We start from the raw sequence: 72,089 nt of genomic DNA on the forward strand, positions 1-72,089 counted from the left end.
GTCAGATGCAATTGTTCTGATGTGTACATGACTCTGAGATACTGCTGAAGAACCAAGTCCGAATATGACAACAAGCAACTTGTTTTTCTTTTGAGGAAACATCTGTCTTTCAGGATGCCAATCTTCATGTGGGTCTTCTTAGCATATTTTTCAGGTATCTGCAGTGTTTGCCTCCCACATACACAGGCTCACTCAATGCACACAAACACACATGTGGCCCAAACCTCAGTAACAGCTTTACCATAGAAGACTCTGCAAAACCTTCTTGGAACCATCTTAAAACTTCATATCCACGCATATTTTCTGAGGGCGCTGCACAGCTATTTTATGTGCAGTATATTTATTACTTTCAGCTTATTTGAATTCAAGGGAAAACACTGGAGAGAGAGACTTATTATAGATGTTTCTGGTTTTTGGTTGTTGTTTTTCCTGAGAGTCATAGACTGCAAGAAAGCCTGAGGTGTCATTTAGTTTCATTTCCTACTAGGCCAGCCCTTAAATGAAACCTCTAAATCAATATGGTTTTTAAGTCACCTAGGGGAGATGAAAAGCTGCAGGTTCTTTTGGTAAATTATTCCAGAGTTAATAGAACTTGTTTTCAAACATCCCCTTTACATTTAGCTACAGTATCTTCCAGTGCCTCTGGGGAGAAGAACCGAGTTTTATTTGTAGCATAGCTTATGAAGAGTTAAGAGCTAAGGTCTTGGAATTAGGCAGATCTGGGTTCAGATGTGACCTCAGTTTCAGATGAATTGTGTGATTTGAGACAATGACATGACTCTTTTGTGTCCTAGTATTCCCATTTGTAAACTGAGAAAAATAACACTCATATTAAGAGAAAAATGTCTGTGACCCTGCCAGACATTGACCTACTTTCTCTCACATCATGAATATTTCATAAACGGTGAATTTATTATTGCTCTGTATAAAGTTTCTAACAATAATAATATCTTTGGGATCCGGAACCATGCCTTCTTTGGGTGTATATCATTCACAACCCTTCAGGGGTCCCCAAACTTTTTACACAGGGGGCCAGTTCACTGTCCCTCAGACCGTTGGAGGGCCGCCACATTCAGTGCTCCTCTCACTGACCACCAATGAAAGAGGTGCCCCTTCCAGAAGTGTAGCAGGGGGCCGGATAAATGACCTCTGGGGGCCGCATGTGGCCCGCGGGACGTAGTTTGGGGACACCTGCATAGCACTGGGGATATAATAGGTACTCAAGAATTGTGCGTAAATGATTAACAAAAAAGATAGTATGTGTAGGAAGCAACCTGTTCTTCAAATAACTAGGTCCATGACAGGGCAAACCATTTATACTTCCTGAATCTTAGTTTGTTCGTTCATAAAATGGCTGTTTTACAAATAACCCTTTGCAATCGAATATTAATGATAAATATTTATTTATTTATTTATTTATTCTGCTCTATCAGGACTACAGAGAAGAAAGTTTTTAAGGAAAAATTTCTGGGCCTAAGAATTATTTCTTATTAATAATCTGATTTTTAAAAAACCCTCGGGTATTTTATTCAGTTATGTTTTAAAATATCTATCAGAGGAGGTATTAGAAACTTTGTCATATTATCTTGATGAAATTCAACATGAAAAGGGGTAAATACTGAGCTCTTGTTCCCTTCAGTATGATCTCATGAACAGCACAGGACCAGTACTGAATACTGGTTATCAAAGTAAACAGTAGAGGTGGGAGAAAGAGGTGAAGAAGCAAACTCTAGAACAATTCCATTGTATTTGTTGTTCTGGTGACTAATGGCTTCAGCTTTCTCCTGGCGTGTTTCTCAAGCTCTTTGCTATGTTCACTTTGACTCTGCCCAGTATTCTCCACCTCAGCTAAATGAACAGCAGTTGATAACAGCACCAGAGCTTCAGAAATATAGCTTGTAAAGCCTGGGCATAATTCTACTTAGAGAGATGATAGTAAACTCACATGTACATTCATTTAACTCTACTAATTTTTCTCAAAACTTTAGGTTGATCAAGGCATAGCATTATGTGATGGGGAGAAGGAGGGAAATTATTTGGGAGTGGTCTTAAATACTCTGTGAAGTTTCTTTTCTACACCTGACTTCTTTCTGGGGTGCTAAAGGTTCCAACATGAACATGAATTACATCACAAAAATTCAAAGAAAATGAATTGTTTTGTCAGGTCCAGCAATGGCCACTTTGGATCTCCAAAGAGTACGGTAACCTGCAGTTAGGTGAATAAATAATTAGGTGGAGAAAGAAGTGTGTTAACCTTAGCATAATCTATTTTTAAAATCTGATCCACCAGACTGTAAATCTTATGAGGTTCCCAGTGTATGTATACCAATTTTAACTGTAATGCATATTAGTCATACATAAATATTAGTGAAACATAGAGTAAATGAGCCTATTTCTAAGTGTGTAGATCACAGAAGCCTAGTTATATGGTGGTATTCTACAATGTAATTAGGCCATATTTCCTTTTTCTTTTTTGGTTTTGATGGCTAGGTGGTGTTTCTTAGACTTATAGGTAGATTAACTTATAATGTGGGAAAATTGTTTGTTCGATTTTAAGTTAATTGACAACAGCAATGAGAATAAAATTCAGGTTAGTTGATACAGTCTCAGCTTTGCTCTGTTAATACTGGATTCATATTTTTATATTCAGTGGTTTTACTTTGTGCCAACAACATCAACAAAAATAAATCCAACTGAAAGGAAATTTCCATGTTGAATCAAATACTTGTAAGCAAGGTATTTTTTAACTTTCTAAATCCTATGCCAATGATTTCATCAGATATAGAGCAAAGAGTCTTTCCTTTGAGAACTTCTTTTCCCACAAACTGATTAAAAATATACAATCCAGGAAATATTTTTAGTATAAACCAGGGCAAATTGATATAAATAGAAATAAAGTAAAATGAAAGCAGTGAGTGCAGTCTGACATATTTATTTGGTGAAGGATCATAAATAGGTATAAAAAACAACATCCAGATTCTACTAATATTTATTTTATATCATTAAAATGTATACCTTAAACTTGTAAGGTAGTTATTACTATCTCCACTTTTTTTGAAAGCAAAAAAAAAAAAAATTGATACAGAAAGAAATTAAATAATAGGTTAAAACAAGTACTTAGTATGTATAGGAACCCAACTTCACTTCTCATTCCAACTGACCGTAGGCTACTGGTCCCCAACCCTCGGGCTGCGGACCGGTACCGGTCCGTGGGCCATTTGGTACTGGTCCACAGAGAAAGAATAAATAACTTACATCATTTCCGTTTTATTTATATTTAAATCTGAATGATGTTTTATTTTTTAAAAATGACCAGATTCCCTCTGTTACATCCATCTAAGACTCACTCTTGACGCTTGTCTTGGTCACGTGATACATTTATCCGTCCCACCCTCAAGGCTGGTTCGTGAAAATATTTTCTGACATGAAACCCGTCTGTGGCCCAAAAAAGGTTGGGGACCACTGTTGTAGGCTTGTGGTTTTTCTCATTTTGCTACTAACGCTTGACCTTTCCTCATTCAAGGAACATGATGATTTCTGTCTGTCAATCTCAGGATTTCTTTCTGGGGTGGGAAGCTGGGACTTTCCCCTTGGGGGTCCATCAGAACCTACGTGTGGGTAGATATGTGTAGTTTGGGAAAGATGTGAGGGATATTTCTACTTTTCTACCACCCACCTCCATTGACATTCTCTGCATTACCCCACATTCTGTACCATTTTGGTTTAATTTTAGAATAAAACTTCTTCCAGCTTTCCTGTTTAATATCTCTTGATTAAGGGTTTGTGTGTGTGTGTGTGTTTGTTTTTGCAAAAATTTACCAATCAATGGAATATTCCTTAGCATATGTCTTCTTCTCACAACTAAATCTTGGGCTATATGGGGCAAGGAACTCTTACCATACAAATATATTAAAGTTTAATTAGGAAAAAAAAATCAATTCAAAGATTACTATATGAAACTAGAAATCTCCCCTCTGACACATCTTTGCATTTCTCATCTTATGAGAGTCTTTGAACTTGCCTATGACGGCTTAATGTCACAGGAATCATTTCAGTTGAACTCACTCTGATACATGTAACTCGAATGCTCCTTAACGTGCCTCCTGAACGGGCATTTAATTCTTTTCATTATTCCATACCCACAGGTCTCCTGCTTGCCTGATGATAGTCATCTCGTCTCCCTTGAGGCTACTTGAACCAATTCCCTCCCCTCCTCTGTAGAACTCTGGTATCTCAGGCAAGATACAGCCATACTTCATATCCTGCTGTGTTTTTTACTCATTGCCTTGGTCTTCCTTCACAGTGTCCTGCAACATGTAAGCCGACTTCTTATTAGCAAAATAAAATGGTGAGTTTTGTGGTATTGAATTGGGCATAGGGACAACACAACATCAGTTTTAAGACCATGGAGCTCACTGGATTTAGGTGCTCTGAGCCCTCTGGAAATGTAGCTTTATGGCTGAATCATGTGGCTTTATGTCCAGTCCTCATGGCTCACACTGCCTAAAAAGGCACATTTCTGCTTTCTCTCTGTGTTGACGGTTTCAGTATCAAAATTATATTCTTTCAAAATCTTTGTCAATTTGGATTCCACAGAGGACACAGCTATTTCAGGTTTTACCTGAGGGAAAGGAGCTGTTACTTTTCACACAAAAGCTGCTGTCTGTCAGAAGCCAAATCAGGAGAGGATTTTTCACAGCTGGCCTTGATTGTGGTGAAACTTCTCGGAGCAGCTGGAGCCAATGACAGATTTTTAACCTCAGAGTCCAAGGGAAAGAAGAGAAGAGCTACATAATTTGCGTGTTCATCTCTACCTTTTTATTGCTTTCAGACTACTCTTTCTGGACTCTAATATGAGTGACCAATGGAGTAAGCAAGTCTACAAATGATGTCATTTTAGAAACATGTAATTTTCAACCTTTGTCAGGATATATAAAATCTTACCCTGAGAGATTCATTCTGTTGGGACTCTCTTCAAGAGTGCCATATAAAACTGTAAACACCATTGGAAGGCATTATATTTGAAGCCTTATACCTTTTTTTTTTTTTTTTTTGCACTTAAAACACCTCAAGGCAATGTCTGTCCACATCTGATATTCATTGACAACTAGCTAAAAGCTAAAATAACACAAAAAACAGTGACTTTCAGAAACAGTTTGCCAGGGAATGGTGCTAAAAGAAACCAAGGTCAAACTCTGATAAGTTCACACCTTTTTGGTCCTCAATATGTGTGCCATAATCATCCCATTGAAAGAGGTTTTGGCATATTATATTTGTAGGATGTATATTTATAGGTTGTGTTAAAAATGAACAATAGTGAATATTAGTCTTTAACAGTGAACAGGCACAATATTAAAATGTGAATACTGTATTTTCCTGCAACCATTGAAAATATGATTACAAAATTGAATTGTATTCATCTCTGTGATATTGTGATTTATAATTAGAAAAATACATTTGGTCTTCATCCCCATTTCTGGCACAAAGCTTTCAAAACCCTTGGAATTTTCTAAGTGTTGAAAATGATCAAGGTGTCTTTTGTTATTTAATTAAGTGACTTTTGGAAAGCACCTAAGGAGGCTTGTTGCTAATGTACCCAACTATATGATTCGAGAGCTGGGACTTCCATCCTATCCATTACCTCCAGGGAGGGGAAAAAGACTGGAGGTTGAATCAAGTACCCATCTCGATGAGATCCCAAAGATCAGGCTTTGGGGAGAATGAGAATGCTACCATGTGCCACTGTGCAGAATCCCAGTCTACTCAAAGACAGAAGCTTCTTTGTGTTTGGACCTGGCCCTACTTATTTCTTCATCTGGTTGTTGATTTGTAGCCTTCATTATCCTTTGTAATAAATTGGTAATCTAGTGAGTAAACTTGTTTCCTGAGTTCTGTGAACCCTTCTAGAAAATTAATTGAACCCAAGGGGGGGGGAGGTTGTCAAGGGAACCTATGATTTATAGCCCGTGAGTCAAAAGCATAGGTAACATCTTGGGCTCACCCCTGGGAGTCCAAAATGGTGGTGTGGGTGCAGGGAGCAAGCAGTCTTGTTGGACTTAACCTGTGAAATCTGATGCTACTCTTCTGAAACTGGAAAGATCTGTGTACGTGCTGCCTGTCACCACTCAGTCGAGTAGAGACAAGAATCGAATCTTTATGGGTGTTTTATGCAGATGGCCGGTTATCTGAGAAGGTGAAGGTCATGAACCCTAAAAAATGCCATCTTAACATCGCATCTCAAAACAACATTTTTATAAGGAGAATAAAGGGATAGGTAAGGGGTTTGGAATTTAGAAAAAGTTAATTAGATAAAATTTTCAGTCCAGAGATTTCTCCAGCATTTCTTCATCTGCAGACCAGTACTTCTTTATCTGCCTCCTTGTCAGCGGACCTTCTGTCCTTGGAGCACCTGGGCTTAGATACCATCTTGGTTGCTTGCAGATGTCTGGGCCTGGGGCACAAAGATGGGTTACTTGCAACCCTTATGAAGTCACGTAGGCTTGTTTGTGTATCCCAGCTCCTGGAACAAAGCATTTTACTTGTATTAATCTTTAAGGCTATTGATTATAACTAAAAGCTACTATTATGTAAGCTGAACTTTTAACTTTTGAGTTCCCCCTATCATTTCTTGTGTTTAAGAAGAAATGCTTGTTGGTATTAAAAGAACTTCTCCCTACCCCCACCAAGTTGAAATTTGGTCCAGGAACCTAGCTGAATCTCTTAAGTAAATAGAGATACTTTTGCTTTTGTTAACTAGTTACTCATTTGGATAATTGTAGCCCTCTACCTGCCTTGGTAAGGTCAAAGGGGTTTCCTGAACAATATGGAAGGCAGAAACAACTGTGTCAGAGTAGAAAGTATGTAGATGCAGTCTATGGGTTGGGTCTGCTCAGTTGTGTCTAAGAGCACATGGGTCAGACTACGGGGGGCTATCCCACTGGGTCATCAGGGGCCAGAACTAGAATTGGGAGAAGAGTTCAGAGTCAGAGAAGATGAGAGCAAGAGGAGCAGATTGTCATACATAAATTGTTTGGACAAATGTTAGACATTGAGGACTGGGGCTTAGAGCTGGATCTTTATATATTCCTACCATCCAGTGCTTGGCCAGGCTAGATCTGTTTATAAGGTGTGGGATGGCATAGATATGTGTTTGTCTATTCTATTTTATTTGTGTGTGTGTGTGTGTGTGTGTGTGTGTGTTGAGTACTTCTGTGGGCCAGGCTTAGACCTTGGGAATATAAACACCATCACTAATAACACTTACTATTAGGCACTGCAATAAGTGCTTATACATATTATTCTTTTAAACCTCACAAAAATCCCATTAGGTGAATATTACATTTATTTCACATATGAGGAAAAAGTTCAATTATGCCAGGAAACATGCCCAATGTTACATGGGTTATAAATGATAGAGTTGGTAATTGAACACAGTTTTCTCTCTTTCACTAAAATTTATGTTCTTAGCCATTTTGCTTTATAGCTGGCTATAACCATTAATCTGTTGCTAAATGTTAATGAAAACAAGGAATTGAAGAATTTCCATAGCATGGCTGGGTGATTACAATTAAGCTCACTGGCTTATGGAGATTGAGGAACCTCTATAAACAAAGAAAAAAATATTTACTCATCAGCTTTGCAGTACTCCTATCCATTTACCCCCACACACTCTGTCCTTCTGTTCACTGTGTTGTAAGGATAAGGGAGTACAGGGTACATGGTTAACAACTGAATTCAGAGCTCTCTCACAAAGATAAGATCTTATGAGGAATTATGTAGAATGCAATGAAAGAAGTTTTGGAGAAGAAATGATGAGATCAAGAAAAAGTGAGGCCCTGGCTGGTTGGCTCAGTGGTAGAGCATCGACCTGGCATGTGGAAGTAGTCCCGGGTTTGATTCCTGGCCAAGGCACACAGGAGAAGCACCCATCTGCTTCTCCCCCCTCCCCCCTCCTTCCTCTCTGTCTCTCTCTTCTCCTTCCTCAGCCAAAGCTCCATACTAACAAAGTTGGCCCAGGTGCTGAGGATGGCTCCATTGCCTCCTCCTCAGGCACTAGAATGGCTCCGGCCACAACGGAGCAATACCCAAGATGGGAAGAGCATTGCCCCCTGGTGGACATTACGGGTGGATCTCAGTCAGGTGCTTGCAGGAGTCTATCTGACTGCCTCCCTGCTTCTAACTTTGGAAAAATACAACCCCCCCAAAAAAAGAAGAAAACAGTGAAAAAGAAAAAGTGACTATCTGGTCTATTTTTTGGTATAAAATAATTCAATATGTCATGTCACTGCTGCTCTCCAGAAGCATCCAAACCTTCAGAGGATGTTATCCCAAAGCACATAACTACCTAGAGAACTAGGCAACAATTAAATAACAAAATTTAAAAGGCTGTCACTAGGCAATTTAATCAACAAATTATTAATATTGACCATGGGTGATGTGAAGAATTATAAATACTGAAAAGAAAACCTTCATGTGGATAGAAAAATATTTTTTACTAGTCCTTAAAAGATACACAGGTTTTGACTAAATGGTGAGGCTGAAGCAATGGGAATGGAATAAACAAAACCATGAGGAACAATATAGGAGACTGTGAGAAATCCAGTTTGGTATTGACGTGGTACAAAGACAGGGGGCGGATAAGGACAAAAAAGTGGGCTGGAGTTCAGTGTGTCAGACCAGGTGTCTGGGTGGTAAGAAGAAATACAAACTTCTCCATCCAAAGCTCTAATATGCTCTTCTTTCAAAGCTTCAAAGCTGGCCCTTCTTTCCTCTTTCTTTATCCCTCAGGCCAAGATACACTTGTCCAATTGATGCTTATAAATATTAGAGTTGGCTCTGGGGTTTCAAAGCCTTGGGTATTTGGGATACCTGGAGCTGACAAAGGGACAGTTGTGAGAAGAGTAAGGGGCAGATACAGTAGGTGGCGCTCTTCCACCAAGCCAGGAAGAGCCAGCAAAACCTGACCAGGCAAGGTTAGCCTGGGGCCCTACCCTTCCTTAGATTTGAAGTGAGGTGTTTTGCAAGTCAAGAAAGGACTCGTCCTGCCTCGGTTAGTGTACCCACTATAATTTGAACTATTATCTCATGATCATTTTAACTATTATGTCTTTCATGATATTTTGAGGGGATGAAGACTGGGAAGTTTTAAGGATATTCTTAAAGCTTGTTTTGACAGAATTGAGAGTCTCAATAAGAACTCTTGATAAATTCTGCTCAGTTGTCAGGTAGATGGTAGTCTTTTAAACAAAAACAAATTGTATACCCACTGAAGGTCTCTTTTATTTCTTTTCTAGTGTTCAGTTGTTGCATAGTATTCCTAAAGTTTATGGCAATAAATAATAAATAATCAATAATTAGAGCCCTTTCTCAGAAGTGCGAAGAAAAGTCTATTTTGGTATGAAATGAACCTTGGGAATATTTAGAATAGAAGGCTCAGTATAAGTGGGGCATGAGATGTTTCCACTGGAGTGTTGCTATGGTAACATTTACTATAGAGTCTGGTCCTTGGCCCAGTGGAAGGAGAGTGGTAGGCTCAGGCCTTGGCACAGAGTAGGAACTCAGGAAATGGTGAAATGAATACCACTCTATTCATGTTTTATGTTAAAAAAAAAATTTACCTTATCCTAGTCCAATTTTCCTTTACCTTTTTTTTTTTTTGACACTACAGCAAAAATATTGAGAGCTGAGTAGAAACATTTGGAACATTAGAGCAGCCTTATGACATTTTGTTTTTCAGCATCTGCTGAGTCCTGTGCCTCTCCTATCTTCCTGTTCCCCTTGTGAATGCTGGGGTGCTCTCCCCCATTCCACCTGCCATTGCCCCATCCTCTTCCTCCTCCATGAAGAGGATCCTCTTTCATGCTTATGATAATTCAGTAGCTCAGTTCTTCTAGTGCTGTTGTGATTGCAAAGGTTTTTTGACAGTTTATATTTACCTTTTGTGCAACAACTGGACCAGATTTTGGTTTTGTAAAATGTGTTCACTGTGTTCAAGATCCCTGGCCAGTTAATCTGAAGAAACTGCCGTCTCTGTTTTTGAGTAGAAGCTAAGGGCTACAAGTGTCAACCACCCCCTCCTCCAATTGCATTTTAACATCCTAGCTTTAACAAAGGTAGTGAAGAACTTCAGACATACATCAGGTAGACGAGATGATTTAGGGGTAGGCAGGTCATTTACCTCTGTCAAATCTCAGCCTCTATGAGGAGAGTTGTATGTCACAGCAACATCTCTTGGAACCGTCCTTATGCAGCCCTGTGTCCCTCCAGTATGTAGTGTGACATATCCAGTAACCACAGTCCTGCTGAAGCAACATTCTAGAAGGGCTGTTGATAATGTCACTGCTGTTTGTTTATTCTAATCACCAGAATCTTAGTTGTGATTGTCCATTGAGTACATTGTTCATCATGGTATCTGCTGAGCAGTTTTACGTTGGATGCTATAATGAACTAAAAAAGCATTAATTGAGAAGAATTCAATCCATAGCAAGGAATGTACTAGGTTCAAGTTACTAAGTAGTTAAGCAAGTACACACACAAGCAGGTAAAACTACATGTAGAATCTACTCAGGCAGTCACACAATTTCCTATCAGCTCATTGAGAACTGATAAAAGATTTAGCCAGGAATGCCTATGGGAAAAGTCTTTGCCTGATACATACACAGCTGCTCATTTCCCCTTGTCTTTTCATCTAAGTCTAGGATGTGATTTTATCTTCCATATGCTGTGCTATTCTACATTTCTTATAGGTGTGTGTTGGAATGTTTACTTCTTGATTAGAACTCTCAAACTGCTCGAGAATTTTTAGGCTGTCCGCAGTTGCTCAGAGTTCACCCTTTCTGATGAGTTTCTGTCAGCTGTATTTCTTTAGCTTTAATTACTCTTCTTCCAAAGTACTAGTGACTGGATCTGTGCAATGCTAGAACCTCTGGAGATTTCCCTTTTTTTATTTTATTTTTTCCAATCAGCTTAGAGCTTTGGTTACCTGGGGTGCCTTAAGGCAGAGTGAGTAGTTACATAAATACCTCTGACTTTTAATTGAGAAAGGAATAATTATCTAAAAGGCTATTGTTATAAAAGTGTCATTGACTTTAAGCTACTTTTTCTGTCTCTTGGATGTGCATGGAGGTCTTTAACCATTTTTTTTGTCCAAACACCAATGCAAACTTGAAAAGGGTTTGCATCCTGGGGTAGGAATGAGGCCAAGACATCAAGCAGTACTGCTCATGGCACACTTTTTACATCTGAGCCTTCTCCTGAAGGACAACAAATATAAGGAAAATAGGCACGCCCACCAGGGGGCGACGCTCTGCCCACCAGAGGCGATGCTCTGCCCCTCCGGGGCGTCGCTCTGTTGCGACCAGAGCCACTCTAGTGCCTGGGGCAGAGGCCAAGGAGCCATACCCAGTGCTCGGGCCATCTTTGCTCCAATGGAGCCTCGCTGCGGAAGGGGAAGAGAGAGACAGAGAGGAAGGAGAGGGGGAGGGGTGGAGAAGCAGATGGGCGCTTCTCCTGTGTGCCCTGGCCAGGAATTGAACCCGGGACTTCTGCACGCCAGGCCAACGCTCTACCACTGAGCCAACCGGCCAGGGCCCTATTGTATACTTTTTTAATCCATTGCTACCTTATTGGCTGGATGCTGGGTACCTCGGTAGTAGAGCCCAGCGAGTTTTCATATATATTTATTTACCCCCTCCCTAATCACCGGTAACCATGTTACCATTTTTTCTCTCTGAAGACTGTGGTTGAAACCTAACTGGTCAGTATTGTGTTGGATTAGAGGTTCGACCCTGAACTGAACTGGGGATCATAGAGACTCAGAAGGATTGAGGACAGGTGATAGACTTCAAGTTTTTGTTGAACTGTAAAATGCATTTATCATTTGAGCATCATTGTTTAAAAAATGCCATGATTTAGGTTGACGTGAAAATGTATGTGTTGTGTGTATGTATCCACCTAGCTTCTTTCCTAGGTATTAAAGCCTTGCCATGACTCACTGCTTTCTTTCCTACAACAAATAATCAGTATTGTGGATTAAATTAAATGTAGATAACAGATAACAATGTTTTTTTTAAAATTATTATTACTATTAATCAGTAGTACCAAAAGGAATTGCCTTGGTAGGCCTGGGCTCCTTAGTCTGCAAGTTCTCTAAAGGTCAAGGGTTTTTAAAGGGAGAAAGGTACTGAGTCTGGATCCTGAGGTTGCTTTTTTGTTTGGGACCAAGATAGACAAGGGAGAGTGCTTTTCTCTTGATTTCTGTTTCAATGAATGAGTGGCTTGAAAAACTGGGTTTTTCAATAGAGAAGTTTTTTTATATAAATGGGAATGAAGGAAGTTAAAATGCTTTGAGAACTGAGGCTGCTTTATGCAGCACTTAACACAGAAGTATGAAAGTACTCAGGATGCATTTGTTGATTAAGTGATTGAAAAGTCAGCTCCAATCTGCTGCTCTACTCCTTTCTCTATTAATAAAAAACAAATGTAATCCTGGCACACAAACTGTAATCTGGAAATGGGTTTTAGAAATCCACTCTACTGAATAAATGGGCCATTAGAGCCCATTATTATCAAGGTTAAGAAGGTACATTACACTAGATGGAGGTGGAGACTGAAAGGGAAGGAAATATGTATTTAACTATTTCCAGATATTGAGGCAAAAAAATATTTTTAGCTTCTAAGTTTCTATCTACCTAATATTTCTACCAATGGCCTGAAATATCATAATGTCTGGATGTCGTCAAGAATTATGAAAGGTTGAGATTTAGGCCTACTTGTAATCTAACATACCAGCCTGCTAGTTTCATAGATACTGGCAGGAGACACAGGACTTCTGGGTCAGAGACGAAGGACTTTATCACTCAGAGAAATAGCAGTAGACAGAATATCAGAATTCTCCTGTGGCAGTTTCCTGAGCCTCAGCTACCACTGGGTGCTGCAAAGAGGGCCAGGTGTTACCTGCGTAGGCCGAGGTGCCGTGTATGACAGGAGAGAAACCCTGAGCTCAGGGAACTCAGATCCATTATCATGGACAGTAAGAATTCCTGCATATTGCTCTGCAGGGAAATACTGCATCTTCTAAGGCTGATTTCTACACAAACATCCTTGAAAAGATAGCCCCAAACAAAGATGTCAGTGCCTCTCTGCTCAAGAGCTGTGCTAAAACCTGAGAGTCCCCTGGAGAAACCATCTTGAAAGAATGTAGTGTCTATGCCCATGGTATGCTCTGTCTCTGTCTGCTGCGATGTTTAAGCTGCCATCTTTACTGGGATCTAGTGGTCCTCACTGCCTCCGGTTTCTGCTCTCAAACTGGACTTGGAAACACCGTGGCTATTTTTCTTTTCCTAGAAGCCGAACCTCTGAGGATGTTCAAGAAAGATGACAAATCAACCGGGTCTCAGGGAGGAGGAAGGAACTTTTTCTGAGACCAGCAGTGACACCTGATTGATTTAGAAATGAGGTGGAGGAGAATGAATAAAAGAGAAGAAAATACAGGGAGGGCAAGAATAGGCAAATGAAATATAAGAGAGAGAGGAGGATGACCAGAGGCTTGCCCTCGCCTCCCATTGAAAGAGCTAAGTTTTGTGGGGAAGGGGGAGGAAAGATAGCAGTCACCTGATGAAAATTGACAACCACTGTTTCTAACCAATAGATTGGGAGTAGAAAACAAAAAAGACAAGGAGAGAAAGGGAGAGGGGGAACCTACTGCACAGTTCACATCTAACTGCATTAGTTAAGATTATTTTTTCTTGAGTATTTTTATCTGCCATTTCCCATAGAATCAGGGACAGTGTTTAGCATCTATTTATGAAAAGTAAAGCAGTGACTCATAGGATACTGGCAAGGCTAAGGCCCCAGAGGAAACTGTGTGGGTAGCAAAGAAATCAAGTTTTCAATAGCTAGCTGCAAAAGGTAGAGATACTTAAATAAAAGTCTCTCTATTTAGTAGAGTGAACAATTTAAGGAAGACTTGAAGAAAACATGTTATGTAAGTTATATGGCTGTATAAAGGTGGAAATGGGGGCTCCACCTGCACCAGCAGATGTCGACTGTGAATGATGCGTGTGTCCATAAAGCTTCATCTTGACTGACTGTTTCAATCTTTTCAACATCCATCCAAGGCTTTGCTAAATTTCTTTAACAGAAGAGGAAACACTGGCACAAAAATGAACCAAATTGCCCATCAGTGGACCAAAAACATGAACCAACTCACCTGACTCTGAGCCCATCTACTGACTCAAATGTTAAACTAGTAAAACACAGAAAGTGGGAAAAAGCAAGGAAGAAAATATGCCATTTCTTTCTCCCTCTTTGTTCAAAATTGAGCCTCCTCTTTAAGACAGCAAAGACAACATGACAGGTAGCTGTTTTCATAGTGACGCACCGACCTGCTCCATGCAAGCGATGGCAGCAGAGGCAGACAGAGATGTGAAGTGAGGGGGATGTGCTGTTCAGATGGGAAGAATGTGCAACCCAGTCTCGGATCTTTCACACAGCAAGGCCCTGGTTTGTAAAAGGGAGAAGAGGAGGTCATGCTAAAGAGTCTACCCTCAACAAAAATATTTTAGGGTTCTTATGTTCTGAGTTTTCAAAAAGTGGCTGAATTTCCTAATGAAACACTGGGACACTGGGCTTTCTCATCACCATTAAAGTGTTTAATCTGTTGTATTGTAAATTTGTTGAGTTGGAGGCCCAGCTTCCCATAGAAGAGCTACATGGCCTTGCATGGTCTTAGGATCCAGAGAGAAGATGAGATAATGAGCGTACAGTGTTAAATCATAGATAAATTAGAATAGTAGTAATTATTATTATCTAAGCAGCATTCCAAATCCATCTTCCTTTCCTAAGGAAGATAATGACTTACATCAGCTTTGTCCTAAAAAGAAGTTCCAGCCAGTTTTCTTTTGACCTCTAACCATCAGTGTCCCACTACTGGTCTTACCTAGTGTAGTGACCTCCCTCTTCCCTGTGTCCCTTCTTCTTCCTTCATTTACTCACATAGAGTATAAATTCAACATTTAATCTTATGTGGGTATTGTTCAATGACTATCATTCTATTCTGTGTGTTCTCTGTGTATTCATCCTATAAATTTTGGCCAATTTCTACAGAGTAGAAAAGTCTCAAGGGCATATTTTGAACTATGTCTACAAAAGTGACAAACACAAATAGATATTGAATAATACTTGTGTTAACTTGAAGATAAGGTTCTTGATGATGATGATGGCAACCTTCTTCACAGTTTACTGAATGTTAGGGAATTGGTCAATGGATCCCCTAATCTCTGAGGAAAAGAGCCTCAGGTGCATTCAAAATCATGAAGAGAGAACAAAACATAGGGAAGAAAGGAAGGGAGGGAGGGAGGGAGGGAGGGAGGAAGGAAGGAAGGAAGGAAGGAAGGAAGGAAGGAAGGAAGGAAGGAAGGAGAGAGAGAGAAGGAAGGAAGGAAGGAAAGTAGGAAGGAAGGAAGGAAAGAGAAACAAAAGGTAGAGTGCCCTAGTTTGGACCTTTTAAATGTATGGAGAGCATTTCCACCTATACATTTCATCATTATGTGATATTCAGCATGCCTTAAACCAAACTCTTTATTTTCTCTCTCAAAGCAGCTAGCTCTCCTGATTAGCATCCCTATTTCAGAGGTATTCTCATAGCTTCCTAAGCTCAAAACCCCTGAGTCATTTATTACTGCTGCCTCTTCCATACACTCATATTCAATCAGTAATCAAGTCCTGTTGTTTCTGCCTTCAAAATAATTTCCATATCCTTCCCTTTCTGTTACCATGGATACCATCGAATTTCCCTTTTGCTTCATGCCTGGACAACTGCAGTAACTTCCTGAGTCTCTTGGCTCCAATCTACTCTGCATACAGCTGCTGTGGAATTATTCTTTCTGACATTACCGGCTGTCCAAACTCTTCAGTGTCTCCTTGCTGTTTAAAGTCCAAACTCTCTAACTTGCACGACCTTCCTTAATATGACCATATTTAAAGGACCCTTGCTAATTAACATAACACTTTTATGCAAAATTGAGAAGGCACCACCCAATAGGCCTAGAAAGCCTGGTAATATAAGGCTGACCGAGCAAAGCAAGCTTTTGTGTGAACAACAAAGGGTGGGTGCAACCTCAGGCCTCAGGGTGTCCCCCACTCCCTACTGGAGGGAACACAGGCCCTTGGAGAGCAGGGCACAGACTGTTTTTCAGCCCCAACCACTCAAAGGTTCTTGCAGATGACAACCTCCATGGCTATTAGTGGAGCTCTGTGCTTTCTCTTTGCTCCTAAACTAAGGCCTCTTCTCAAATAACTTTGCTTTCCTTGAACATGCTACACTGAATTTTAGCCATGTACCTTGACTCATGTCTTTTGCACTTCCTAAAATACACTTCTGCTTCCTCATCGATAGGTAATTGCTGCTTGCCCTTCAAAATTCACCTTAAATGTTACTCTTCTGGGAAGCCCTGGGAGAACTGGGCACTAGCATGGGTGCCCTTTACTTCTATTTCAACATGTCTGGTTTTTTGCAGCAAAAACCTCCTGCCTCCACATATACTTGTCCTATGTGCTGGGGACCCATATCAGCCTCTCCACCATCTGATCTCTGTAGATCTTCCTGTCCCTCAAGTATATGCATGCTCAGTCCAGTACAGAGAAGTCAATTTTTGGTGATTGATTTTATCTTGTTGTAGATTTCTCATTTCTGGAATATTGGAAAAACTTCTATTGCTCTTTGGAAGGCAATTTTGTCTCTTTTGGATAATCAGATACCACAAATGTTATAATAAAACATTAATGTTCCCACTTTTTAGGGATCTGGATGGAGTCTGAGCAGAGGAATGTTTGCATGGACTACTGATGTCCAGGATGAGGTGACTGATTTATGTGTTGTCCTCTTTTGCTTCCTTCTGGTCCTCTGGGTAAGCTCATTTCACTGGGTCTTTGGGAGGCAGCCTCTGTTTACACCAAAGTTGTTACTGAAAACCTGGCTGTTTTAACTCAGGGTCTGTTCTTCCAAGACGGGCGATGCATGGTGACTGCTTCCAAAGAGCCTGGCCATCCCCTCCTGTCAGTCAGGCCACATTGGTTCTCACTGGTACTTCAGATTCCCAGTGACTCTATCCCTTCCCCTGTTTGGCCTCTAGCAAGTTCATAGGTAGCACTCATAGTCCACATTCCAGGAGGCATGCAGGAGCTCTGGATTCCTTCCAGATGATAGGAGCACCAAGGGAAGGTCAAGGACACCATATCAGACCCATCTCTGTGGACACCTCCTCCACTTTTTGTTGCTTTGCTGCTCCAAGGCCAGCGTAGACAGCCTGGCAGAACTGGGCACTAGCATGGATGCTCTTTACTTCTGTTTCAACGAATCTGGGTTTTTGTAGCAAAATCCTCCTGTCACCACATATACCTGGCCCATGTGCTAGGAACTCATATCAGCTTCTCCATCACCTGATCTCCTTTAGATCTTCCTGTCTGACCACTACCCCTCAAGTAACTTTTTTTCTTCTTTCTCTTAGCCTTTAAGTGGATGATAACTGCCCCTAAGTTGAATTCCTAAAGTTCTCTTTAGCTAGAGCTTATAATAAACTTCTATGTTTAAAGCTTCTAACATTTGCTCCTGATATAAGAAGGCAAGCTATTGAACTTTAGGAAGACCTTTATTTCTGAACAAACTCTGCTTCCACTTCAACAATTTGCTATAGGCTTCAAGATCCTCTCTTACAAATCAAAAGCTGAACAGTGGCTTTCTTTGCATTTTAGTTATACCAACAAAATCTTTTCAGAGAGGAATACATATCTGGTTTAGTAGAGGACAGTCACATACAAGTAAGAGTGAAGAGGAAAAACATTAACATATTACAAAAACATTTACCTACTGCTACACAAACATTTATCTATATTGTATTGCTATTACAGGTTCTCTGGTCTGTCTTTTCTTCTTAACTAAAAGTCTTCTGTGGGAGCTGTGTCTTATTCTATTTTTCATTCTAATATGAAACAAAACAAGGTTTTGTTTCATAAAACAAAAGCAAGGTTATGGCTATCTCCAAGCCATCCCTGGTCCAATGGGGAAGATGAAGAAGGATCTCAAAGGAAAATAAAGTATTACAATTTCACTCCTCCAGGCAAGGAAAAGCAGTACATGGCAGAGAAGATAGATAAGCAGATATGCTTATGAGATATATGCTGCATTGCTTGAGACTGCCTTTAAGAGAAAGCTATAGTGCCCTTGATTTTGTGGAGCTGCCCAGGAGTAGTGCTAGCCCCTATGGAGCATGACTACATACTCAAGGATTGGTATGCTCCTGCACAAGTAGTAAACATAGCATAACAATGATCAACTATTGAACTCATATCATACTATATACCAAGCTCTTCAAAAAACTTTAGATATGTTAACTCATTTAATCTTTAGCATGCATTATAAAGTAGCTTTAACCATTAACTTCATTTTACAAAGAGAAAAATGGAGGTGCAGAGATGTTAAATGATTGGTCTAAGGTCACATAACTAGAAAGTGTCAGACCTTAGATATGAACTTAGGGACTATAACCGAGAATTATACCTGAGAATCTCACTCATATAACCCAAATATAACATTTGTACCTAAATTCAAGCTGTTGTATTATAATCAAACTGGATAAGCCTATTTTATATTTCAGGCTTATAGTCTTTAACAAATCTGGAGAAGCATCTCTTGACTAAAAGAAAAAGTATTTATTTCAATTAGCACATGTACAAAAAGGGTCCAAAAGGAAATTCCCCAAAAGAAAAATTTTTCAGAAAGTCCACTAAAACAGAACCATAGAACTGAGTAAGTGGTTAGATTGTGACAGGAGTGGTGAGGGATGAAGGGGAATATGAACAACACCTATTTTCTTCTACTTTGGGTAACTGAGTTAGAAAAATTGTTATTTATCAAGATGGCAACTATAAGAAAAGGTCTAGATTTGGTAAGGAAAGAATGATTGGGCAAAATGAATTTAAAGTCTTTTGAGGTTTCAAGGGTAGCTCTTCCATAGCACCTGGTTATACAGATCTCAAGTTTGGTTAAGAGGTACAAACCAGAGAAATGTTTGAAGTCGATCATATGTATAAGTAAAAGTATAGCTGTGAATATAAGAGATAGTCTTCTCCTCAAAATGTATGTAGAGTAGAAAAGCTATGGTAATAACAGAGCTCTAGAGGACAAAACAATTTAAGAATGAACTAGAGACAGTAGACTGTACAAAGGAGATTGGGAAGAAGCAGAAAAAGAAGTAAGAGGGAAACCAGGTGAGATCTGGGTTATAGAATCAAAAGGAAAAAAGAGTGTCACAAATAGTCACAATCATCAACTAACACAAAAGTCAAGTAAAGGTCAAGTAAGAGCAAACTTTTGGGATGATCATTGGAATTGAGAACTGAGGGAAGTTGCTGATATTTGAGGGGAAAGCAGATTCAATGAAAAGGCTGAAGTAGACATTGAATGTCAAATAGTATGGCTGTAAAGGGAAAAAGAGAAGGGATGGGAGCTTATGGAAAGAGGAGCTTAAGGTTAAGAAAGGGATTTTTTTTTATCAGCTAAACTATCCATATATTATGTCCCAGATATGTATATGAAAAGTCTGGTGTAACTCAACTCAGTTTTCTGCTTGGGGTCTCCAAAGGCTGAAATGGAGATGTCATTAAAGCTGGTTCTTATAGGAAGGATCTGGGGAAGAATCCAAAACCAAATTCTTGTTATTTCAGGTGTTGGCAGATTTCAGTTCCTTATGGCTGTAGGACTTAGGTTCCCATTTCCTGGCTGAGCCCATCATCCAGAAGCCACATGAGTTCCTTATTATGTGGTCTTCTTCATCTAAACCACAACCAGTTGAACCCTTTGCATGCTGCAAATCTCTGACTTTATTTGTAGCTAGCTTAAATTTTTAAAACTTTTTAACTTGGGTAAAATACACATACCATAAAATTTAGCATCTTAAACATTTTTAAGTAACAATTCAGTAGAGCTAAATACTTTCACATTGTTGTACAACCTATCTCCTGAACATTTTTACCTTCCAAAACTGAAACTGTACATATTAAACAACAACTCTCCATTTCCCCCTCATCTCACCCCCTGGAAACCACCATTCTACTTTCTGTTTCTATGAATTTGACTATTTTGTGTATCTCATAGAAATGGAACCATACAGTATTTTTCGTTTTGTGACTGGCTTATTTTACTTAGCATAAGGTCCTCAAGTTTTATCCACATTATAGCATGTGACAGAATTTCGTGGGGGAAGGAAACTGTAAGATGAAAAATAGGAGAGAACAGTGGACAGAGCAGGCTACAGGAAAGTAATCAGCCTATATGTTAAAACTGGAAAAATTCCACTTGAATCCCTACCGTCCGAGGACTATTTATCTGATGGGTATACAACATAATTTACTGTCCAAATGATGTGGAGATATTTGCCCCAAATCTATGTACTCTAGTTGACCAATGTCACCATATTAAATTTAATTGTCTAAATAAAAATAATAAAAAGAAGATCTTTTGTTTTTTCAATCTCCCAAGTAAAAAGCAAATTTACCAGCAAATAAGTCATCCTTTAAATATCCAAGGATTAATTAGTTGGCAATTGGTTGAAATCTAGGCCCTACAAGTAATGAGATGACGTTAAGTAACTGGAAAAGTAAAATAAAGAGTGGCAGGAGCATGTCAAGAAGAGGTGAAGGTTGATAAAACAGTCCAAAGGTCAGACCTATGGTTGGAAGTCATACTTCTTAACAATCTCACAAAAGTCATCTAGATTATTTTGGACAAATTTACTGAATAAAGTCGTAATTTACCGAATGAGGAACATTTGTGATTTCATTAGTTTGGTTTAGGTGAGTGTTAATTCTGTTTGCATTTCAGGAAGACACTGATGACAAAGGAATAGAGATCAGAAAGTCCTCAGTGAGTGGGAAACCAAATTGAAACTAGAAACTTCCATGGAGAATCATTACGCAGAGTAAATCAGTTGCATAGAGAATTGGGAATGACTACCGGAAAGCTGAGGTAGCACTTTGCAAAGGGTTAAACCCTCTTGGGCCTTATGAGATACTTTATATCTCCAGCTATGACCCCCTCCTCTGATACCTTGTATACTTAGCTGCCTACTTGACATCTCTATTTAGATGAGTAAAAGAAATCTCAAAGGTGATATGTCTAATACTGCATTCTGGATTTCCCCTCCCTCCCACAAGTCTATGCCTCTCCTACTCTTCCCCACTTCAGAAAATGTCACCAGTATCAATCCAGTTGTTTAGGCAAAATTCTAGAATCCCTTCTCATTTTTCTCATTCAGTCTATCAACAAATTCTGACAGTTCTATCCTGAGAGTCATTTCTTCCTCCTGTCTTTACGGGACTGCCTAGCCCAACCAAGCATTACTATCACCTATACCATTGCAATTGGCCTAAGTGATCTTTTTGCTCTTTTTCTTTCTTCTTTTCTTTTCTTTTTATTTTTTGGAGGGGGGCAGCCTAGAATCAACTCTGAATAGCAGCCTCAATATTTTATCCTGTCTTTTCTGATACTTCTTTTTCTCCAAATCATTCCATTCTGATCTCAACTGAAACATTACCTCCATAGATAGACTGTCTAAATATGAAGAAATCTTTCACCTCAGGCGTCATGATATACCACCCTCTTTTATTTTCCTTCATAGACATTTTCACTATCTGAAAGGGTTATTTTTATTTATATGTTTATCATTAGAGCACAAACTCCAAGGAGAAGAGATCTAGTCTGTCTTGCCGCTATATTCCCAGAATGTAAAACAATGGTGTCAAGTAGGTGTTGAAATAAATATGTGTTGACTGATAGGTGAATCTTTTACAAACATGTTGGTTGAAAATTACTGGTGGATGAAACAGATGACAAGCAGGGCACCCTGTTTCTAGAATGAATTTCTGCTCTTGTGAAAAGATAAAACAGGAACATGTTATTCAACAAATTAACAATAACAGTTCTGGGTTCTTCTGGTTACAGGGTAAGTGTGTTTGAAGGTGAAAACAATATACTGTTGATCTCCCTTCCTGGCTTTGCAAAGAATCAGGAAGATGAAATCAGTGATTTCAAAATGAGTCACTGGAAACAAGTGGTTTTCAAATAACATACCTTGAAGTATAAATCAGGTGATGCTGAGAGAAGAAGAAAAACATGACATTTTTTTTTATCTTGAACTTCTCAGCAGTTCAGTGTAGGTGCAATTAAAATATGTACACTAAATTCTGGTCTATAGCACTCTCGAGGCATAAATGATCCTGGGTACTCAGGGGTGGCTTTTTTCCTGATAGCCGGTGGCTAACCTATAATTTCTGTAACTGATTTTTTTTTAAATGGAAAACGTTCTAAAACCTTTCCCTTAATTAAGGGAGATGAAGGAAAAAACATGAGCTTTAGAGCAGGCTAGGCCTGGGCACATTAAAATTGTACTTTCCTGAAAATATCTCTGATGTCAGATTAGTTTTACTTGTTTGCCTTCCTCTCATGAAAGTCAAGTGAAACAAGGCAGACCTGTGACTTCTAGGGAAAGCCGAACATGGCCACTTTCCTGCATCCAAGTTCTGCAGCTGAAGAAATTCTGTGACATTGGGACTTAATGACCCTGAACCACGAGGGTTTGGTTTTGTTTTGTTTTAATCTCTAAAATGGGACTAACAATAGTTCATAGATATTTTGTGTGCATGAAATGAAACAATGATTGTAAAAATGGCCTTATCCAAAATAGGAACTTCAGAAATGGTATTATGAATACTACTTGTAAAGCATACTCTTTAAAGATATCAAACAGCAAAATCCTTTTATAAGGCCCATTGTCAACATTCTCAGCAGATCATTTCTGTGATGTCTTACTAAAATAGTCCTAGATGCACGCACTGTGAAGTCAGAGATCAAATGTGTCAGTATCACCAGCAATATTAAAATTGTGCCTCCCTGAAAACATCTCTGATGTCAGATGAATTTTAATCGTTTGCCACCCTCTCATGGAAAGTCAGGTGAAACATGGCAAAACTGTACTTCCAGGGGAAACCCAACATGGCACTTTTCTGCAAAATGAATTATCCCAGTAAAGGCTGCTTTTCCACAGTTGGGTTTCAGATCCTCCAATAGGGCTTTCTTTATTCTCCATGATGATAAACTCTTTGATAGACTTGAAAGCAGTGTTTTCTAAGCTTCTTCCATGAGAAACTGGACCCAAGAAATGTTCAGTGGTAAAAAGATTCTGTAGCCTGACCAGGCGGTGGTGCAGTGGATAGAGCGTCGGACTGGGATACGGAATACCCAAGTTCGAGACCCCAAGGTCGCCAGCTTGAGCGCGGGCTCATCTTGTTTGAGCAAAGCTCACCAGCTTGGACCCAAGGTTGCTGGCTCGAGCAAGGGGTTACTCGGTCTGCTGTAGCCCCACAGTCAAGGCACATATGAGAAAGCAATCAATGAACAACTAAGGTGTCACAACGAAAAACTAATGATTGATGCTTCTCATCTCTCTGTTCCTGTCTGTCTGTCCCTATCTATCCCTCTCTCTGACTCTCTTTCTCTGTCTCTGTAAAAAAAAAAAAAGATTCTGTAACAAAATTTGTATGGGACTTAGAGTCACAGTGCACAGTGACATCTTCACAACTCTAAAATGGCCAGAGCAAAAAGAAAAAGGTTGGGGATGATGTCAGAGTAATGGCGGGGTAGGAAGCGATACCTATAAATCTCCCCCAAAACTCAACAAGATCTTCAACCAGAAACAGAAAAACCTATACTTGGAGCTTCCAGATGCTTCGCAATACACCCAAAGGTATGATTGAGTGAAAAATTGGCTAAATATATAACCAAACCCCGAAGGAAATAGGGAGTAAGAAATGCTCCGCCTTCCTCACTAACCTAAACAGGGTGGCTTTCTCTGGTAACTGTGAATATAGAAACTGAGGCAGGCAAAGGGGGTGAATAGGTCCAGGCTGCCGTGGCACAAACGGCCGAACCAGGCTGTGGCACGGAGATCCAAGCCGAGGAAAATCTGATCCTGTGGCAACCCGGGCAATACAAGCTAACACTCGCGCCAAACCCAAACAAAGAAAGACAAGCGGAGCGGCCATTTTACCCGGTCTCCTGGTCGGTGCGCAGTTAGTGGGCGAGAATTTCTTCCTAGGCCCCGAGAGTGGGTGCCTGTGTTGCCCCACGGAGAGGCAGGGTCAGAGGCCTTTCTGTGGGCCGAGGGCAGAGTCTCTGGGCAGCCCCAGCGCCCTGGGAAAGCCGCGCACGGGAGGGAGCGAGAACTAATACCAACGGTGGAAATTTTCCGTGCTGGAGGCTGTTTCACTCAGAGGGAACCACGGCTGGCCTCATATCCTGGTCTGCGCGCGCAGCTAGGGAGTGAGCGATTCCTCCGAGTGCCTCGGCAGTGCGCGCCCGTGTTATCGCACAGAGGGGCAGAGTCAGGGGCCTTTCTGTGGGCCAATGCGGAATCTCGAGCCGCCCCAGCGCCTTGCAAAAGCTGCGCACGGGGACGGAGCGAGACTCAATTCCAATGCTGCAACTTTTCCCTGCGGTTAGGGGTTTCACTCAGAGCGTGAGACTGCTGGCCGGATATCCTGGTTGCAGACAGTGAGTGAGAGTTTCCTCCAAGCGCCCCGGAAGTGGGCACCCACTTGTGTTACCGGACAGAGTGGCAGAGCCAGAGGTCTTTGAGTGGGCGGAAAGCCCACCTGATTATGCTAGCAGCTCTGACTGACTGAGCCTTACCCAGAGCCCTGTGCTGAGTGGAAATAGAGTGGGGAGTTGCCAGCTCTTTGAGCCTCTTACTATCCAGGCAGAGGCAGCAGCAACCCCATAGCTGGATTATCAGGCTACTAATTGAGGAAGGAAAGACTAGGAGAAAGGCTCCAGGAACACGGACTCTCTCACTGTCGGAGCCTATAAATGCTAATGAGCTTCGACTGCCAACGAGACTAAAGCGCAATACATGACATTGCCATAGAGACTTATCAACTGCAAACCTCTACCTGAGCGTGCCAAAGGGGCAGAACTCGGGGTACAGAGTCACCGACCAGGAAGAGGGAGAGAAAAGAAAAAGCAAGAAGATAACCTCTCAAAATCAAGAATAATCTGCAGACTTTATAACCTATCCCATTTTATTATATTTGTTCGTTTGTTTCTCTTATCTTCATTCTTGATACTTTTTTTTCCTCCTCCAATTTGGCCGATTAACTCTCTACCGGTCTTACTCTCTCCTCTCCTTGAAGTACACTACCCATAAGTGTTACATCTCCCATTATCTTTTCTCTTCTCTTCCTTTCTCTCTATGAGGGTTGCACTCCAAAACCCTTAACTCTCTCTCTCTCTCTCTCCTTTCTTTTTTCTTCTTTTAGTGGTTCCCTCTTTTTTTCTCTCTCTCTCTTTCTTTTCTCCCTCTATATTAGTTTCTTCCTTTCTCCTTTACATCTCCTCTCATTCAAACCTCAATAACAAACAAATTATCTTATCTGGGACTCAAACTTATGTTTGTGGCATTTTGGGGGTTTTTTACTTCACCTTTTTAACTCACTAGCAGTGCTCCCATCCCTGGCTCTCCATATTATCTAGTTCTTGTTACACTAAATACAATAGTAATTTTTTAATTTGTCCCCCCATTTTTCCATTTTCCTCTTATTCCTCTCATCATAACTCTTAGACAACCAACACCTAAAAGCAAATCATTTTATTCTTGACCCAAATTTTTTCCTTATTTGCTTTTTGTGGGTCCATACGCTCTTTTTTTTTTCCTTTTTTTTTTTTTTGCCCCTTCATTACTTTTCCCCAATTCAGGCCCTCTATCACAGGCATTGTTTGTTATAATTCACAGTCCACCACAAAATTTTCTCAAGAAAGAGGGGAGAGGAGAGGAGAGGAAAAAAGGAGGGGGGGAATAATTTCCTTTTTTTAAAAATTTTTATTTTATTTTATTTTTCTTTATTTCATTATTAATTTTTTTAAAAAAAACAATTCTTTTCGATTTTTTATTTTTTTATTTTTTTTAACTGTTTATTCTTTATTAAATCTCATTAATACTATCAACGAAACCACCCTCAGATGCCATTAAGGAAGAGAAAATCGAATATCATGGATACAAAAGAAAGAGAGATAACACAGCTAGATGAGGAAAAATCTATGGAGAAAAAATTTAATATATTGGAAACCTTGGAGATAAATGACAGAGAATTCAAGATAGAAATCCTAAAAATCCTCCAAGATATACAAGAAAACACAGAAAGGCAATTTAGGGAGCTTAGAAAACAACTCAATGAACACAAAGAATATATGTCCAAGGAAATTGAAACTATAAAAACAAATCAAACAGAGATGAAAAACTCAATTCACGAGCTAAAAAACGAAGTAACAAGCTTAGCTAATAGAACAGGTCAGATAGAAGAGAGGATTAGTGAAATAGAAGACAAGCAACTTGAGGCACAACAGAGAGAAGAAGAAAGAGACTCAAAAATTAAAAAAAATGAGATAGCCCTACAAGAATTATCTGACTCCATCAAAAAGAATAACATAAGAATAATAGGTATATCAGAGGGAGAAGAGAGAGAAAATGGAATGGAGAACATACTCAAACAAATAATAGATGAGAACTTCCCAAGCTTGTGGAAAGAACTAAAGCCTCAAGTTCAAGAAGCAAACAGAACTCCAAGTTTTCTTAACCCCAACAAACCTACTCCAAGGCATATCATAATGAAATTGACACAAACCAACAGCAAAGAAAAAATTCTCAAGGCAGCCAGGGAAAAGAAGAATACAACATATAAAGGAAGGCCCATTAGATTATCATCAGATTTCTCAGCAGAAACTCTACAAGCTAGAAGAGAGTGGACCCCAATATCTAAAGTCCTGAAAGAGAGGAACTTTCAGCCACGAATACTATACCCATCAAAGCTATCCTTCAAATACGAAGGAGAAATAAAAACATTCACAGATACAGAAAAGATGAGGGAATTTATCATCAGAAAACCCCCACTCTAGGAATTACTAAAGGGGGTTCTCCAATCAGATACAAAGAAAAAAAAAACAGAGCCACAAGTAAAAGCTCCAAGAAGAACACAATAAAACCAAATTTAAACTGTGACAACAACAAAAAGAAAGAGGGAGAGAAGATGGAGATTAACAGTAGCAAAGGACGATGGAGTGCAAAAGTACTCACAAAATAGTTCGCTACAATGAACAGGGTAGGGACCCTTTTCATTACTCAAAGGTAATCACCATTGAAAAAACCACCACAGAAGCACATGAGATAAAAAAGATAGCAACAGAGGAAAGATGTATGGAATACAACCAAATAAAAACAAAAGATAGAAAAACGAAAGAGAAGGATCAAACAAGACACAAAACTAACAGAAAGCAAGATATAAAATGGCAATAGAGAACTCACAAGTATCAATAATTACACTAAATGTAAACAGATTAAACTCACCAATAAAAAGGCACAGAGTAGCAGAATGGATTAAAAAAGAAAATCCAACTGTATGCTGCCTACAGGAAACTCATCTAAGTAACAAGGATAAAAACAAATTCAAAGTGAAAGGCTGGAAAACAATACTCCAAGCAAATAACATCCAAAAAAAAGCAGATGTAGCAATACTCATATCGGATAATGCTGACTACAAGACAGGAAAAGTACTCAGAGACAAAAATGGCCATTTCATAATGGCTAAGGGGACACTGAATCAAGAAGACATAACAATTCTTAATATATATGCACCAAACCAAGGAGCACCAAAATGTATAAGACAGCTACTTATTGATCTTAAAACAAAAACTGACAAAAATACAATCATACTTGGAGACCTCAATACACCGCTGACGGCTCTAGATCGGTCATCCAAACAGAGAATCAACAAAGACATAGTGGCCTTAAACAAAACACTAGAGCACCTGGATATGATAGACATCTACAGGACAATTCATCCCAAAGTGACTGAGTATATATTTTTCTCCAGTGTACATGGATCATTCTCAAGAATTGACCATATGTTGGGCCACAAAAACAACATCAGCAAATTCAGAAAAATTGAAGTTGTACCAAGCATATTTTCTGATCATAAAGCCTTGAAACTAGAATTCAACTGCAAAAAAGAGAAAAAAAATCCCACAAAAATGTGGAAACTAAACAACATACTTTTAAAAATGAATGGGTCAAAGAAGAAATAAGTGCAGAGATCAAAAGATATATACAGACTAATGAAAATGACAATACGACATATCAGAATCTATGGGATGCAGCAAAAGCAGTGATAAGAGGGAAGTTCATATCACTTCAGGCATATATGAACAAATAAGAGAGAGCCCAAGTGAACCACTTAACTTCCCACCTTAAGGAACTAGAAAAAGAAGAAAAAATAAAACCCAAAACCAGCCGAAGAAAGGAGATAATAAAAATCAGAGCAGAAATAAAGGAATTAGAGAATAGAAAAACTATAGAAAAAATTAATAGAACAAGGAGCTGGTTCTTTGAAAAGATCAACAAAATTGACAAACCCTTGGCAAGACTTACCAAGGAAAAAAGAGAAAGAACTCATATAAACAAAATCCAAAATGAAAGAGGAGAAATCACCACGGACACCGTAGATATACAAAGAATTATTGTAGAATACTATGAAAAACTTTATGCCACTAAATTCAACAACCTAGAAGAAATGGATAAATTCCTAGAACAATACAACCTTCCTAGACTGAGTCAAGAAGAAGCAGAAAGCCTAAACAGACCTATTAGTAGAGAAGAAATAGAAAAAACCATTAAAAACCTCCCCCAAAATAAAAGTCCAGGCCCTGACGGCTATACCAGCGAATTGTATCAAACATTCAAAGAAGACTTGGTTCCTATTCTACTCAAAGTCTTCCAAAAAATTGAAGAAGAAGCAATACTTCCAAACACATTTTATGAGGCCAACATAACCCTCATACCAAAACCAGGCAAGGATGGCACAAAAAAAGAAAACTACAGACCAATATCTCTAATGAATACAGATGCTAAAATACTAAACAAAATACTAGCAAATCGAATACAACAACATATTAAAAAAATAATACATCATGATCAAGTGGGATTCATCCCAGAATCTCAAGGATGGTTCAACATACGTAAAACGGTTAATGTAATACACCATATCAACAAAACAAAGAACAAAAACAACATGATCTTATCAATAGACGCAGAAAAGGCGTTCAATAAAATACAACACAATTTTATGTTTAAGACTCTCAACAAAATGGGTATAGAAGGAAAATATCTCAACATGATAAAGGCCATATATGATAAACCATCAGCTAACATCATATTAAATGGCACTAAACTGAAGGCTTTCCCCCTTAAATCAGGAACAAGACAGGGTTGTCCACTCTCTCCACTCTTATTTAATGTGGTACTAGAGGTTCTAGCCAGAGCAATCAGACAAGACAAAGAAATAAAAGGCATCCATATCGGAAAAGAAGAAGTAAAGGTATCACTTTTTGCAGATGATATGATCCTATACATCGAAAACCCCAAAGAATCCACAAAAAGACTACTAGAAACAATAAGCCAATACAGTAAGGTCGCAGGATACAAAATTAACATACAGAAGTCAATAGCCTTTCTATATGCCAACAATGAAACAACTGAGAAGGAACTCAAAAGAATAATCCCCTTCACGATTGCAACAAAAAAAATAAAATACTTAGGAATAAACATAACAAAGAATGTAAAGGACTTATATAATGAAAACTATAAACCATTGTTAAGGGAAATTGAAAAAGATATAATGAGATGGAAGAATATACCTTGTTCTTGGCTAGGAAGAATAAATATAATCAAGCTGGCTATGTTACCCAAAGCAATATACAAATTTAATGCAATTCCTATCAAACTTCCAATGACATTTTTTAAAGAAATAGAGCATAAATCATCAGATTTATATGGAACTATAAAAGACCCTGAATAGCCAAAGCAATCCTAAAGAAAAAGAATGAAGCTGGGGGCATAACAATACCTGACTTCAAACTCTATTATAGGGCCACGACAATCAAAACAGCATGGTATTGGCAGAAAAATAGACACTCAGACCAATGGAACAGAATAGAAAGTCCAGAAATAAAACCACATATATATAGTCAAATAATTTTTGGTAAAGGGGCCAACAACACACAATGGAGAAAAGAAAGCCTCTTCAATAAATGGTGCTGGGAAAACTGGAAAGCCACATGCAAAAGAATGAAACTGGACTACAGTCTCTCCCCCTGTACAAAAATTAACTCAAAATGGATCAAAGATCTAAACATAAGACCTGAAACAATTAAGTACATAGAAGAAGACATAGGTACTCAACTCATGGACCTGGGTTTTAAAGAGCATTTTATGAATTTGACTCCAATGACAAGAGAAGTGAAGGCAAAAATTAATGAATGAGACTACATCAGACTAAGAAGTTTTTGCTCAGCAAGAGAAACTGATAACAAAATAAACAGAAAGCCAACTAAATGGGAAATGATATTTTCAAACAACAGCTCAGATAAGGGCCTAATATCCAAAATATACAAAGAACTCATAAAACTCAACAACAAACAAACAAACAATCCAATAAAATAATGGGAACAGGATATGAATAGACATTTCTCCCAGGAAGAAATACAAATGGTCTACAGATATATGAAAAGAAGCTCATCTTCTTTAGCTATTAGAGAAATGCAAATCAAAACTGCAATGAGATACCACCTCACACCTGTTCGATTAGCTGTTATTAGCAAGTCAGGTAATAGCAAATGTTGGAGAGGCTGTGGAGAAAAAGGAACCCTCATTCACTGTTGGTGGGAATGTAAAGTAGTACAACCATTATGGAAGAAAGTATGGTGGTTCCTCAAAAAACTGAAAATAGAACTACCTTATGACCCAGCAATCCCTCTACTGGGTATATATCCCCAAAACTCAGAAACATTGATATGTAAAGACACATGCAGCCCCATGTTTATTGCAGCATTGTTCACAGTGGCCAGGACATGGAAACAACCAAAAAGCCCATCAATAGATGACTGGATAAAGAAGATGTGGCACATATACACTATGGAATACTACTCAGCCATAAGAAATGATGACATCAGAACATTTACAGCAAAATGGTGGGATCTTGATAACATGATACGAAGCGAAATAAGTAAATCAGAAAAAAACAGGAACTGTATTATTCCATACGTAGGTGGGACATAATAGTGAAACTAAGAGACATTGATAAGAGTGAGGTGGTTACGGGGGGGAGGGGGGAATGGGAGAGGGATAGGGGGTGTGGAGGGGCACAAGGAAAACAAGATAGAAGGTGACAGAGGACAATCTGACTTTGGGTGGTGGGTATGCAACATAATTGAACGACAAGATAACCTGGACTTGTTATCTTTGAATATATGTATCCTGATTTATTGATGTCACCCCATTAAAAAAATAAAATTAAAAAAAAAAAAAATAATCAGTACAAAATAAAAAAAATAAAAAAAAGAAAAAGGTTTCTTAGACTACTAGGCTATAATTTTTTTTAATACAGTGCATATTAACAGGAGATTTTCTTGCTACAGAGCACATTTGAGGTAATACTCCTATTTAAAAAATGATACATTTCTTACAACAATAAAACCAACAAAAACTTCTAGGCTGGCCCTGGAGGAAGAAGCTCCTATGGGGAAGAAAGAGACGTAATTCCAACCCCACAATTTTTTCCACATTCCGAGGTAGCTGTTTCCTCAACTGTGAAAACATGGGGTTGCTTTGTCTTCTAGTGTAATCATCCTTGAACATTTACATAGGGAAAGTTTTTCTTTAGTATTTTACTTTTATATTATAGTTTGGGGATTATGTTGATTTAAAAAATTAATTTATTGTGTTGACATGGTTTCAAGTGTCCCGCTCAATGTAACACCCTCTACCCCCTGCATTGTGCCTACAATGCCCCATGCAGAGTCTCTTTCCATTCCCATTCCCCCCCCTTTATCCCCTCCCCTACCTCCATCCCCGCTTTCGCTCCGGGGAATTGCTGCCCTGTTGTCTGTATCTATGAGTTATGTACATATATAATTTGACTAATCCCTTTACCTTCTTTAATCCCATATCCCCTCTGCTGATTTCTTTATTTATACATGCAGATCACTTATATTATGTTTGAAATTTTATTTTAGGGTAGGCAAGAGGAGATTACAAAATATTTATTCTGGAAAGATGCTGCTGGTTTGGTGGGTTTGGGAACTAATCATTTAGGGGTTTGTTACTTATTTGGACTGTTACCTCCACACAAGTGTCAGGAAGTCCTCCTTATTCTTTCAATTTTGTCCCAAGATTTGATAAAGATATTTTCCCTCAATTCCTCTCAAACATGACAAAGTCTTGAGGAAAAACAAAACAAAACAAATGAAACAGAATTTGATGATTGCTAAAGGAGAAAAGCAGAGAAAAATGGAGAGTTAGGAGGACCCAGAGCATGAAGAAACTATGTGATCTGGCCTGCAGGATTGCTTCAGGGTCGGGTAGGATCTGTTCCAACCCATATGTGCCCCAGAGACAAAGAAATGACTGACCCGAGTGTTTAACATTCTCGTGCCTGGCTCAGATCCGGGAACTGATGATCATTTTTAAGTGTCTCATTCAATAAACAGTCTTAAAAATCGACATTTTCCAAAGCCCAGGCCAGAATGGAGAGACCGTGATTTACTTTCCCATCATATTTGTTAGAGTTGGATTCAGTGGCTTGTGGTAGAAAACCCAGAACATGTTATCTCACGTGAAAACTCTGAAGGTCGGCATCTGGGACTGGTCTGCTTGTGAGGAGCTCCAGCCTACCCTGGCTTTCTTGCTCTCCCTGAGAGGTGTTGTGTGTGCCCAAGGGATCTGCTGCAGCCCCCGTGGCTGTGCTCACATCAGCCAGCAGAAAGGAGAGAAGGAAAAGAAGCTGTGCTGTCTCTCATTTCAGACACCATTTCAAAGTTGTGCCCATCATTTCTGATTATATCCCACTGTCCAGAACTTGGTCATAGGTTGCGCCTATTGCAAAGGTGACTAGAAAATATAATCTTCATTCCAGGAACCCACGAGCCCAACTAACATCAGTGAGTTATCTAATAGTTGTTCTAAAAAGGCAAAATCGCTGCCACCATGTTCCAAAGTCTCCAGATTAGGTCTGAATTTCATATTTCCAGACTTGCCTCTTCCCTAGGTGACTGACTTTAGGAATGACTTGCTTTAGGTGTGACCACCCACTTTTACAGGTCAAATAGTCATGCAGGGACTATTTTAATACAACATGTATTCATATAATAGAGAATTTTCACATACTTTAATGGGATATGAAGAGATGTTTTCTCATGTGAGTATGATTAATTTTTTTTTTTTAACCAATTTCTGCTTCAAAACAGTCTTCTTCCACTTGTAGTTTTCCTTATGAGGTGTGACTTACTGGTTATTTTTCTACAACTCAATGTAGCCTTCTGATGCCATACTTTGGTTTGAAACATCAAAATTAGCCCTTAAAAATTTGCATGACTCATTCATCTTTAATTATTCATAAAACAGTATGATTTGTCGTTGAGCATTGAACCAGAAATAGAATAATTATGATGTTATATGGCTGAAGACTGGAGAAAATGGTATAAATTCTTCAGTTTCTGGGTTAGGTGAAGTCTGAGCTCCAGCCTCACAGAGAGTAGAGAATTTTGTCCTGATTGACTTGCATTTTCAATGTTCCCCTTGCTTTTCATGAAAACTTTATGCTTCCTTAGGCTCCTTTACTCTGAATAAAACAGTAGCAGTAATGTCAGCACCCTTTCCATATGCACAGAAAATGCAGTATTTTATCACATCTCCTTCCCACGTCTACCTGAAAATCCCCAGTGGATGCTTACTTGCCCACAAGTCCATCCCAGCTGGGGCTTGTCCTCTGCACTGGTTGTCCTGTTTCAGATGACTTCTCTATGCTTTGAGCATCTCATGCTGCTCAACTGCTCAAGGTGCCGCTTTCCTTGTGCTGCTTGGTGCCCATGGGGACACAAGCCCAGTCCTTAATTTCCAAAAGCATCGGTGAAGCTGGGCTGTCATGGTTAACAAAGGGGACTGATAGCTTGGGAAAGGCAAAGGTAAGGGAGAGAGGGCAAGCGAAAGTTTTTCACTAGATATTGCTACTCCTGGAGCCCCATGTAGATTGTGGTCGAGGGGAAAATGCCCTTGTGGGTGACTTTCTCAACAGACCTTCAGGAGTTACTTGATTCTTTGTCCCCTTTTCCCTTCCCCAACAGCCGTGCAGACAACCAAACAAGCAAACCAAAACTGAGGGCCAGTCCAAGTTATAGCAACTGAGAACAGGGAGTCTTTTTTAAGATTATCAAATACATTTTAGATATTTTATTAAAAATAGCCTGACCTGTGGTGGCGCAGTGGATAGAGCGTCAACCTGGGATGCTGAGGTTGCCGGTTCAAAACCCTGGGCTTGCCCTGTCAAGGCACATACGAGAAACATCTACTACCAATTGATACTTCCCACTTCTCCCTTTCTCTCTCTCACCTCTCTCAAAAATCATAAATAAAACTTGAAAAAAAAAAAAAAGCAACATCTAAATCAAGGAATAGCTTCACCAAGATGTCAAATTTTTGTTTACAGTATAGTGCTGGCAAGGTTACTATGAAAACTTAGTTTTGCCTTTTAGCTTGGCCTTGGTGCAGGAAACAGGGGACATCTCCACTCACTGGTAAGCTTGCACAAGTGTCATGCCTTTGACTCGGCCCAACTGTTTCGATGAGCGGGGCGGGGGGGGGGGGAGTTGGAGGCAGGCAGCTGTGGCTTTTCCTTCATTCCCAGCCCATGTGGGTAAAGAGGGCCTCTGTTGTGCGAACACCTTCCTCGGAGTCCCTTCCCCTTGCCCAGTCTCTTACCTGTCCTCTGAGGCCTCTCACACAGTGCCAGAGCAGCTGTGGCTGGCCGTCCGCTGTGGTGCCACCCCAAAATCCATCCCCACCGCTGCCACCACACTGGTTCTCATTAGTCACTCTCTTCCTTTTCTTCTACTTCCTGTCTTCCCAGCCTCCAACATTTCCTGTCATTTTATTCATTTGTCTTGAGTAATGAGTTATATAGATAGAGCCATCTAATAAGACATTTTTCTTCATTTCATGGCCATGGGAAGAATTTCATTCCTCAGCATTCTACGGCTCCCTCATTTGATGTTTTCAGAAATCACTTCTCTACTGCCGAGGGCTTTTTGCTCTGTTTTGTTTGTTTCTCAGGCATTTTTGTACCTGGAGCTGTTCCAGAAACCTAATGGCCCCAGAGGACTCCAGTTAGGACAGCCAGGGTTTTTTCTGTACATAAATTATTACAATGCTTCTTAGTATTTAATATGTGCTGCATACCAGGACATACAGAACTAAATCAGAGGCCGTGCTTTCTAGCAAGTCCCATCTCAGTCTGGGGAAAAGATGTCTTTGGGGGCTGACTCTCCAGAAAAATGCAGTTTTATTCTCCTCCTTAAGGTTTGGGAATGGTGAGTTGGTTATAAAATAATTTAGGGTTTAAATTAGATGTAAAGAATATACAAATTTTCTATGAAAAATTATGGATATAATAGGAGAGAGAAAGAGTGGGAGAAGAGAATTATATCAGATGGGAGCTTTTTAATTTTAAGTGACAAAAACCTGACTAAAATTGGCTTAAAGGAACAGGGCATTCGTTGGTTCATGCAAGTAGAAAGAATAGTGTGGCACTGGACTTCGGGTCAGTGGGATGCCAGGGTCCTCTCTGCGTCTGCTGTCTCTGCTTCCCTTTGCCTGGTGGCGCTCCCCTCTCCTTCGGCTTTTCCATGCTTCTCCTCATTATGGCCAAGAGAGTTCAGAGGATTTATTCATTGTGCTAGGCCTTGGCTTAAGGAAAATATTCCCAACAGAGTGATCATGGAAGAAGAGGTGGACTTTTCCCCACCTGCTTCAATGCATATAAATCACAGTGAAAAATTCTGATTGGCCTATCACATTGCTATCATTGCGCTATACCTGGTCTAGCCCTGGTCACTTGCCCAGTCGCCCAGTCATGTAGCAGGTGGTGGTGGGGGTGATGTATGTGTGTGAGAAACTATGATTGGCAGCTCCCCGATATCATTATTTTTTGACAGAGGTAGAAGGAGTTACCCACCCTCAAAAGAAGCAGTTACCGAGAAAAGGAAAAAAAGTGTATTTAGCAGACAAAATCACTGACATTCACTAGAAGAATAAAAGAAGTAATTATTTTTTTTTCAGATTTGGGAAGAAAATAGATGGAAAGTAAAACAGTCATGCAAAAATCTAGGAGAAAGACGTACAAAATTTTAGGGAAGATATGAAATAAAAACGATGATCACAATGATAAAAGATGTAAAGATCATCCTAAATATTTAGTTTTTAGGCATTGTAGAATAGTATGCTGTATTATTAAAAGTAGTATAAAGACTGGAAATGGTATGAGGACTGGAGTAATGAGTACTAATAGGAAAATAAGTGATCTCAGGTACCTGGTTTAAATTTCATCTACTTGTTGTTTAGAATGGCTGGAAGACTCAAACTTCAGAGTAAACTTGTAATAAGAAAGAAAGAGCAGTTTTATCTAGAAAGATATGTGAATATGCCTTCAAACTTTAAAATGCCAGAAAATGCAATGGTGACCTCAGCCAGAGTTCCTATCTGTGAACCAACATAGCCAACTACAGACAGCCTAGGCAGCAGAGGAAATTTCCAGAGAGGACATAAAGAAACAGCCTCATCTGGATGGAGGCTTGTGTCAATGTCAGGAATTGCACACACAGTACAATACAGGGAAGTGTGGCTTGCGTTTGGCATGTCAAAGTCCAAAAGTTCATGGATTATTCTTTCCTTAGGAAATAAACAGTTGGAAATCAAATGAGGTAAAAGGAAAATTACTCAGTAAGAACAACGTATAACTACTTTAGGGTTCTTGATTAAGTAAATCTATATACATCATCTCTGGAGAAGTCAAGACTGGTATATACACCCATCTCATCCATCCCTGTTGATTGTTGTAAGATGCTGATCAAGATCTTGACCTACTTCCTGACTGATGAATGAGCATACTATGGGAAAAGACAGTGAGCTTCAAATCCTAGCTTTACCACTGAATATGACATGGTCATTGAACTGTCTGAGCTTTGGTTTGTCCGTCTAGATATGAGGAAACCTGGGCCTAAAAACCTGGGTCTCCTATTTCTTTTATTTTTTCTAAGTTTTTAAAAAATTTATTCATTTTAGGGAGAAAAGAGAGAAAGGGGGGGAGGAGCAGGAAGCATCAACTCCCATATGTGCCTTGACCAGGCAAGTCCAGGGTTTCGAATCGGTAACCTCAGCATTCCAGGTTGACACTTTATCCACTGTGCCACCACAGGTCAGGCCTGGGTCTCCTTTTTCTAACTGAGTGCACTTTTCCCTAAGTAATATTTCCCCCTCAACAGGTAGTTGTGCAAACTTAATGAAAAGGGAATACATGAAATCACATTGCCTCAGGCCCACTTCTGTTTTCTTTTTTAATTTAATTTATTAAGGTGACATTAATTACTCTCCTTTCTCCTTTTTATTCTCCAAGACTTAGTGTAAATGCCATCTCCATCCTTCCTCCGTGAGATCCCAGCCTGCTATTCATCTTCACACTATCCATTCATTTTCTTCCCTCATGGATCATCTCATAATATATAATGATATGTTTGTTGTCTGTCCCCTCCTACTAGTCACTAAGTCCCTGAGAGAATAGACTCTATCATTCGGAGTCCCAACAGGGAAAAGATGGTAGACTACCAAAAGACTACCAATATTGAGTAAGGCATCATATTGTGGCTAGTGACATTGTTCAAGGCAGGATGTAGAAAAACCACAAAGAATGGTTCAGTATTCTAGAGTTATTAAAGTCGAGCCATTGGCATTCTGTGCCTGAAGAAGGGAGAGAAGGGAGCTAGCTGTCCCTGGAGCTGGAGAGAGGGAATCATGAGCAGAGGACCTCCCTGACTAGTCCCCTTTGACTGAGGGACACAGATAACTCAATCTGACTCCACAGGGAGAGAGCCAGAGCCATAGATTGCTGCGAACCAGCGCAGCTAGTAATTCCAGGTCCTGAGTGGGAACAGCACGGAATTAAAAATATAGGCTTAAAGTAAAGGAATAGGCTTGGGAGGGCTTTGCAATTGCTGATGGCAAAAACAGAGCATGCTCCACGACTGCTTCTTGCTTTATTTATAGGGCAAAATGGGCCATTAGCAAACCAATGAGATCTCTGATCATATTTCCAAGGCAATCAAAGAATTTTACCAAGTGCAGAAACGTTATTATTTTTTTATTAAAGATTTGTCTGCGAGCCAGATGCAGCCATCAAAAGAGCCACATCTGGCTCATGAGCCATAGGTTCCCGACCCCTGGCCTAGGATATACTGATTACTTTGCCTATTTATGATAGAAGAGTTTGAAGTGGCATTAAAATTACTGTGCTTTGGTTAGAAAAGGCTGACACTCGGGAGGAGGGAAGAAGCCTGGTGCCTGGAGAGGACTCCCTGGTTGGAGGGGGCAACTGAGTTGTGTTGCCGGGAACTTAATTTCCTTAGCACCTCAGACTTGTCCAGCTCTTGGGGGCTTAATCAAGATAACAGAACTCCTGGAGGATGGATATGTAAATCAGAATTTGAATTATTCATGATAAAATAGCTATTCTTTCTAGTATCTGAGTTTTATAGAACTAGCATCTATGCCACCTCTTCCTGTTATTAAAATATATAGAAAGGTGAGTTACTGTATTTGTATGATTTTTAAATATTACTGATAATTAGATTATCATACATTAATTACCTTTTTTTTTTTTTAAGAAAAAATGGAACTAGTACCTCATGGAATGTGTTCAAATGAAGATGCTTCCAAATGCTGCAAGCATAAAACCATGACATTATCTGCACCATGACTTATAAATAACATAACACTGTAATGAGCCTGAGGCTTCCTGAGGGGCAGAGGTTCAGAGGAATGCAGGGAGACCAGCAGAGCAGGGGCCCCGAACAAAAACTGGATGGCATTTGGAAATTGGGGGGTGTGAGGCCTGTCTTCCTCAGAGAGCAAGTCAGGGACTTCAGGAAAAAGAGGGAGGGTGTGTAACATTGAAAAACTTATTTAATTTCTAAGTATGTGGATTTTATTTTAGTTTTTAATTTAATTTTCATTTCAGATTATCTGAAAAGAGAGAGAATATTTAAAAAATAAGAAATCTTTCTTAATTCATTAAGTATTTGGGTACCTAACACAGGCCAGGTGCCATGATCGATGCTGAGGACACCATGACAAATCAGACAGCCTCTTCTGTGGGGAGCTGACAGCTCAGCCAGGAAAACTGAGAGGATCTAGGCCGGGTGCTGGGGCAGCTCAGGGAACAGTGACGCTGCCGTATCAGAGAGCACTGTGGTGACCTTGTTCCATTCCTCCACTCAGAATAATGTTGGGCCAACCTTGACAAGCTCTTGCTCTCTGGCCCTCCTTCTAGGCTCTATGTGCACTGTCTTCTTTGTGTCTACACATTCTCCTTTTAGAAAAAATCAAAATAATAGCATTGATTAAGCTTCACATTTTTTCTTTTTTTCTCCTTTTTCTATGAATGCAGTCATTCACTTTCCTCTCTGGTCTTTTGCTTGCAGAACATAATATTTTATGAAGTGTTTCCTGGAGATAACAGAATATCAGATAAGAACTGACTTACTCATTGAACCTTCAGAGAAAAGCCTTATTTCCAAACTCGGATGGACATCTCAGTGTCGCCTCAACTTCAAGGACAGAATATGCCAATCAACCTCAACTACCATATTTATTAATCACTTAGAAGTGGCTAGCTCTGTGCTAGAACTGCAAGGTAAAAACATAAAAAAGATATGGTTCTTGAGTTCAAATGGCTTAAGGCTGAAGGCTGAGGCTCGTCTGCATAAAGTGAGGTACACATCCGATGAGAGAGCTTATGCCAAATCAGGACCACAGACAGGAAGTGCAAAAGAGTTCTGTGGAGGAGAGATGGGAGTTGCCAAGATTTCATCAGATAGGTTCCTGTTTCTTCACATTTAACTTCTTAACTTTATCCCTGTCATCTACAGGTAAAAGTCCATCCAATCCTACCTATTTAGGCCAACCCTATCTTTCAAACTTCACCTTGAATTCTTTGCCAATATATGATAAATTCTTCTTACTTGGGTTAAGTTTAATCTCTACCCAAATCAGCTCAGTGAAGCAAAAGAAGAACAATTGTTAAAATCCCCGTGCTATGCGCCACATGACAACATGGAAATGCAAGGCGCCTCTTCCTTTGGAAAAGTGTGCAGTCCTATCTCAGACACAGAATCACAGAAAATCTGGAGTTAAATACTAAAATTGCAATGCAGTTAGGAAAGCTCTACCAACCTTTTTACTGGAAGATTTTTCTTTACCTGACAAAAGCAAATATTTTTTATTGCCATGGAGTGAAAGATAGTTCACAAGTCCAGTGGAACTCTGAACAAAATGAGTTTGGGCAGGGAAAGGTTGGTGCTGAGGAATGGTGCTGAGGAACAGGAATGAGCTGTCTCAGGACTCAAGCTGTGCTGGGAGGGCACTGCTCTCCTGTGGTTCAAAACTACCAGCCTCTGGAGGGGAGCGTGCCCTCCCCAGGCCATGTCTTGTGATTCCCCCCAGGCCATGTCTTGTGATTCCCTCATATCGCGTACTCAGAACTTAGATGCCCTGTCCATTTTGGTTGGTCAGAAAGGAGGGGTTGGAACAAAAAAGAGAGAAAGCAAAATTACCACTTATTGAGCATATACCATGTTCTAGGCATAGTATATCATGAATATTAAACTTGTAGTGCCTCATCTTATTTTCACAAAAATGATCCGTGTTGTCATTCCCCCTTGTATAAGTGGCAAAAGTGAAGCCCATGTGACTTGTCCTCGGTAAAGTGCTAGCACAACTGAGATTCAAACACTTATTTGACTTCTCTGACACCCAGACCTGTGCTCTTCTTCCCCTTACACGGGGAGGACGCTGACGGGACAAGTGCCTCTCTGGCCACAACTTGATAGGCCATGCCCCCTTGGCAGGGCAGGAGTCTTGCCTTCTGCAATGCAGAAAAGAGAAGACAGAGAACCATGTCTCCAAATGTTTCCCTGTGGTCTGGTGCATGTTTTTAGCTATAAGTTTCTGCCAACAGAGAACCAGCTACCTGCACCATATTTATAAGTAGAAATTATCAATATTAGTTTAACTCCAGTGAAGGCTGTGAGGCAGCAGAACACACACCCCTTTGTATGTTGCAGCCATGCAATAAACATTGCACAGGGAGATAAATAAATAAAAAAATAAATAAGAATAAATAAATGTCCCAGTGTGCCCAGATGATGAAACAGCTGTTGTTCATCAAGGCATTCCACTGGAAAACTCATGAAACTGCAAAAAAAATTCTGTTTAATCTGCACTGTCACCTCTTGACCCTGCCAGTAACTCTTGAAGAATAAAGACATGAAAGATATTTTCAATTTATAGTTTTCTTCACTTTTTACCAACACTCCCCAGTGAAAAATTTTCCTCTGCTTCTTCCTGGTGCGGGGTGGAGGCAGAGATGTGCAGTGAAACAAAACATAGATGACAGGTTTAGGAGGTCTGGGTTCTGGTACTGGCTCACTGGTAAGAGTTATGTCATTTTGGGCAGATAACTTTTGATTCTCTGGTCTCCATTGCCTCACTGTCCAATGAGAGTTTTGTTCTATTAGAACCAACAGCAATATTCAACGGTGCAGAAATGGAAGCTGAGTTAAGTCACCTAGTCCAATAGGAAAGATGCCCAGGTAGCAGGGATTTGAGCACAGCTGAATCACTGGTACAGAAACGCAAAGCAGGAGAAGGTAGCAGAGGCGTTCCTTTCCTTTATTCCTTCCCACAGGAATGCCTAATCCTTATTTGGCTGATCATTTTCCATATCTTGCATGGTTTGAGACCCATTACCTAGTTACTAAAGAATGATGCTAAAGGGATATGGGAAGAGAAGAGCATGCATTACTGGAGGATGACAAGGAAATCTTTTACTCTGGATGTTTAACAGAGATAAGAAAAAGAGAAAGTTGGTAAAGTAGGAATAGAACTTCAATATGATATACCTTTACTATTGTAACATTTCTTTGAAAAAAATTCTTCTTGGTCAGGATAATTAGAGAAATTCAAAAGAATTGTAAACATTGGTGCTGAATTAAAGAAACCTATGCCATACTTGGCTCACAAAATTGTTTAGTCATGGGAAAGCTACCTTTTAGTCACGTGTCTCTGTTCCAGGAGTAAGAGTGAAAATGCTGACTTCAAAATCTGATCCAGTTATTGTCATTGTATAAGCTTGCAAGTCATTTCTCTTCTTTCTTTTTACATGCACACCTCTTGTCTGTGTATCTGTTTCCTGGCTGTTTTCTTTCAGGTATATGATTTACAATACAAGAACCTCTGTGTTAGTAAATACTTTTAGTTGCATGTGAAAATAACCCAACTTGAACGGTTTTCATCAGAAAATAGACATATAACAGCTCACAAAATCAAACAATGTGAGAGATGGGATCAGATTAATTTTGGGGAGTATCTCAGACTAGAACTCAAATGTTTTTAGAACTTCCTTGCTTTTTTTCCTCTTGTCTGTTTATCTGTTTCTTGGCTATATTCTTTCAGGTATTTGATTGCTCAATTTCAAGTTCATGTTCATTGAATCTTTTAACCAGAGAGAAAAGACCCCCAAAGCTGCTCTCTAGAAGGAAAAGAGGTTTCGCTCTCCCAGGAATAAGTTGAAAAATTTGGGCAAAAAGTTCTGATTGATTTGATTTGGGTTCTATGCCCATCAACTGATAAGTGGATGTTGCGTGACAATTTTCCTGTTCTATTGGAATTTCAGTTATGTCTCAAGAGTTTTGTATGTTACAATATGAGTCAGCACCCAACTGCCACCAGTGATCATTATAACCATAAATCTAAATATTCCAACTTCTTGATTCCTAATCCATACAAGGCAAAATTCAAGGCTATAACAAGGTATATAAAGGCTGTCACTATCTGATTTCAGTCTAAGTTTCCAGCTTCCATTACTAGTTTCCCATACTTTCAAGTTCATCAGATTACTGTTTTATGCCCAAACCAAGTACGCACTTTCACACCACTGTGCTTTTACACACCCTTCCTTCAGTCTGGAATGTAACTCCTTGATTCTTAATCTGAAAAACACCTATTTTTATGCTTGTCTATAACATTCCCTGTTTAATTATACTAGATACCCCCATTTAGTTGTATTCTCCAAAATGTTTTGTACACATGTATATTATAATACATTATTTATTGCTTATGATTATTTACTTATATATCTTTCTCACTTTTCAGAATAAACTCTTCCAGATTGAGATCCAAATTTTGTTCTGAAAGGTAATAAGACCGTAATAACTGTTTGTTGATAATAAGGAGTAGATGAATAAATAAAAGTGTAGGGTGGTTGAAATGAATTTTGGGATTTAATTCAAAAAACCCATAAGTGTCTGACCAGGCAGTGGCACAGTGGTTAGAACATTGGACTGGGATGCGAAGGACCCAGGTTCGAGACCCTGAGGTTGCCAGCTTGAGTGCAGGCTCATCTGGTTTAAACAAAGCTCACCAGCTTGGACCCAAGGTCACTGGCTTGAGCAAGGGGTTACTTGGTCTGCTGAAGGCCCGCGGTCAAGGCACATATGAGAAAGCAATCAATGAACAACTAAGGTGTCGCAATGAAAAACTGATGATTGATGCTTCTCATCTCTCTCCGTTCCTGTCTGTCTGTCCTTATCTCTCTGACTCTCTTTGTCTTTGTAAAAAAAGAAACAAACAAACAAAAAAACACAAGTTAACCCATATATTAAAAGGTGAACTGGATTTTAAAAATGATCCATTACATGCTGTCTATAAGAAACTCAATTTAGATAAAATAATACAAATAGGTTGAAAGTGAAAAGATGAAAAAAAACCCTACCCAATTTAAATAGTAACAACAACAACAACAAAAGCTGGGTGGCTATAGTAAGTAGACAAAATAGACTTCAAAAAATTGTTATAAAAGATGAAAAAAGTAATTATTTATTGATAAAAGAACCAATTGATGGAGCTATAACAATTATAAACATGTATGTATCAAACAACAGAGCTCTAAAATATATGTGGCAAACATCAACAGAATTGAAGGGAGAAATAATTCTACAGTAATAGTTGGAGACTTTAATATCTCACTTTTAACAATGGGCAAAACATCTAGACAGAAGACCAATAATGAAATAAAGAATTGTGAAACTGTAAGTGAAAATAATGGGAGTAAATCTTCATGACCTTGGATTTGGCAATGGATGCTTAGATACGATACTAAGAGCAACGAAATAAAAAACAATAAATTTGACTTCACCAAAATATTTTTAAAAATTCTTGCACATTTTAAAGGACATTATCAAGTAAGTGAAAGATAACCTACAAAATGGAGAAAATATTTTTAAATAACATATCTGATAATGGCTTAGAATCCAGGATATATAAAGCAGTCTTAAAATTCAATGATATAAAAGACAAATGACACAATTCAATAATAAGCAAATAATATGAATAGATGTTTTTCTACAAAAGATATACAAATGGCTAACAAGTACATGAAAAGATGGTCAGCATCAATATTCATTAGGGATTTGCAAATCAAAGCTCCCCACTCACTTGGATGGATATAAGAGTTGAAAAATACAAAATGTTGATGGGGATGTGGAGAAAGGGAAATCCTCATACATTGCTGATGTGAGTGTAAAATGCTTCAATTATAGTGAAAAACAGTTTGGCAATTTCTCAAAAAGTTAAACGTAGAATCATATGGTCCAGCAGTTCCACTCCTATGTATATGCCCAAATAGAATTGAAAACTGGTACTCAAACAAATACTTGTGCATGAATATTCATAGCAGTACTGTACTATTCCCAATAGCCAAAAGGTAAAAAACCCCAAATGTTCATCAGTGAATGAATGCATAAACAAATTGTGGTTTATACATGCAATGGAATATTAGTGAGCCTCACATAAAATAAAATGCTGATACGTGTTACAATGAAGATGAACCTTGAAAACATGCTAAGTAAAAGAAGTCAGACACAAAAGGTTGCATAGTATATATTTACATTTATGCCACATGAACAGAAAAGGTAAATAGGTAGAAAAACAGGGAGGATTGGTGGTTGCCAAAGGCTAAAGGAAGAAAGGATAGGGAAATAACAGCTTAGTGGGTACAAAGCTTTATTTTGGGGTAATAAAAATGTTTTGGAATTAAGTAGAAGTGGTGTTTGCACAACATTGTGAATGTATTAAACACCACTGAATTGTTCATGTAAAAATGGTAAATGTTGTATTATGTGAATTTTACCAAAACAGGATAGAAACATGCCTTCACAAAGGTAGTTCTTTATTTCAGCAAATCAGCTTTAATATAATTACCTATGCTTTAAAATATCTGGCATATAGAATTTCAGAAGATGTTGCAATTATTAAATTGAAAGTTAGCAGCACTCCATACATCTGAGAGAATCTCAGAATAGATCAGGAACATGCTGATTCCTTGACATGTACATACCTGCTTATTATATACATCTACACAACACTATTTCAGTAATCAAGCCTGCAGCTTTTCAACTCTACCATCCCAAGTGAACTGACCTCAGGTCCCTTTTGTTTCTCCATTCTTTTTTGTTTAGGATTGTGGGGTTTTTCCTTCTTCCGTGGAAAATTGCGGTCTGTATTTAAAAGAAAAAAAAAAAAAAAAGACCTCTGATGGAGAGCCAGAAAATAGCTTGGGTGGAGAAGGCTGAGTGTAAAGGAAGGCAGTTGGAGTCGGAAAGTTCATGGAACAGAATCTAAGACTTGACATTGAAGATAGTTCATGTGGTCCTGAGTGCATACAAAGCTCTGTTAAGCACCACCCGTTCTGCTTTATTTAGTCTAAGAGTTTATTTCTACTTAATCCCATAGTGAATTTTCAACATGACTGAAAAATCTTGTAGAAAGATCTTGCTATGCTACCAAAAACTGAACCATTCTTACTTAGCTTGGGAATAGTTTCTTCAAAGTGCAGACAGTTTGGTCACACACTCTATTCACCCCCTCCTTCTGTCCTCTTACTTTGTCTAAACTTTAAAAACACTCCTTTTTTGTGAAGTTTTCAGTGACCACATCAACTGACACCCAGCCGTGTGCAATGTTTAGAAATGTTTCGTTCTCTGAAGTCAAGTTTCTATTTTCTTGTTGAGTGCAATAAGCTTGCCCAGAAAATGATTCCATCAAAATCCTATCTTTGATTCTCTGGGGTTTCAGTGCAGTACATGGTGCTGCTCATGACATCATGGTCTCCATGGCAACACACCAGTGAGACTTTTCATGGTCAAAAGAAATATAAATGCAAAGAAATTTCTGTACAACTTAATAGCCTTGGTTATTTATTACTGAGAGAAAAGGGAGAGGGAAGAATTGAATTGTATTACTTGAGGCTAACCACAGAAATTTCAAGCCAAATTTTTAAGAGTCTCAATCAGTGATCTTCATTCTTCTAATTTTTTCCTTATCCTCTCCATAGGAGTTACGGTAATGGAACTCTTCTGAGCCTTGCCTGAATAGGTATTCTGGGTGTTGAGAAGTGAAAAAGAACCTAATTGAAGACAGGGAAGAAACCCTTGCTGGCAAGGCCCCTGATTAAGACCCCTGTCACAATAAACAAGTTTCTGACTGTGTGATCTTTATCTAGTCAGTCGACCTTTGTAGCACTTTTTCCACGTGCTGAAAAGAAGTACTTGTTTTGTCACCTTCAGAGGGTATTTTGTGAGGATAAAATACGAGATTTTTGTATATCCCCAACTATGCTGTTTTGGAAAGCAACTAGCAAAATATATATATAATAGAATCTTTTCTAATCAATAATATAACGTGTTTCAATCATGATTACTGCCATACCTATAACACTTTCTAAGAAAATCTGCATCTTGCTAATGAAGGGATTTAGACAGCCATATTTAATGCTATGTAACCTTTTCTTCTGCCATAACCTAGAGGAGAGCATATAAAAATAAAAATTCATAACACTGGGGAACAATTTTTTTTCATTTTGTGTTGCATGAGGTTTTAGAACTGTTTCTATATATTTCTGCATCATTGATTCCAAATATGAAATCCATTTTTTGGTGCATGCTCTAGTTTTTATGCAATTTTTAATTTCTTTTTGTTACAGTTAATGGCATGCATTGGTTTTTAAATTGGAGTTAAAGAGCAATGACTCCTGGATTGAACATAACTACAAGGCAATTAATGTTTTACAAACATCACTTTTACATAATTGTAGTTGTTTTTAAATGTAAAAAATTATTATCTGATAAAAACACCCTCTTATTTTGTTTTAAGATTGAATCATGGCTTCTTCAAGTAGGTGTAAATGTAAGAATAGTCCTGACTCCTTCTGTTATATATGCGGCTGTTACACACTTCAATGTCAAAGGTGCAATATTTCATCATTTGTGACATGTGCATATATTGCCTATTTTCAAGTTCCCCTTGGCGATCAAGACAAGAATCGGGCTCCTCATATTGTGTGTCATAATTGTGAGGAAATGCTTCATGACTGGACAAAAGGAAAATGCAAAGGAATGACTTTTGGTATTCTCATGGTTTGGCATGAACCTAAGGACCACAGCAGTGACAGTTATTTCTATCTGATCCATACAAAGGGCATTGGCAAGAAAAAAACGGCATATGATCGCATATCCTAATAGTCCTTCAGCAATATGACCTATCCCACACTCTGAGACACTCCCGTTTCCAGTTTTCAATGGTTTTATTTCTTCTAAGGATGAAGAAAGTGAACATGGTGATCAAGTGTATTTTGATAAGATGTATGAAGAAATGGTTCTAGAATCTGAATGGTCTTCTGATGCCAAGCAGTCATCAACCCTTTAGCAGTTTAGCCAACCCGAATTGAACAACTTAGTAAGAGATTTGGGCCTATCAAAGAAAGCAGCTGAGTTATTAGCCTCCAGGCTTCAAGAAAAGAATGTACTTTACCCGTCAGCTAAAGTATCCCATTTCAGGAAGCCTGAACAAATTTTTGTGGACTTTTTTCTGAAGACAAACACTTTGTTTACTGTCATGATATCAGTAGTCTTCTCAGCCAGCTAGGTGTTGCCACTTAGAGTCCAACAGAATGGCGACTATTTCTAGACAGCTCTAAACGAAGTCTGATATGTGTTCTCCTACACAACGGTAATGTTTATGAAGCGGTTCCAATTGGTTATTCAACTCATCTGCGAGAAGATTATAATGACATAAAAATTGTCCTCAACTTACTGAAGTATGAGGAGCATAACTGGATCATTTGTGTGGATCTTAAAATGGTAAATTTCCTGCTAGGACAACAGAGAGGTTTCATGAAGTATCCTTGCTTTCTGTGTTTGTGGGACAGCGGAGCTCGGGAGAAACACTGGACACAGAAGGAGTGGCTGAAACGTAAATCTCTGAAAGTAGGGATGCAAAATATTGTGAATGAACCTGTAGTTAATCAAGACAGGATCATTTTTCTCCCACTTCACATCAAACTTGGCTTAATGAAGCAGTTTGTTTAGGCTTTGAATAGAGAAAGTGAATGCTTTCAACATATTATTTCTGCTTTTCCTGCCTTGTCTTTCTAGAAGATAAAAGCAGGTGTATTCATTTGATGGACCTCAAATTCAAACCCTCAGACGTGATGAAGAATTTGCCAGGAAGATGAATAAGGAGAAGAAGCAAAATAGCAGTCTTTTGTGGCAGTTACAAAGAACTTCCTTGGCAACAAAAAAGCAGAAAACTATAAACTTCTGGTTCAAAGGATGCTGTTGGCTTTCCACAAAATTGGATGTGACATGAGTGTTAAGATTTACTTCCTGCACAGTCACCTTGATAAATTTCCCAAAAATCTTGGAGCTGTTAGTGATGAGCAGACTACTGCTGGAGCATTAAACGAGATTATCCTCAACAAGTACACAAACGCAAGAGCTACAAACACAAATTTTTGCCTGAATAGAATTTAAATAAGTTTTGTGCAAATTTTATGATTAAAATAAGTGTTTTAATATGTTCTATTTTAAAATTGTAGACAAATTCTGATGAATCATATCTTTTAGTGTATTTACTGCATTATATAAATTATTATATTTTCACAAAGATGATGCCCAAGAGAATATTCTACTTCATTATGTTAAACTAAATGTTGGAAATTTTACAATAAGATGAAAACCTAAAATCTTGAATTGCAAAAAACTGTAGCTTACAGAGAAAAACTAATGTCATATTTGAGATCAGCACACTCAGATTAGGTAAGAACAAGTGTTTTTGTGGATGCAACAAAAATTTTGTTCCCCAATGTAATATGACCTGCTATGAAAAAAAGAGATGGACAAACCAGATTTTTTCTTTCTGGATTTTCCCTGGAGATTATTAGAATCAGGATCCCAAAAAGAGAGAGTATAGAGAGACTAGTCATGAGGAAGAATTAGAGCCAATGGAGACTTGGGTTGTAAGAAGAAGAAGAATAATAAAGATATTGGCTAAATAGATGTTAAAAAGGCAGAAGATACAATGAGTCTAGTAAAAACTATAGGGAAAGGATGAAAAGGTTAAGTCAGTTGGTAGCAAGAGAAAAAGTGTGTGTTGCAGAGGGAAATAAGAGATACCACTTATTCAGCAAACATTAGTTGAGTGCCTATTGTACAATGCTGAACATTGAAGATTCAACAGCAAGACAGATACATTTCTGATTTCATGTAGCCAACAGTTGAACTATTATTTTTAAAAAGGTGTCTTACTCTGATACAATATATGGGGGACTAGGAGAGCACTAAGTTAGTTTGAGCGCTCAAAAACAATGTTCCAGAGAAACTGGCAATTCAAGTTTTATTAGGTCAGACTCAATAGACAAATAGGAATAATTCTGGTGAAAAAAGACAGTGAAAGAGTATTTAAACTATTGAAAAAATATATGAAAAGTCTTGTTAGTAAGACATCAACAGTTTTCTGGCAACAAGACACATATGTTTCTATAATTAATTTTATTCTCTTAAGCTCTTCATTGAACAAAACTTTGTAGCTCAACCTGTAGGTTCTAACTAAAAACATCTTATAGCTATGACAGTCTATTTTAAGTTGATAATTTCAATTGCATATAACAGCTCTACAGTTTTATTTCTCCTCCCTTAGTGCTATTAATGTCACAATTGATATTTTTTCATATTGTGCATGCATTAATGTATTTTTATATTTCTAGTTATTTTATATAATTTTGTCATTTAACTTTTATACTAGAATAAAAAGTGATTTACACATTGTTACGGCATTACAGTATTCTGTATTTGTGTATATATTTGCCTTTACCAGTGAGTTTTACACTTTCATATGCTTCATTTTTCTGTCCAATGTCCTTTTATTTCAACTTGAAGAGCTCCTGTTAGCATTATTTTTAAGGCAGTTTTAGTGGTGATAAACTCCCTCAACTTTTGTTTTGGAAAGCTTTTATCTCTCCATTTCTGAGGGAGTGTTTTGCTAGGTTTAGTATAGTTGCTCATAGTTTTATTTTTTCACCACTTTGAATATATTATATCACATTCTTCTGGCTTATAATATTTCCACTGAGAAATATGCTAGTAGTCTTACGGGGCTTACATAAGTTTCCCTTCTACATCAAAAGTTGTTTTTCTCTTGCTGCATTCAAAATTCTCTCATTGTTTTTGACTTTTGACAGTGTAATTACAGTGTGTCTCACTGTGGATTTCTTTAGGTTCAACTTCTTTGGGATTCATTGAGCTTCCTTCTTCCTGGATTTGACTATCCATTTCTTCTCTAAATATGGAAAGTTTGGGACCATTATTTTTTTGAATAGACTTTCTGGATAATTCTCTTTCTGTTCTCCTTTTAGGACTCCCATATGTATAAATTAGTCTGCTTAAGGATGTCCCATAAGTACCTTCAGAATCTTCAGTCCATTTCATTTTTTTTCTTTCTTCCTATTTATCTTACTATATAAATTGAAATCACTTATTTGAAAATTCAATAATTCTTTCTTCTACTTAATCAGGTATGCTGTTGAACTCATCTATTGAAATTTCAAGTTCAGTTATTATTCAGATTTCTGTTTGGTCCTTTTTAATATTTTTTCTTTGTTGAAATTCTCACTTTGTTTATGATTTTATTCTTGGTTCATTGACCATCTTTATAATGATTATTTAAAATTTTATGTTAGGTGGCTCATGTATTGTTATGTCATTAAGGCCCATTTCTGGAGCTTTATCTTGTTTTTCTGTTTGAGGCTTATTTCCCTGTTTCTTCATTTTCTTTGACTTTTTATGTTGGCATTAACACATTAAAAAAATACCCAGAAATTTCTGGACATTATACAAAAGAAATAGAAAAATGAATCAAAGTGTATCACTCCAACAAAACCCAACAAAATACAAGGAAAAATAGAAAGAGAGGAAAAAAGGAACAAGAAAGGTATAAGACAGAAACAAAACAAAATTAACAAAATGGTAATAGTAATTCCTTCCCTATAATAAGTACTTTAGATATAAATGGATTAAATCCTCAATCAAAACACATGAGATGGCTGAATGCATTAAAACAACAACAACAACAATAACAACAACAAAAACCCAACAGGCCCTGGCCGGTTGGCTCAGTGGTAGAACATCGGCCTGCAGAAGTCCCAGGTTCGATTCCCGGCCAGGGCAAACAGGAGAAGTGCCCATCTGCTTCTCCACCCCTCCCCCTCTCCTTCCTCTCTGTCTCTCTCTTCCCCTCCTGCAGCCAAGGCTCCATTGGAGCAAAGATGGCCCGGCCGCTGGGGATGGCTCCTTGGCCTCTGCCCCAGGCACTGGAGTAGCTCTGGTCCTGACAGAGCAACGCCCCAGAGGGGCAGAGCATTGCCCCCTGGTGGACGTGCCGGGTGGATCCCGGTCATGCGCATGCGGGAGTCTGTCTGTCTCTCCCTGTTTCCAGCTTCAGAAAAAAAAAATAATAATAAAATAAAAAATAAAATAAAAAAACAAACAAAAGAAACTCAAGACCCAACTATATGTTGTCTGTAAGAGATTCACTTTAGCTCTAAGTATCATAATAAGTTAAAAGAATGGAAAAAAGATATCCTATGGATATGGTAACCAAAAGAGAGAAGTGATAATTATACTTGTATCAGACAGAAATAAACTTTAAGACAAAAACTATCATAAGAGATAAAGAAGTAATTAGCTAATTATAAAACAACAATTCACCAGGAAGAGATAAAAAAATAAAATATATGCACCCAAAAGTAGTGCATCTAAATATATAAAATAAATAATTAAAAGATGGAAGAAAAAACAGCATAACAATAGTAGTAGGATACTTAAATATTCAACTTTTAATAATAGATAGACCATACAGACAAAAACTTAATAAGGTAACAATTGATTGAACAATATTATAGATGAAATGATTCCAACAAACATGAAAAGAACATCTTACCCAACAACACAATATATTCTTCTCAAGTGGACACAAAGCATTCCAGGATAAATTACATTTTAAGCCACAAAATAAGTCTTAAGAATTTTAAGAAGATTGAAATCATGACAAGTAATTTTTTCTGACTAAAATGAAATACCTAGAAATTAAAGACAAAAAGAGGCCCTGGCCGGTTGGCTCAGCGGTAGAGCGTTGGCCTAGCGTGCGGAGGACCCGGGTTCGATTCCCGGCCAGGGCACATAGGAGAAGCGCCCATTTGCTTCTCCACCCCTCCGCCGCGCCTTCCTCTCTGTCTCTCTCTTCCCCTCCCGCAGCCAAGGCTCCATTGGAGCAAAGATGGCCCGGGCGCTGGGGATGGCTCTGTGGCCTCTGCCCCAGGCGCTAGAGTGGCTCTGGTCGCAATATGGCGACACCCAGGAGGGTCGCAACATGGCGACGCCCAGGATGGGCAGAACATCGCCCCCTGGTGGGCAGAGCGTGCCCCCTGGTGGGCGTGCCGGGTGGATCCCGGTCGGGCGCATGCGGGAGTCTGTCTGACTGTCTCTCCCTGTTTCCAGCTTTAGAAAAATGAAAAAAAAAAAAAAAAAAAGACAAAAAGAAAACTAGAAATCACAAATACATGGATATTGAACAAAACACTAGAAAATATCTCAAGACAAACAAAAATAAAAATACAACATACTCAAACTTATAGGCTATAGCTAAAGCAGTATTAAGAGAAAAGTTTATAGTGATTAAAGCATATATTAAAAACAAAGAATGATTTTACATAAACAACATAACTTTACACCTAAAGGAATGAGATAAAGAAGAAAATGCCAAGCCCAAACCTAGCAGAAGGAAGAAAATAATAAAGATTAGAGCAGAAATTAATCAAATACAGAATAAAAATAGAAGAAAATCAATAGAATAAAGGGTACTTAAAAATGATTAACAAGATTGACAAACCTTTAGCTTGATTAAGAAAAAAGAGAAGATTCAAATAAGTAAAATAAAAAATAATAAAGAGACATTAAAACTGATGACAGAAATATGAAAGATCATAAAAGACTACTGTGAGCCATTATATGCTAAGAAGAAACTTAGAAGTTAAGACTAGAAATTAAAAATAAAACTACCATATGATCCAGAAGTCTCACTTGTGTTTTCGAAAGGAGCTGGAATTAGAGTTATGAAGACATTTCACTCCCATGATCATTGCAGCGTTAGTCACAATAGTCAATATGTGGAAAAAAACTAATTATCTATTGATGGATAAATGAATAAAGAAAATGTGGTGTATAAATACAACAACAAAATATTTTTTAGCCTTAAAAGAGAGGAAGTTATGTCATATGTGACAACATGAATGAACCTAGAGAAAATAAGCTAATCACAGAAGTACTAGTACTGCACGATTACACTCATAAGAGGTATCTAAAATAGTCAAACACTCATAGAAGCAGAGTACAGTGATAGTTGCCAGGGACTGAAGGGAGGAGAAAATGTAGAAGGGTTCTTCAACTGGTATAAAGTTTTAGTTATTCAAGATAAATAAATTCTAGAGATCTGTTGTAAAACATCGTATCTATAGCCAAGAATATTGTATTATACACTTAAAGTTTTATTGAGTAGATAGAGTTGGTGTTGAGTGCTCTTAGCGCAATAAAAGATGATATTTGGCACGTGTCAGTTTCATTTAAGTGATTAATAGAGGGGCCATCAGGACGACAAAGCTAATTCAATTAAGTTATGAGAAACTGAGATTTATATAGTCAGTGGAAACTGGGTTCCAACCTAGTATGCTGCGACATGTACTCGTCGGTAAATATAGGACCCATTAGGGCTCTTCCTTCAGAAAAATGGTGAAGAAAATTGAAATCAGCCAGCACAACAAGTACACTTGCTCCTTGTGTGGCAAAACCAAGAAGAAGAGAGAGCCGTGGGATCTGGCACTGTGGTTCCTGCATGTTAACAGTGACTGGTGGTGCCTGGACCTGCAACACCACTTCTGTGGTCGCAGCCAAGTCTGTCATCAGAAGGCTGAAGGAATTGAAAGACCAGTGGAAGCTCCACAATTTAAAACACTGCTACCCTATAGCAAATCAGTTAATTCACTAATTCATGTAAAACAAACAAACAACAGAATGTTGAAATAAGATTACTATATTAGATTTAAAAAATCTAAACCCTAATCAATTGTTAGAGTCACACATTTTGAGAGACTCAAAATGGGCCCTAGTATGACAAAAAAATTAGCTATCAGCCTGACTTGTGCGGTGCAATGGATAAAGTATTGACCTGGAGCTGTGGTTGCTGGTTCAAAACCCTGGCTTGTCTGGTCAAGGCACATATGGGAAGCAACTACTATGAGTTGAAGCTTCCTGCTCCCCCACCCTTTCTCTCTCTTTCTCCGCTCTCTAAAATCAATAAATAAAATCTTTAAAAAAATTATGCAATGATCTCTTTGCCTTAATTTTAAGTTTTGGATAAATTTCTTGAACATAGCATCTGCTATCACAAATAAATGAATTATTATTCTAGATAATGTATGCATCCACATGTCCTCACACACACGTAAAAGCTGATTTCATGTCTTTGTGCTGAGATCATGAATTAAACTTGTAGTTTAGTTGAGTACCTTCTATAGTTTTTAAAGGTAACTGAAATTAGACATAGGCTTAATATATAGCATATATATAGAGCCATGACTCATATACTAATGGTACAATAATTTATATTATTATTCCAATTTGGTGGTAACTATTATATGTAGTTTCAGAAACTGTTTCTTTATGTCATATAGACTCTGTTCTGTTTGGCCTGATTCATTTACCTGAGTGCAACAAGTAACATATCATGAGTCTTTTTCTCCTATTGTTAACAAAACTAGAGAGAAGCTCACCTAATTAGTTTATCTAGAGGTTATATAAAGAATCTAAGGTTGCACTTTCTTTTTTTTTTAATTTTCCCCCCTTATTTTCCAAGTGAAAGGAGGGGAGATAGACAGACTCACACATGCGTTCTGATGTGATCCACCTGGCAACCCCCGTCTGCGGCAGATACTCTGTCCATCTAGGGCTATGCTGGCAACAGAGCTGTTTTTAGCACCTGAGGTGGAGGCTCTATGGAGACATCCTCAGTGCCTGGGCGATGCACTTGAACCAATTGAGCCATGGCTACGGGAGGAAGAGGGAGAAAGAGAGAGATAGAGAGAGAGAGAAGGGGATGGGGCAGGGGAAAGGGCGGAGTGGATGGAGAAGCAGATGGGACGTTTCTCCTGTGTGCCCTGCCTGGAAATTGAACCCAGGACATCCACACACAAGCCCGACACTCTACTGCTGGGCCAACTGGCCAGGGCCTAGGTTTGCATTTTCAACAGCCTTTATCACTCAGAGATTATTTTCATTACCCTTATCAGAGGTTATTTTCATTACCCATAAAAATGATTATCATATCATTTTTATATGATAATAAAGCCTCATTTATTCTGAGGCTAAGAAACTACACTAAGAAATTAATCTCTACCAGCTTTTACCTGCAGTACCTATAATCATATATTAATCTTTCCTTTTGCAAGTTTCCGCAATTCAGTGAGATCCCTGGCTCGCCAGGAAATGATCTTCTTTATTACCAGCTGAAAGACAAAGTCCCCTGTATCTGTGGTTTCACTTTCTGGAGTTGCAGTTATCCATAGTCAACCACAGTTCAAAAATATTAAATAAAAAATTCCAGAAATAAACAATACATGAGTTTTAAATTGCATGCCATTCTAAGTGGCACGATGAAATCTTGTACTATCATCCCCAATCTGTCCCCTCCAGGATGTGAACCATCCCTTTGTCCAGGTATCCATGCTGTTTATGCTACCTGCCCATTAGTCACTTAGGCATCTCATTTATCAAATTGGCTATTGCATGATCTCAGTGCTTGTGTTCAAATAACCCTTATTTTACTTAATAATGGTCCCAAAGTACAAGAGTAATGATGCTGGCAATTTAAATATGCCAAAAAGAAGTCTTAAATTGTTTCAGTGAAAAAATGAGTACAGTACAATAAGATATTTTGAGACAGAGACCACATTCACATAACTTATTATTACAATAGCTTATTACAAATTGTTCTATGTTATTATTAGTTGTTGTTAATTACTGTGCCTAATTTATAAATTAAACTTTATCATAGGTATGTATGTATAGAAAAACACATAGTATATATAGGGTTCGGTACTGTCTGCAGTTTCAGGCATCCACTGGGAGGTTTTGGGACATGTCCCTCACAGGTAAGATGAGGCTACTGTATAAAGCACAACTCTTGATCATTAACAGTGGGCTCTTTATACATGATTAAGTAGAATTTGTCCTCCGACATCACATTAGCAGCATGGTACACAGTAGATATGTCCAATTGTATTCTGGCCTAAAGACCAATTCTTTAAAATCCTGTGTAAATAATCACAATGACATTACAGGTGAAGAGTCTCAGTTCAGGTAGCTGTAATAATAGTTATTCAAGTTCCTAAATATTTTGTAAACAAAGTAATCAATAATCTTAGGTATTTTCCACAGAATCATCATAGATTATGTCAGAGATAATTTCTGTATAAATTGTTTACAAATGAATTTTTATTAGAAATGATAAAAATCTGAACTTGGTGAGGTCTTATCTCTTGTCAAAAGTCAGTTGTGATTATTAGAAGCTTAACCAAACAGAAAAACATTATTTTGGGTCCCAGTAACCAGACTTATCATCATCCTTGTGTTGCCTTGATAATTCATTAGTTTGTAATCTGTATTAAAATTTCCCAGAAGATATTTTTACTTAATTCTGAGGGGTCAGTGTGAGTAATAAACATTCTAAATGTGTTTCCTTTAGTGTCTGCAAATATAGCCCATTACACTGAGCATCAGAAATACAACAAAAGGAAAGAAAAACGGAGATCTTGTATGTTCATCACCAAACAGAACATTAAAGACACCGGCAATATTTTAAAACAAATAACAACCTGTGACTTTTTAAAATTGATTTTATTCAGGCCTATGTACCTTCTTCATATCCTGTTGGATCTTGGGTCAACCACTGCCTACTTTCATAAACGGCTCTGCTCCTGCGTTAAAGTAGTGCTGTAAATCCCAATTCAGGCCTCCGGGAAGGTTTGCTAAGTGCTGCCTGGAAGACTGTCTTTTTTTTTTTTTTATAATTTTATTTATTTATTTATTTTAATGGGGTGACATCAGTAAATCAAGATACATATATTCAAAGATAACATGTCCAGGTTATCTTGTCATTCAATTATGTTGCATACCCATCACCCAAAGTCAGATTGTCCTCTGTCAACTTCTCTCTAGTTCTCTTTGTGCCCCTCCCCCTCCCCCCTTTCCTCTCCCTCTCCCCCCTGCCCCGTAACCACCACACTCTTATCAATGTCTCTTGGTCTCACTTTTATGTCCCATCTACGTATGGAATAATGCAGTTCCTGTTTTTTTCTGATTTACTTATTTCACTCCGTATAATGTTATCAAGATTCCACTATTTAAATGATCATCATTTCTTATGGCTGAGTAGTATTCCATAGTGTATATGTGCCACATCTTCTTTAACCAGTCATCTATTGATGGGCTTTTTGGTTGTTTCCATGCCTTGGCCACTGTGAACAATGCTGGAAGACTGTCTTTTCCTTATGCATTTTGGTAGTTGAGAGTTCCTGTTATAGTTTGCTCCTCCAAAACTCTACATCAGGGGTCATCAACCTTTTTATACCTACCACCCACTTTTGTGTCTTTGTTAGTAGTAAAATTTTCTAACTGCCCACCGGTTCCACAGTAATGGTGATTTATAAAGTAGGGAAGTAACTTTACTTTACAAAATTTATAAAGCAGAGTTACAGCAAATTAAAGCATATAATAATAATTACTTACCAAGTACTTTATGTCAGATTTTCGCTAAATTTGGCAGAATAAATCTTTATAAAACAACTTACTATAGTTAAATCTATCTTTTTATTTATACTTTGGTTGCTCTGCTACTGCCCACCATGAAAGCTGGAATGTCCACTAGTGGGCATTGGAGACCAGGTTGCCTACCACTGCTCTACATGATCCTTCTTTTCTCTTTCCTTTAGGCCTAAATTCTGGTCTGTAGCTAAAAGCGGTGGCTTTCTTGCAGAGTGAGAACAGAAGAAACCACCAATTCATGACAAAAATGAAAATTTGGGTAACTTTTTCTGAACAATGGAATAAGAAAGATTATGGGGAAAAAAAGTGAAAAAACTATGTCAACCAAGAAAGGTAATCAAGTCCTAAAAATAAAAAAGGTAAATGCCCTAAAAAAATAACAAAAATTCTGAAGGCTGAAAAATAAGATGAGTTTGGAGAATTACTAAGAAAATGGAAAGTGAAAGAAATTAAAGGATGACATTGAAGCAATTGTACTTTGAAGAAACAGGGTTATAGTTTGTGAAAGCAGCTTCAGATGTATTGGAAAAAGAATTATATCAGCCAATGAGAATTTTATACAGAGATAACCTGTGAACCTTAACTCAGATTAAAAAAGTATTTTGAAAGGGGCTATTCAAAAGCAGGAGGCAAGAAAGCAGGAGTATTTCTGTTGATTTTAGCTCTCTTGAACAATCTCAAGGAGTAGTTTATTCACTGTGTTAGTGTAGAGTTGGAAAAAAGAAAGAAATGGGAAAAACCATGTCAAAAATTACTGTAAAATAAAATGAAGCTCATTTATTTTAAGGAAGCTCCTTAGTCCCCAAGATAGCTTTTTTTAATTTATCCACTGTCCATTGGCTGTTCAGCTATAACTAGAAGTCTGCATCAGTATACAATTATTATTTTTCTAGGTGAAAATCAATGGAATTTGGGCCAGTTTAAGTTTTCTAAGCAAATTGTGAAGAGATCTGAATATGAAAGACATGATCATCCTTTTTTCCAAGATCATACTTAGGGGGTCCCTAAGCTCTGTGGCTAGTTCTTCAATAAACTCCATATTCTGTTCTTTCACCTGTGCTCATCATAAATGCCATCTGACTGCCAAGATCCAATTATACTTCCTCTGTGCTCTATGAAGTTAGTTACACCCTTGGCTTTTATTTATCCCCCTTTTACAATTCAAACACCATACTCAGAGGATATGCTATGGTGTCCGGCATTTCAGAGTAAATTATACTTTTTGGTAAATTAAAATGTCATTAATTCACACTAGTGATTGTAATCTTATGTAATGGAAAAAATCCATAGAATGAGTGTTCCCAATCTCTTACCTCCTTCTGTCTACTTTAAAAGGATTGCGACTTTATTCGATCACTGCCTTTCCCCGATCCTCCAAGGTGATGGGTGATTTCTTTTGGGCTTTTTCACTGGTAATCAAAAGATAGAGAGAAGAGGGTAAGAAATAAGGGCACTGAGCCTTAAAGGAGAAAAGTATGTGCCTGGAGGCATGAGAATAGTAGATGCAAGGACCAAAAATGTACTCCTGCACCCATCCCCCCAACCCCCATCTCCTCTGACAGCTGTCAGTCTGTTCTTCATATCCATGAGTCTGTTTCTATTTTGTTTGTTAGTTTATTTTGTTCATTAGATTTCACAAATAAGTGAAATCATATGGTACCTGTCTTTCTCTGACTGGCTATTTCACTTAGCATAATACCTTCCAGGTCCATTCATGTTGTTGCAAAAGGTAAGAGGAAGGGATTAAGCAAAAAACCAAACAAACAAACATAACAAAACCAAAAAACCTCATAGACACAGACAACAGTGTGGGGGGATTACAACAGGGAAAGGGGGTGGGAGTGGAGTAGTAGAGGGTAAAGAGAAGATAAATGCTGATGGAAGGAGACTTGACTTGGGGTGGTGAACACACAATGCAGTGTACAGATGATGTATTAGAGAATTGTACACCTGAAATCTATATATTTTTATTAACCAGTGTTACCCCAATAAGTTCAATAAAAACAATAAAAAAGAAGTACTGCTTCAGACTATAAATCTTATTTGTGTTATTCAAGAAATTATAAAATATATGATTATCTAACTATTATGAAACTAATATAAGGAAGATTGAATGTAAACTGTAATTAAAAAATAAAATTAAAAAAGAAATTCTAATAAAGTTCTTAAATACTTTTTAAATTACTTTTTAGTTACTTTTTTTTTACTAAAACAAAATTTGGGGACTAAATTTTATGGGTTAGGGTTTCAAAACTTCTCTATTTGGTATCATTTTATTGAGAAAATATGTGGTAACCAAAATCAAGAACACTCTCTTGGAGTGGGTAGAGATAATATAGTATAGATTTGTTTTTTGAAATAGAAGTTTGATTTCAATTCTCCAAATACAGCTAGTACAACTTTGGGTCAAATATGTGAATAATTTAAGCCTTAAATGTCTTGATTATCTAATTTTATTATTCTGTAAAAGAAAAAGAACAATAACAGCATGGTGATGATGATGATAATGATGATATTACCTATAGCTTAGTTGTGATGATTAAATAATGAGTTTAAAGTACTTTACAACATGCCTGACACCAAGTAAATGCTCATTAATATTAACAACTATTTTTATTAGTGCAATCTATATATGATTAATTCCTTTGAAAGGAAGAGTGATTTGAAGGGGTTAATCAGTTTAACAACTAAAATGGTTCAAGAAAGGGAATTACTTTTCAACATATTAAATTTTCATTCACTTATGCTTTAGAAAAATAATGAAATATAATAAAAGGAGGCAAAAAAAGTCATCTGAAACATTACCTCTAAAAAATAATTACTGTTGATGTCTGGCTGTGTATTCTTTTAGATTGTATTTATGTATGTGTCCACTTTTTGATTGGTATTTGTTATAAAACAAAAATAGGGTGTAATTATACACAATGTTTGGCAAACTGCTTCCTACAGTTAACATGTTATAAATATTCACCATCTCAATATACATTATATTTTCATTTGAAATCTCTGTATGGTATAAAATGTATTTAACTAATATTTCCCCCATGCTGTGGTGTTAGACATCTTGATTCATATATATATATATATATATATATATATATACACATATATATATATATATATATTTCATTGACTTTATTAGGGGGATGCTGGTTAACAAAATTATGCAGGTTTCAGGTGCTCCATTCTACAACACATCTCTGTCCTCTGCATTGTGTGTTCACCACCCCAAGTCAAGTCTCTTTGTTTCACCATTTATCCCCCTATACCCTCCTCCATTTCCCCTCCTCCAACAATCACCACATTATTTTCTGTGTCCATGAGGTTTTTTTCTTTTTTTGTTCAATTCCTCCATCCCCTTCAACCAGTGCCCTCTCCCAGCCAGCTGTCAGCTTGCTGTTTATGTATAAGTCTGTCTGTTTCACTTGTTAGTTCATTTTGTTTATTAGATTCCACATAGGAGTGAAATCATATGGTATTTGTCCTTCTCTGACTGCCTTATTTCACTTAGCATAATGCTCCCCAGGTCCATCCATGCTGTTGAAGGTACGGGTTTTTTTTTTTCTTTTTAATCTGATTCCTAAGTGGTGAGAAAGAGGCAGTCATATGAAACTAAAGGCAGAGAGAACAGCAATTTCAAAGGCTCTGATGGGAGTGAAGTTTTCCAAGGAGGAGAGCCTGTGTGATGTATGGGTAAAGAAAAGATGTAAGAGAATTCTGAGCAAAAAAAATGGCTTGATCTGTTTATTATTCTTTTTTCTCCCAACCAATCCAGTAGCTATGTACAGACTAGAATGAGAGTTGGGGGCCTGGAAGAGTGGGGGCAGACACCAGTTAGGGAGGCTTTTGCAGTTGGCAACTTGAACCAAGTTTGAAGCTCTGCTTTTATCACCTTGATATTCTTAAAAATTTATCTTTGAACTTGAGTTTTACAAGTGAAGATGTGATGAGACAGTGGCTTAAGCATATAAGCAGAAGAGAGACATGCAGTATACGTGTCCATCATTCCTTGTTGTTCCATTTGCATACGGAATTTGCAATGCCCCATGAGCACAGATTTCTGGTGAGCTCACAATAAGTGGGAGTTCAGCAAGATTCAGAGCAAATACAGGGATAAGTAGGTTAATTATAAGACTGAGTAAGCAGGGGCATTGATAAGAAAGCTTTCTGTTTGAACAAAGCTTTCTGTTTAAAGCACAACTTGCTTCAAAGGCAGAAAGAAGGCAATGGTGCTCTAAGAAACACACTACGGAGGAACTCTACCAGATCCTCTCTTAATTGTAACTTTTTGGATTAGCCAACCACTTATACTGAAAATGATGGCATAGCAGAAACAAAGAGAAGAAGGCAGCCCTTTGTTCCTTTTATTATTTGTCCCCCTTAGTCTGTAAAGTAAGGGTAGAGAGCATTGGTAGCATATGCCTGTATGAAGAAGTAAAATAAAAACAGTGGAGTTGGTTTTGTGGAGTTGAGTGCAGTATTTCTACTATTCTGATAAGAATAAAACACATATGTATGAACTAGCAACTATGAATTGTTTAACTTAGATTATTTTGCACAAAGGTTAGGTGCTCTTATTTTGTACTTGAAATTGGCTTTGCACAATATGCAAACAATAAAATAGGCTAATAATGTAAATTTACACTTTTTCTTTACTCAGAATGACACTAACTGCTATGGACAAAAATTAAGCAAGAAAGACAGACTCAAACTGGGATATGAGCCTCACTGAGATGTTCAAGTCTGAGCTAAGTCCCGCAGGAGGTGAAGGAGCAAATCGTGTGCACATCTGAGAGAATAGCTCACAGGAAGACGGCATCAGGTCTCAGAGCAGCAACCCTCAGAACCCTGCAGAGTCTACTGAACGAACGTACACAGTAGGCCAAGAGAGAAAAGCCACTGTAAAGGCCCTCCAGAAGTTGCACAGCGTGTCTGAAAAACAACACATATTTGTGAGTTGGAGTAGAGGAAGCAAGAGGGAGTGTGGTCAGGAGGAAATGGGAGGTGAGGTGATTGGAAGTATGTATAAATATATCCTGTTGACCTTTGTATATGACTGTTAGATTATTGGCTTTTACTTTGAATGAGATGACAATCATGGAAGGGTTTAGAGCAGAGTGGTGAAAGAATGAATAAAGTTATGAAGTGCTGACCCTATAACTTTTCAGCTATTTGACTTTGTGTATACTACTTAATAATTCTTCTAAGATTTTCTTTCTCTCTTTCCAGATGGGCTTATAATTATACCTAACTCAGAGGGTTGTCAAAATCAAATATGATACTCTGTATAAAGTGCTTAGCAGTATATATAATCTGGTATAAATGCTCAATAAATATTATCTATCATTAATTGTGTTTTTATAATGACAACTCATGAATAGTAAAATTTTCCTTAGTGGGCATTTACTATTTTCCAAGAATCAAAAGTGGTCATGTTAAAGTAGTTTTTACTTAGATAAGAATGACCAGTACACATTAGCCATTTAGAGTTATTTCCTGTTTTAAACAAAGTTGCTAATTAATCTGCTCAAGTTAAAAGTAGTTTGTTTCAGTAAAGCAAAAATATTAAAGTCACCCAGGGGAAAACATTCTGTCTAGACTACAAAGTCAATATTGATTAAAAATCTACCTCCAGTATATTTCTCTAAACTATTTTTTATGGTGTCTTCTTCTAATAGTCTTTTTAAAACAGCTTTATCGAGACATAATTAGCATAAATTGCTCATGTTTAAAGTATATAATTTGATATGTGTTGACATTTTAAACCCATGAAATCATCACAATCAAGATAATGAGCATGTTGCCTGACCAGGTGGTGGCACAGTGGATAGAGCATCGGACTGGGATGCGGAGAACCCAGGTTTGAGACCCCAAGGTCGCCAGCTTGAGTGCGGGCTCATCTGGTTTGAGCAAAGCTCACCAGCTTGGACCCAAGGTCACTGGCTTGAGCAAAGGGTTACCCGGTCTGCTGACAGCCCACGGTCAAGGCACATATGAGAAAGCAATCAATGAACAACTAAGGTGTCGCAATGAAAAACTGATGATTGATGCTTCTCATCTCTCTCCGTTCCTGTCTGTCTGTCCCTATCTATCCCTCTCTCTGACTCTCTTTCTGTCTCTGTAAAAAATAAAAAAAAAAGGATAATGAGCATGTTCATCACCATCAAAAGTTTTCTTCTGTCCCTTGGTCATCTCTCCTCCTCCCCCTTCCTACCTCTCACCACCAGATAATCACTGATTTGCTTTCTGTTACTATAGATTAGTTTGCTTTTTCTACAGTTTTATATTAATAGAATCATGTAGTATGTGCTCTTTTTGTATGACTTTGCTCATTCTGTATAATTATTTGGAAATTCACCCCTATCGTTGCATTTGTCAATAGTTCATTCCTTTTCATTTCTGAGTAGTACTCCATTGTATGAAAATACCCTAATTTATTTATTCATGATGGACATTTGGGTTGTTTCTAGTTTTTGTATATTATAAATAAAACTGCTACAAATATTTGTATAGAATTTATACATTTTTCCTTAAATGCTTGGTAAAATTCACTGATGAAGTAATCATGGCCCAGAGTTCTCTTTGTGCGAAAGTTTTTAATTCCTAAAACTGTTTCTTTTATTATATGGGGCTACTTTTGAGTAAGCTTTTATAGTTTGTATCTCCAAGGAATCTGTCCTTTTTGTCAAATTTTATTTATCCATTTCACCAATTAAGCAAGTTAATTGATAATGTTGGTCAAGTGTATGTATCCTTGCTGATTATTTGTCTACTTGTTCCATCAGTATTGAAAGAGTGATTTTAAAATCTCTGACAATAATTGTGGATTGCTTATCTTTTGAGTTCTACAACTTTTAACTTCCTGTTCTTAAATTTCCTTTATTAATTTAAAATGCTTATATTCTTTCAATGAATTGACCTCTATCATTATGAAATTAACATTTTTACTACCACTAGCAATATTCTTTGCTCTAAAATTTACTTTTAATAGTATTGCCATATCCACTTCTGCTATCCTTTGACTAGTGTTAGTGTAGTATATTTTATTCCATCCTTTCAAGTTACTTATATCACTTTATATAAAATATACTTTTCATAGACAACATGTAGTTGAATCTATCTTTATAAAATATTTAATCTGACATTTTCTGTCTTTACTTAGAGTGTTTAGAACATTTATGTTTAATGTTATTATCAACATAGTATAAGTACATCATCTTGCTATTTATTTTTTATTTGTCCCATCTGTTTTGTTCCCCTTTTCCTATTTTTCTGCCTTCTTTAGAATTAAATTCTTTGTGTGATTCTAGTTTTTTCTTTTGTTGGCTTATTAGCTATAAGTCTTTGTTAATTTGATCATTGTGTTTGGGTTTATAGTATATATATTTAACTGATCACAGTTAACCATCAAGTGATATTATATTCATTTCACATATTGTATAAGAACCTTCCAATAGTTCATTTCTATTTTTCTTCTTTGTCTTTATATTACTGTGGTCATGCATTTTCTTATTTCATATGTTATAAGCCCTATAGTACATTGTTACTCTTTTTGTTTAGTCAATTATCTTTTTAAAAGATAACAGTTTTAAAAAGATTCAAATAATTTTTAAAAATTCTTATATAAATTTCACCCACTTACTTAGTTTTTCTGCTGTTCTTTATTCTTTATATAAATCTAGATTCTACTTGGTATCATTTTCCTTCTAATTGAAGGACCTTTTTCAACATTTTTTATATAATTGTATGTGAGGAATGAATTATTCTGGTTTTTATGACTGAAATATCTTTATTTTACCTTAATTTAAAAAAATTATTTAGAAATTAAATTAAATGGGGTGACATTGATCAATAAGACTACATAAGTTTCAAGTAAACATCTCTATAGCATTTGAACTGTTGATTGCCCTGTGTGCCCATCACCCAAAGTCAAATCATTTTTTGTCACTATACCTTAATTTTTGAATGGTATATTTGCTAGGTGTAGAAGTCCTGGTTGACAATTTTTTTTCAGTATGCTAAGGATAATGCTCTGCTGTCTTCTCACTTTTATTGTCTTCAATAAGAACTCTAATGTCCTTCTTATTTTTTTATTTTTTTACATAATGCATCTTTTTGGGGGGTTGCTTTTAAGATTTCTTTTTATTATGAATTTTGAGCAATTTAATTGTGATATTCCTGGGTATGTTTTTCTTTATGTTTCTTGCTAAGGGTTTCTTAAACTTCTTGGATTTATGGCATTCATTAAGTTTTCTGGTCATTATTTCTTGAAATATTGTTTCTGTCCCTACACTACCTTTCCTTCCTTCCTTCCTTCTTTCCTTCCTTCCTTCCTCTCTTCCTTCCTTCCTTCCTTCCTTCCTTCCTTCCTTCCTTCCTTCCTTCCTTTCTTCTTTTCTTCCTCCCTCCCTCCCTCCCTCCCTCCCTCCCTTCCTCCCTTCTTCCCTTTCTTCCTTTCTTCTCTTCTTTAATTTTTTCTTTCTTTCTTATTCAGTGCGAGAGGGGAGGCAGAGATAGACTCCCACATGTGCCCCAACATGGATCCACCTGGCAAGCCTACCATGGAGCAACACTCTGCCCATCTAGGGCTTTGCTCCATTGCTCAGCAACTGAGCTCTTCTTAGTGCCCAAGGCAGAGGCCATGGAGTGATTCTTAACACCAGGGCCAACTTGCTCCAATAGAGCCATGTCTTCAGGAGGAGAAGAGAGAGAGAAAGAGAGAGAGAGAGAGAGCAAAGTGAGAGGGGGAGGAGTGGAGAAGCACATGAGTGCTCCTTCTGTGTGCTCTGACTGGAAATCAAGCCCAGGACATCCACATGCTGGGCTGACTCTCTACCACTGAGCCAACTGGCCAGGGCCTCTACCTTCTCTTTCAAGGACTCTAATTAACTGTATTTTAGTCACTTAAACTTACACCTACAGCTTATTCTTGCTCCTTTTATCTTTATGGGTTTTTTCCTCCTCAGTGTTTCATTTTGTATGGTTTTCATCACTGTACTGTCAAGTTCACTAAAATTTCCTTCTGTAGTATCTTTTTTTGTGTGTGTGACAGAGACAGAGAGAGAGAGACAGAGAGAGGAACAGATAGGAACATACAGGAAGAGAGAGAGATGGGAAGCATCAATTCTTTGTTGTGGCTCCTTTGTTTCCTTAATTGATTGCTTCCTCATATGTGCCTTGATCCGGGGGCTACAGCAGAGCAAGTAACCTTTGCTTAAGCCAGCGACCTTGGGCTCAAGCCAGCAACCTTGAGCTTCATGCCAGCAGCCCATGGGCTCAAATCAGCAACCAAGGGGTTATGTCTATGATCCCACACTCAAGCCAGTGACCCCACGCTCAAGTCGGTGACCTCGGGTTTCAAACCTGGGCCCTCTGCATCCCATCCAATGATCTATCCACTGTGCTACCACCTAGTCAGGAGCTTCTGCAAAGTCTAGTTGGCTGAAAATACAATCCATTGTATTTTCATCACAGGTATTGTAATTTTTATCTATAAAAGTTTAGTTGGGGTAATCAAGAAATTGGTGGAAAAAATAAATAAATCAATAAAACAGAATAGAGAGACCAGAAATAAATGAACATACTATAGTTAGCTGATCTTTGACAAAGGAGCAGAGGCAATATATTTTTATCAATAATAGAGAAAAGATAATCTTTTCAACAAACAGTGCTAGAACTAATGTACATTCAGATACAAGAAAATAAATCCAAACATAGTCCTTATACCATGCACAAAAATAAACTCAAAAAGAGTCACAAACCTAAATGTAAAATGGCTGAACTACAGAACTCCTAGAGGATAGTATAGAAAACAACTTAGATGACCTTGGGTATGCTGTTGACTTTTTAAATACAATATCAAAGGCATAATCTGTGAATAAAATAATTGATAAGCTGGACTTCATTAAAATTTAAAATATTTGTTTTGTGATAATGTAATGAGAATGCAAAGAGAAGCCACAGACTGGGAGAAAATATTTGCAAAAACCACATAAGATTAAACCAACCATTTTTGGTTAACTTTATTAAAAAATTAACAAAAACTCTTTTTTTGGGCATTGAAGTTGGAAACGGGAGGCAGTCAGACAGATGCCTGCATGTGCCCGACTGGGATCCACCCACATGCCCACCAGGGGGCGATGCTCTGCCCATCTGGGGCGCCGTTCTGTTGCAACCAGAGCCATTGCAGCACCTGAGGCAGAGGCCATAGGGCCATCCTCAGCACCCGGGCCAACTTTGCTCCAATGGAGCCTTGGCTGCGGGAGGGGAAGAGAGAGACAGAGAGGAAGGAGAGGGGGAGAGGTGGAGAAGCAGATAGGCACCTCTCCTGTGTGCCCTGGCCAGGAATTGAACCCGAGACTCCTGCACGCCAGGCCAATGCTCTACCACTGAGCCAACCAGCCAGGGCCCAAAAAACTCTTAAAATTCAACAATAAGAAAATAAACAATTCCATTTTAAAAATGGGCCAAAGACCTTAACCTCACTCAAAAGAAAAAAAAAAGATAAACAGATGTCAAATAAGCAACAAACAAACAAAAAACTCCACCTCATGTCATTAGAGCAATACAAATTAAAACAATATTGAGGCTCTGGCCAGTTTGCTCAATGGTAGAGCATCAGCCCAGCGTGTGGAAGTTCTGGGTTTGATTCTCAGCTAGGGCATACAGGAGAAGCGCCCATCTGCTTTTCCACCCCTTCTCCTTTCCCTAATATCTCTCTCTCTCTCTCTCTCTCTCTCTTCTCCACCCCTCCTGTAGCCATGGCTCAATTTAAGCGAGTTGGTCCGGGCACTGAGGATGGCTCCATGGCCTCCACCTCAGGCACTTGAATGGCTCCAGTTGCAACAGAGCAACCCCCTACTGAGCTTGCCGGGTGGATCTCGGTTAGGTGCATGCGGGAGTCTGTCTCTCTGCCTCCCTGCTTCTCACTTCAGAAAAATAAAAAATAAAAAACCAAAAAACAAACAAAAAACATTGAGACACCACTGCATACCTATTAGGATGACCAAAATTCAGAATGCTGATAAGACCAAATGTTGCCAAGGATGTAGAGCAACAGAAACTCTCATACATTGTTGGTAGAAATGGGGAATGATATGGCCACTTTGGAAGGTAGTTTGATAGTTAGTGATTTCTCACAAAATTAAACATACTCTAACCATAAAATTCACCCCCTAATATTTACCCAAAGGAGTTGAAAACATATGTCCACTATAAAACCTGTAACTGTATATTTATAGAAGCTTTATTCATAATTGCAAAAACCTGAAAGCAATCAAGATGTCCTTCAGTAGGTGGATAAATAAACCATGGTAAATTCAGATAATGAAATATTTATCTATAAAAAATAAATTAGCTATCAAACCAAGAAAAGACATGGAGGTAACACAAATGCATGTTTAAGTGAAAGAAGCCAATCTGAAAAGACTACATAATGTATGATTCCAACTATATGACATTTGGAAAAGGCAAAACTGTGGAGACAGTACAGAGATCTGACTTAAGGGGAGAGAGATGAATGGCAGAGCACAGAGGACTTTTAGGGCAGTGAAAATACTCTGTATGATGCCATAATAATGAAACCATGTTATTATACATTTTTTTAAACCCATAGAATGTACAACAATAAGATTGAACCCTAATGTAAACTAGAGACGTTTGGTAATTATAACGTATCAATGCAAGTTCATCTGTTGCAACAAACATACTTTTCTTGTGAGGGATGTTGAAAATGGGGGAGGATAGGCATAAAAAGTCTTAATTTAAAAAAATATTCAATTTGGTTCTTTTAAACATCTTTTTATCTGTTTACCTAAATTTTGAACATATGGAGTATAGTTATAATAGTTGCTTTAATATCCTTCTGTACTCATTCTAATATCTATATCAATTTAGGTTGACTTTGATTGGATTTTCTTTGAATCATGAATCCTATACTTTTGCCTCTTTGTATATGGCTGGTGATCTTTGATTAGATGACAGATACTGTGAATGTTATCTAATTGGGTTCTGGATATTTTTATATTTTAATAATTCTTTTTGATTTTTACTTTGAGATGTAGTTAAGATACTTGTAAAGAATTTAATCTTTGGGTTTTGTTTATATGATTTGTGAGGTAAGGCAGGAGCATGAATCATTCTAAAGCTGATTATTCCCACTATTGAGGAAAGACCTTTGCCCAATGCCCCATAATGATGAGTTTTTCGAGGCTTGCTAGTGAGAACAGGCACAATTCCCAGGCAATTTCTTCTAATCCTTGTTGATGGTTCTTTCCTCAGCCTGAGATTCTTCACATGCATGTACTGATAAGTACTTCGTTCAGAACTAGAGAGAGACTGTCTGAAGATCTCTGCAGTTCCTTGCTGTGAAGTTCTCTCCTCTGCTCTGAGAACTGTCAATGTCTTTCTTCTCTTCCTCAGACTCTCAGCTTCTTCATTCTGCTGACATCTTTCCTCTCTGCTCCAGAGAGTAAGCTTGGGCAATTGTAGGTTTTTCCTCATTTGTTTATTGTATCTTAGGGAAAAAATGAACTTGTTTGCCTGATGTGAAATGTTTGTGTTCCTTCTTAAAAATATATACCATTATATTTTGTCAAGATTTTTAACTGTTTCAGGTGGGAAGGTAAATACTGTCTCTATTACTTCACAATGACTGGAAATTGAAATTCTTCTTTAACCTTAACACCCAATTTTTTTTCTTAAATTTCCAAGACTTTTAATGTTCCATTCCCTTCCATTTCTTCCAAGTTTTTTTACCTGTCTCTCTGTCATCTTACACCTTCTCATAGATGACCTTCTGAGAGAAAAGTTACCCCTAAAAAAAAGCTATTTAAATATATTAACCTGATTTTAAACTCATTCAATATGCAAATGTTTATCAGATTCTTCCTAGGCTACTGGTGTTTCTTTGTAGAACCATGGACTCTTTGCTCTGGAAGGCTCCTCATAATTCATCTCACAGGTAGGGAGCCACATAACCAAGCCCTAAGAATTAATTATTGGCTTTAAAATTTTTAGAGTGAAGAATGTGTCTGTTTTTGTGTACTTAACCCATCAGTAATGCAGCTGATCATCACCATTACCATAATGATAAGTATTCATAAAGAACCTGTGTATTTAGTAATTGGTCTAAATGATAATTGACTTCTTGGAAAACAACTGAAGTATATATATGTACTTTGAAAAAGAATCATCTTCACTGGGTGGTCAGTTTCTGTTTTCTTCCGTGTATGTGTGGGTGGGAGTGCACGTGCCTGCATGCACACAACACACACACATTTAAATTTTTCAGTGAAAAATCACTGTATCTAACAAATAATCTTCATAGCAATTTGATGTGGGAGTTGCTTGAACCTACCATTCTCTTACTTCTAAGCCTTCACAGAGGATGTCCCCCATTCTTTTTTTTTTTTTTTTTTTTTTTGGTATTTTTCTGAAGCTGGAAACGGAGAGAGACAGTCAGACAGACTCCCGCATGCGCCCGACCGGGATCCACCCGGCACACCCACCAGGGGCGATGCTCTGCCCACCAGGGGGCGATGCTCTGCCCCTCCGGGGCGTCGCTCTGCCG

The sequence above is a fragment of the Saccopteryx bilineata genome, chromosome 1 (assembly GCF_036850765.1).
Source record: "Saccopteryx bilineata isolate mSacBil1 chromosome 1, mSacBil1_pri_phased_curated, whole genome shotgun sequence".
Taxonomy (NCBI): Eukaryota; Metazoa; Chordata; class Mammalia; order Chiroptera; family Emballonuridae; genus Saccopteryx; species Saccopteryx bilineata.